Source organism: Dasypus novemcinctus, chromosome 30, assembly GCF_030445035.2.
Source record: "Dasypus novemcinctus isolate mDasNov1 chromosome 30, mDasNov1.1.hap2, whole genome shotgun sequence".
Taxonomy (NCBI): Eukaryota; Metazoa; Chordata; class Mammalia; order Cingulata; family Dasypodidae; genus Dasypus; species Dasypus novemcinctus.
Genome location: NC_080702.1, coordinates 15,390,450 through 15,462,538, shown reverse-complemented (window position 1 = coordinate 15,462,538; position 72,089 = coordinate 15,390,450). Strand labels below are relative to the sequence as shown.

The 72,089-nt window shown below is 38.4% G+C and overlaps 1 protein-coding gene across 1 annotated transcript; it reads left to right on the top strand.

The window, feature by feature from the left end:
• The first annotated feature begins 19,230 nt into the window (after positions 1-19,230).
• LOC131276680 (vomeronasal type-1 receptor 4-like) lies at positions 19,231-50,568 on the top strand. The gene is made up of 3 exons (XM_058290194.1): positions 19,231-20,132; positions 21,992-22,016; positions 50,119-50,568. The coding sequence occupies exons 1-3, from the start codon at positions 19,234-19,236 to the stop codon at positions 50,566-50,568; spliced, it is 1,374 nt and encodes a 457-aa protein (XP_058146177.1). The 5' UTR covers positions 19,231-19,233.
• Positions 50,569-72,089: the final 21,521 nt, after the last annotated feature.

Here is a 72,089-nt window from a genome sequence, read left to right as displayed (position 1 = left end):
CCCTGGGATAGGAAACTTGGTCAGGGAAAAGTGGAGTTAGAAAATCAACTAACCTTCCTGTAGCATACCTTAGGAAGAGGGACTGTAGGAGGTGCTTTCCAAGCTTCCAATAGCATATTTGTGGTTTCTGGTGAGGTGTGGGTGCTCTCTCTCTGGAAATTAAGAGTCACTTTTTTCCGTGCTGAGCTGGTTCACCAAGGACCCACTTGAATCTCCTACCAGACCCCACATGCAGCTTTTCTGCTGCCCTGGGAGAGAGGGAAGTGAGGAAGGGAGAAAGGGGGAACCTCATATTCCTAAGCATTTTATTTAACTGCAAAGAGGTTGCCTTGCTTGAAACTTTTTATGGCTTTTTTGTTGGTTTGTCTTCTTGTTTTTCCTTCCTTTTTATCTCCCCAGGGCCCTTTTTTCTTTCTTTTCTCTCTCTCTCTCTCTTTTTCTTTGTCTTGCTTTCTCCCCCCCTTTATTTTTTCTTTCTTTCACTTCTGTTTTATTTTTTTAATATTAGTCCTTCAGGGAGTGCTTCATATTTGCTGTGTTTCCTCATCCTCCCTTTCCTATTTTCTGTGTGTGTTGGTTTTGGCCACCAACATGATGCCCTTTCCTCTACATCTTTCTATCCTCCATCATTTATTGCTTCTCTTACATCCCACCTCTCTTTGGTTGGCCCCCAATTTTTGTGACTCTATTTCTAATACCTTTGTTCTGTTTTCTGTCTTTTATTCACTCTTTATATTATTGTCCTTTCTTTTCTCTTTCCCTCTCTTCTGAACACACTGGCTTTTTAATTCATACTATATTTCTCCCCAAATTCAGTTTACTCTCTCATTGTAGGTACTTTATTTTTCTTACTGTTATAACTCTACAAAGCTTACATGACTCTATTATCTGTTCTTCTATATCTCACATGGTTCTCTGCAACACTTACTATTAATACTACCCTTATACATTTTCTTTTTATACTCCTTTTGCTTGTTCTGACCCTAATATTTTCCTTCAAGTGAACTTAGCCAACAACAAGGAAATAGAATAAGAAGAACAAAGTGATAAAGAGAAGACTTAACACACACACAAAAACAACTAATTTAAACCCCAAGACTAGGAAAAAAGCTAAGGAACTAATTAAACCTGTCAAGATAAAATGATGACCAGACAGCAACAAAAAACTACAAACCAATGCAATAATGAGGAAAACATGACTCAATCCAATGAATGCACTAAAAAACAGGTAGAGGAGCAGAACATCAAACAAACAATTAAAGTTCTCAAAACATATATTAGGGACCAATTTGATGAAGTGAAGGAAGAGATTAAACACTTAGAGAGAATACAGAAGAAATTGCAATCACATCCAAAAAAATACCAGATATGATGGGATCAACAGTACAGTGCAAGAAATCAAAAATACTCTCCTAGCAAATAAGAGCAGATTCAATGAGGCAGAGGAAAGAATTAGTCATGTGGATGACAGTACATCTGAAATCAAACAGATAGTAGAAATGATTGATAAAAAGAGAAACTCCAGCAGGGACTTAGGGACATGAATGATAATGCAAAATGCACAAAAACATGCATTGTAGGCATCCCAGAAGGAGAAGAGAAGGGAAGGGGAAAGAAAGGATGTTGGAGGAAAACTTCCCAAACCTACTTGAGGGTGATAGATGTACATGTCCAAGAAGCACAATGCACTCCAAACAGCATAAATCCCAACAGGCCTACCACAACACATATACTGATCAAATTATACCATGCTCAAGACAAAGAGAAAATAGTAATAGCAATAAGAGAAAAGCGAACTATCACATACAAAGGAGGCTGCATAAGATTAAGTGCTTATTTCTCATCTGAAACCATAGAGACAAGAAAGAACTGGTATGGCATAGTAAAGGTACTAAATGAAAAGGTTTTCCAATGAAGAATATTCTATCCAGCAAATTTAGCATTCAAAAGTGATGAAGAGTTCAAAATAGTCACAGATAAACAGAAACAAAGAGAGTATGCCAACAAGAAACCTGCCCTTCAAGAAGTACTAAAGGGAATTTTGCAGGAGGAAAGAAAAAAACAGGAGAGACAAGTTGGAGGAGAGTGTAAGAACAACTAAAATGAAAAAAAGAGATAATAAAACAAACAACATATGACAAACACAAATTCAAAGAAAATATAGCTAATATAAGTAATTCCTTGAAAGTAATAACACTGAAAGTCAATGGATTAAACTCACCTATCAAGAGACTCAGACTAGAAGACTGGATAAGGAAATACAACCCATCCATATGCTGTCTACAAGAAACACATTTTAGAGCCACGGATTCAAGGAAGTTGAATGTGAATGGCTGGAAAACAATCTTACAAGCAAACAATAACCAAAAAAGGGCAGAAGTAGCTATATGAATATCAGACAAAATAGACTTTAAATACAAAACTATTGTGAGCGACAAAGATGGACACTACATATTAGTGAAATCTTTCAAGATTAGTGAAGCTTTCAAGAAGAAAGAACAGTCATAAACATTTATGCTCCTAACCATGGCAGTTCCAAATATGTGAGGCAAACAGTGATAAAAACTAAGTGAAAGAATAGATGCCTCTATAATTACAGTGGCTTTAATATACCATTATTAATTTTGGACAGAACATCACAAAAGAGAATCAATAAAGAAACAAAGACCTTAAATAATATATTAGAGGACCTGGACCCAATAGACATATACAGAACATTACATCCAAATACAGAAGGATATACATTTTTCTCAAGTGCACATTGATCATTCTCCAAGAAAGACCACATGCTATGCCACAGAAAAAGTCTCACTGAATTCAGAAAGATTGAAATCATCCAAAATAATTTTCCTGACTACAGTGGAATGACACTGGAAATGTGCAAGAACCAGAGACACATATTTGGCAACAAATTTGGAAGTGAAACAAATCACTCTTAGAAAAACAGTAGATCAAGGAGGAAATCTCAGAAGAAATCAATAACTACCTTGAAACTAATGAAAATGATAACACATCATATCAAAACTTATGGGATGCAGCAAAAGCTGTACAGAGAGGGAAATTTATAGCCATAAATTCATACATCAGAAAAGAATCAAAACAGAAGGGACATTGCCTAACTCATTGTATGAAGCCAACATTACCCTAATACCAAAGCCAAAGAAAGACATCACAAGAAAGGAAAATTACAGACCAATTGCTCTAATGAACCTAGACATGAACAGCCTCAACAAAATACTTGCTAATCATATTCAACAATACATTAAAGGAATTATACACCATGACCAAGTAGGATTCATTCCTGGTATGCAAGGATGGTTCAACATAAAATAAATTAATATCATACACCACATAAACAGATGGAAGAAATAAAAACACATGATTGGGAAGCGGACTTGGCCCAGTGGTTAGGGCATCTGTCTACCACATGGGAGGTCTGCAGTTCAAACCCTGGGTCTCCTTGACCCGTGTGAAGCTGGTCCATGCACAGTGCTGAGGCACGCAAGGAATGCCCTGCTACTCAGGGGTGTCCCCACATGGGGGAGCCCCACGCACAAGGAGTGCACCCTGTAAGGAGAGGTGCCCTGTGCAAAAGAAAGTTCAGCCTGCCCAGGAATGGTGCCACACACACGGAGAGCTGACACAGCAAGATGAAGAAAAAAAAAGAAACAAAGATTCCCGTGTCACTGACAACAGAAGTGGACAAAGAAGAACATGCAGCAAATAGACACAGAGAACAGACAACTGGAATGGGGGACAGGGAGAGAAATAAATAAATAAATCTTTTTTAAAAAATCACATGATCATATCTATAGATGCAGAGAAATCATTTGATGAAATACACCACCCTTTCTTGACAAAAACACTGCAAAAGGTGAGAATAGAAGGAAACTTTCTGAATATGATAAAGGCTATATATAAAAAATCCCACACCTCACATCATTTACAATGGTCAAACCTAAAATCTTTCCCTCTAAGATCAGGAGCAAGACAATGATGCCCACTATCACCCCTTCTATTTAACATTGTCTTGGAAGTACTTGCTTGAGCACTGAAGAAAAAACCAGACATAAAGGCATCCAAACTGGAAAATGAAGAAGTCAAAATTCCATTATTGGCAGGTGACATGATCTTATACATAGAAAACTCTGAGAAGTCTACAACAAAGCTTCTAGAACTTATATATGAGCTCAGTAAATTTGCACATTATAAGATCAATGTGGAAAAATCAGTAGCATTTCTGTACATAGATAATGAGCAATCTCATAGGAAATCAAGAAACAAATACCTCTTACAATAGTCAATAAAAAAATAAAATACCTAGGACTAAATTTAACTATAGATGTAAAAGACTTATAAACAGAAAATTACACAACACTGCTAAAGGAAATCAAAGAAGACTAAATAAACCAAAGAATATTCCCTGTCCATGGATAGGAAGACTAAATATTATTAAGATGTCTATCTGAACAAAATTGATCTACAGACTAAATGCAATCTCAATAAAAATCAACACAGCATTCTTTAATGAAATAGAAAAACTATGAAATTTATTTGGAAAGGAAAGAGGCCCTGAATAGCCAAAGACATATTGAAAAAGAAAAATGAAATTGGAGGAATCATACTACCTGACTCCAAACATACTACAAAGCTACAGTATTGAAAACAGCATGGTATGGACAAAATGATAGACACAGTGACCAACAGAACCAAATTGAGATCCTCATATATAAAGTTATATGGTATTAGAGAAGGCCACTAAACACACTCAACTGGGAGAGAAAAGCCTCATCAACAAATAGTGCCTAGAGAACTGTATATCCATATGTAAAAGAATGAAAAAGGATTACCAATTCATACTTTATACAAAAATAAATTTAAGATTGATCAGAGACCTAAATATAAGAGTCAAGACCATAAAGACCTTGGAAAGCAATGTAGGGAAGCATCTACAGGACCTTGTAATAGGAAATGGCTTCATGAACTTCACACCCAAAGCACGAGCAGCCAAAGAACAAATAGATAAATGGGACTTCCTCAAAATTAAAGCCTTCTGCACATAAAAGGAGTTTGTCAAGAAAGTGAAAAGAGAGCCTACACAATGGGAGAAAGTATTTTGTAACCATATATCAAAATAGGATACTTATATCCTGCATCTATGAAGAACTCTTATATCTTGAAAATAAAAAGACAAACAGTCTATTTTAAAAAAGGAAAAAGATCTGAACAGATGCTTCTCTAAAGAAATACAAATGGCTAAAAAGCACATGAAAAAATGCTCAAAATCACTAGTTATTAGGGAAATGCGAATCAAAACTATAATGAGATACCGTCTACTCACATAAGACTGGCAGCTGTCAAAAAACAGAAGCCTACAGGTGCTGGAGAGGATGTGGAGGAATGGGAACACTCATCCGCTGCTGGTGGGAATGCAAAAGGATCCAGCCATTCTGGATGACAGTTTGGTGGTTTCTCAAAAAATTAGGTTTAACATATGACCCAGCAATTCCACTGCTGGCTATATACCCAGAAGAACTGAAGATAAGGACACAAATTCATATATGCACACCCATTTTCATAGCAGGATTATTCAGTATTGCCAAAGTTGGAATCTACCCAAATGCCCATCAGCAGATGAATGGATAAATAAAATGTGGAATGTACATACAATGAAGTACTACTCAGCTTTAAGAGGGAATACAGTACAAACACATGTGATAACATGGATGAATGTTGAGGACCTTATGTTGAGTGAAGCAAGCCAGGCATTGAAGGACAAATACTACATGACCTCTCTGGTATGAAATAAGTAAACCAAGCTGTCTCTGAAAGCTAGAGATTGAATGATAGGCTTAAAGGAAGTTGGGGGGTAGTGGAGGGTTGTGAGCTAAAACTTACATGTGTGAAATCTATGCTAACCTGGAGGTAAGTATTTGTACTGTGAAGGGATAAAATGGGGACATATGGGTACCTTTGGGTAGGACTTTGAGGGCTTGAGGGGGACTAGGGATGGGAGGATGAGTCAGATGGCCCAAGAAATTGTGGGAGGGTGGGGGGAGCATTTGAACATAGGAGATTGTCAGGTATGTGGTTGAAACTACAATGTTGAAAAACTCTTTAGAAAATATGATAAGGAAGGTAACCTGTTTAAGATGCTTAATGGGGGGCATCTGATACAGGCCAGGCTTCTAAGAGTGTGTGAGTGCTCATTTTGTCATAGTGCATTATATCATTGGGTGGAGACCCATACAATGAAAATGAAGGTATACCCACATCCTCGGAGGACTGATGTTCTCAAACAGAAGGAATTGTATCTCTCAAGACAATTGTTGGCTCCCAATGGGTTAGGGCAGTCGATTATGTGAAGCCCTCAACATTGTTGTGAGTATCTCTGAATATGGTCCTTCAAGTAATTAAGATTGACTTTGATGGCAGGCCCTGAGGGAAGGGGAAAAGAGGTGTGGAACAGATGGAATCAGTGTAACTGTGGGGCAATAGAAGTGTTCCAAAAGATCATGCAATGATGGAATAGGACATGTTAAATTATACCAAAAATGTATAAAAGTCTATAGGCTAAAATGTAAGCCATAAGGTAAAACATAAGATAACTAAAAATTTAGAAAATTGTGTAGTCTAAAATATAATGTATACCCAAATTGAACCATGCTTGAAAGCTATTGTTACAATATCTGTACATCAGTTGCAGCAAATGAATTATGAACATGTGAAAAGATTATTGCTGGGGAAAAGGCAAAGTGTTTGCTGTTTGATATGTGGGAGTAAAGTATATTGTATGTGTGAACTACTGTGATCTAAAACTTTTGTAAATACAAACTTAATGATTAGAAAGAAAAGAGAGAAATGATATAGACACTGAGGAAGAAATGGAAGAAATTGCAATGCCACTGCACATACAGAGCAACAACTATTGCAGTGATGAAAGGCAAAATATCAAAAACAAAGCTTTTTCATTTTTCTCATTTTTGATACTCCAATTTATTTTTACTTCATTTAATTTTTCTAAATTAGTATGTGTTCTATATCTAACCTTTAAACCCATTGCAATATGCCTTTTTACTATTAATGGAACCTGGTAATATATTAGGCTTCATTTTTAAAGACGTTCTGGACCACAGAGAGTTTCAACTATGGCTGGGGAGGAACACTGGTGTGGGGTGTTATTGACAGGAGGCACATGGTTGGGAGGGAGTTCTCTAAGGCATGTATCTAGGGTACAAAAAATTTTTGGATATTTTCATAATGGTTACAGTTAAAAATGACAACTAAGGGAGTGTTGAATTTCTAGCCAGGGGAGCTCTGTCACATTCCCCAATGTAACAGCAATAATCTCCCAAGTGGACGGGCTCCTGGGGAATGTCTGAATGCTCATTTTGCCAGAGTGGGTGATACCATTGGGTAGAGACCCAAGTAGTGAGAGTGGGGGTGGACCCACATCCTGGGGAGGACTAATGCCATCAAATAGAGGGAACTGTATCTCTCGAGAGAAAGGGTGGCTCCCAGGGCATTGGGGCAGCTGAGCAATTTAGGACCTGAACACTGTTGTAAGTATCTCTGGACGTGGCTCCTCGGGAAACGGAGGTTGGCTGTCACTGTGGGCACCAAGGGGATGGGAAAATGGATGTTAAATGTGTGAAACCAACGTAAATGTGGGGTAAGAGAGGAGTTTCGTGAGAATACACAAGGATGGATATAAAATATGTAATATTACATCATAAACATATAGGGGACGACAGAATGACAATGTAAACCATAATGTAAAACATAGGATAACTAAAAATGTTAGAAAACTGCGTGTCCTAAAGTATGCACCACAATGTAAGTACAGATGTCACCTGGTTTGAAAGCTATTGTCTCAGACTATGTTCATCACTTTAAGTAAATATGTTGTGAATAGGTTGTAAGAGTATCGCTGTGGAAGGGAAAAGGTTTTGTGGTGGATGTGTGGGAGTGCTGTATATTGCATACATGAATTGCTGTGATCTAGGGCTCTTGTGAAGAGAAGTTCAATAATTAGGGGGAAAAAAAAAGGAAAAGAAAAAGATAGGATGTAGAATTTTTCCAAGTCAACACATATTCTATATCTAACCTTTAAACCCATTGCTATATTCCATTTTGCTAGTAAGAGATCCTGACATGATATTGGGGCTTCAATATTCAGGAAGTTCTGGATCCCAGAGTAGTCCAACAATGGCAGTGGAGAAATACTGGTATGGGATACTATTGACAGGGGATATATGGCTGACAGGGAGCTATACAGGGCATATGTCCAGGGTGCATGGTAATGTTTGGATATACTCATAGTGGCAACAATTAAAAACTAAAGCTGGGGGGTACTGGGTCCCTGGCGGGGGGTGCTCTGCCGTGGTCCCTAGGGGAGCAGCGGCAGTCCTCCAAGTGCAGCGGCAAGGACCGAGAAGGAATGAAGGTCCAACAGTAAGCCCCTGATACTAATGACTATGCTTGTGAGCCTATGCCTGTGCCTGGGAATTTCCTCCTGACAGCCTTCATGTTACTCAAATGTGGCCAGTCTCGAAGCCTAACTCAGCATCTAAAAGCAATGCCTTCCCCCCAGCATGGGACATGACACCCGGGGATGAGCCTCCCTGGCACCGAGGGATCACTATCAACTAACAACTGATAATGCAACTGGAAAATGACCTTGAATTGAAGGTTTGATGCGGATCAGTAGAATATCCCTGTCTACATAGAATAATATGACTTTAAAATGCTGTTTGATCTAATGTAAGGGGGAAATAGAAAGGAGAAATGAGTTTATATGGCTATGAGTCTCTAAAAAAAAAGAGTCTGGAGGCTGTCAGAAGGATTTCCCTTATGCACAACTGAGCAGAGTCTAAGAGACAGATAAAGTAGATACAATCCCCAGGTATTGGTTTCTTTGAGAGCTAAAGGGACCCACGGGTTCTACGGTCATGGCAGATAGGGTTCACTGCTATGTCAGATGGCCCTTCTATGGAGCTGGTGTTTCTGCGTGATGAAACTGGACCCAGAGGGGATCTCTTTTCATAAGACTATCATGCTACTTTACTGGAATTGTAGTTGGTATTGGGGTTTAAGATATATTTAGGGGATTGAATCTTTTTACTGACAATATGATAGCCAGGCCCTGAGCCTCAACAGACTCCAGCTCCTACAATCTGAATTATTGGACTCACCTCACTCAGCTAAGATGGAGTTGAAGAAGGGCAACCACCACACCATGGAGCCTAGAGTGCCTACAACTGAAAGCAGGAGGATTGCATCCAGTAACCATGTGGAATCTGAGCCTCCTCTTGACATAGAGGTGCAACGGACACAAACAATCCAAGGACCTCAGAGAAAAGGTGGCAATGGAGTGGGAAAAGTGGACATGGTGGCTGATGGGTATGGGGGATGGCAGGAAGAGATGAGATGTGGAGGTGCCTTTGGGACTTCGAGTTGCCCTGGAAGGTGCTTCAGGGGCAATCACCGGACATTGTAAATCCTCCCAGGGCTCACTGGATGGAATGGGGGAGAGTGTGGGCAATGATGTGGACCAATGACCATGAGGTGCAGAGATACCTAGAGATGTACTTACCAAATGCAATGGATGTGTCATGATATGGGAGTGAGTGTTGCTGGGGGGGGAGGGGTGCGGTGGGGGTGGTGGGGTCGAATGGGACCTCATATTTTTTAATGTAATATTTTTACAAAATCAATAAAAAAAAAAAGAAAATGCAAATTGAAAAAAAAAAATCCCCCAAGTGCAATGGCAAAGACCAATAAAGAAGGATGGTACAACAATGAGCCCTTGATACTGATGACTATGCTTATGAGCCTAAGAGCCTGAAATATGAATTAGGCCTAGAGCTGCAGGGTGCCTAAGGCTTTCCTCTTGAGAGCCTCCATGTTGCTCAAATGTGGCCACTTGCTAAGCCAAACTCAGCATGTAAATGCATTACCTTCCCCCCAGTGTGGGATATGATTCCCAGGGATGAGCCTTCCTGGTGCTGAGGGATTACTATCAAGCACCAATTGATGATATAACTAGAAAAAGGCCTTGAATAAAATGGTCAACACACACCAGCAGAATATGACAGCCTACATGTAATATCGGGTGTTAAAAACTGCTTTTTGACCTTGAATAAAACGGACAAATGGAAAGCCAAATGAGTTTATATGGCCATGAGTCTCCAAAAAAGAGTCAGGAAGTCATCAGAGGGGTCATGCTTATGTACGCCTCAGCAGGGTCCCAGAGACAGCCAAAGTAGATACAACCCCAGGTACTGGTGCTTCTGAGGGATATGGAGACACACAGGTTCTATGGTCATGGCAGATGGCTCTGGAGTTCAGTGCCATGTCAGTTGGCCCTACTTTGGAGTTTGTGTTCCTGAATGTGATGCAATTGGACTCAGAAGTGACCTTTCTACAGATGCCACTTCTGTTACTTTTACCAGACCTGTGGTTGGCACTGGGGTGGGTGTATACTCAGGAGATCTGAATCTCTGGACTGTCCCTGTGACAGCCAGGCCCTGAGACTCAGCAGACTTGAAACTCCTACCTTCCTCTTTATTGAACTTACCCCAGCCAGCTAACAAGGAGGTGAAGAAGGTCAAACACCACACCAGGGAACCAAGAGTGCCTACAACTGCAAGCAGGAGAATTGCATCCATCATCCATGTGGAATCAAAATCCCTTCTTGATATAGAGGTGGAGTGGACATAACCATCCCTGGATCCACAGGATGGAGTAATAGAGTATGGATTAGTGTGGACTTACTGATAGCTTACTATGGAACTATTGTGAATAGTAATGGAAGAAATTGTAGCATAGATGTGGAGAACGTGGCTATGGTAGCTGTTGAGGATAGGGAGAGGGAAGAAGAGATATGATATGGGGGCATTTTCAGAACTTGGAGTTGTCCTGGGTGGTATTTCAGGGACAGATTTGGACATTGTATGTCCTGCCATGGCCCACTGGGTGGACTGGGAAAAGTTTAAGCTACTATGTGAACCATTATCCATGTGGTACAGCAGTGCTCCAAAATGTATTCATCAAGTGCAATGGATGCCCCACGATTATGAAAGAGTTTCTTGATGTGGGATGAGTGGGATGAGGGGAGTGGAGGTATCTGGGGACCTCATATTTTTTTAATGTAATATTTAAAAAATAAATAGAGGAATGAAAGAAACAATTAAAAAAAATAATAAAGTGAACATCAATGCAATGCAGCAGTGCTCCAAGATGTATCCACCAAATGCAATGAATGTACCACAGTGATGAAAGAGGTTGTTGATGTGGAAGAAGAGAGGGATGGGGTGTGGTGTGGTGGATATGGAACCTCTTAAACCTTTTTTTTAAAGATTTATTTATTTGTTTCTCTCCCCTCTCCCCCCTTGTCTGTTCTCTGTGTCTATTTGCTGCGCCTTCTTGTCCGTTTCTGTTGTTCTCAGCAGCACAGGGATCTGTGTTTCTTTTTGTTGCATCATCTTGTGTCAGTTCTGCCTGTGGGTGGCACCATTCTTAGGCAGGCTGCACTTTGTTTCACACTGGGCAGCTCTCCGTATGTGGCACACTCCTTGCATGTGGGGCTCCCCTACTCGGGGGTCACCCCTGCATGGAACGGCACTCCTTGTGTGCATCAGCACTGCGCATGGGTCAGCTCCACACGGGTCAAGGAGGCCCGGGGTTTGAACTGCGGACCTCCCATGTAGTAGACGGACACCCTAACCACTGGACTAAGTCTGCTTCCCTTAACCTTTTTAATGTAACATTTTTGTGATGTATGTATCTTTTTAAAAAGACAATAAAATAATAACTCTATAGTAGAATAAAAATAAAAGAGCATCAAATGCCCCCAGTGCTTCAAATGTATGACTTTCTCCGCTGAGACATTTCTGTGATTTTACTTTACTGATTCATGTGATTACATCAGGCCTGCCAAGTTTATCCAGAATAAGCTCCCTGTTTTAAGGCCAGATAATTAGCAGCATTAATTATGTCTGCCTAGGCTGCAACATAACACAAACATGGAGATCTGCATATGATATTATGAGACAATTGAAATTTTGGTCAAATTTATGTATATAAATTTTATATGCATATTTGTATATAAAATTACATATATATTTGTTGTGTCTACAATTTTTATTGTCTTTCATTACATCTTTGAGGGTATTTCACAAGGAAGAAGCAAGTGGAAAACATAATTAAAATTTGCAATGTATTATTTTATTTTCTAATAATTAAGCATGTGTTCTACTTTAGAAACACCACATTTAAAATGTTTTTTATTTCATACCAGTCTTGGGAAATTTAAGCAATTCGTAGCATATGCAGAACTTGGGAAAAGGACAGACTGGCACCTCTTTCCCATATTGAGGGCCAGATATCAGTCAACAGACATAAGGAGAGCCGCCCAGCGCAAAAGAATGTGCAGCCTGCCGAGGAATGGCGCCACCCACACTTCCCGTGCTGCTGACGACAACAGAAGCGGACAAAGAAACAAGACGCAGCAAAAAGACACAGAAAACAGACAACCGGGGGAGGGGAGGGGAATTAAATAAATAAAAATAAATCTTAAAAAAAAAAAAAAAAACAGACTTTCCTGCCAAGGCAGCTATGGTCACACCTGTACCTGATATCCCAAGAGCAGAGAGGCTATGGAGATTTGATCCCCCAAAATTCAATGTGCAGCCCTTTACTATATGCTCAGCTTGAAAGGTTTTAAGTATATTTAGTGCAAGAAAGGTTTTTACCTTATATACTGAAACTAGACTCTATCAATGAATATGTTCTAAGTTGACTGTAAATGTGTGAATCAAAGAATGGTGGAATGATTTAATGACTCATCCGCCACTGTAAATTTTATCCCCAACCTTCATGCCTTCTTTCCCTGCATAGTTGTGATTTGTAGGCATTCCTTAAACATCCACCTGCCACCTCACCTCCACTCAATTATTCTCAACTTCTTTATTGCTCCCCTGAATCCACCCCATATCCCTTTTGACCTCCATCCCTCCATGGTTCATATTCCAGAATTAGCACAACCCTCTGAAATTACATTGTCTCCACAACCTTCCTCCTCTATGCCTTGCTGAGACCAGCTCAGCAGTAGGTCTGCACAAAGGGAAGGCAATTCAGAATGAAGAAATAAAGGACAGAAAGAGAGACACAAGAGAGGAAACAAAGATGGTATCAGGGGGCTTCACTGCTTTTGAAACTGAGAACCTCAACCCTAGTTTCTCCATCGTATTTACTTGAAAGTTAAGAAGCAACTTGCAAAGTCTACAATAAGGTACTGGAACATCTTGACAATAACAAGAAAAAACAAATAGGTAATAAACAATAACAGGAGGCAACTCCGACCATCATGTACAACAACAAGAAACAACTAATAGGTAAGCCAGTTTCCCACAACAATGCCTTCCTTCTCCCCTACCCTAAAACAACTCCCCTGTTCCAATGATCTCAGGCTATTTCCTGAGACTTTGGTTTCTGCTGCCCTCAAGCTCAAATCCATGACCATAGGGCATGCTTGGGTCCCATATGTCTGCCATCCACACCCCTTCAAAATTATGCCAATACTATGAAGCCTGTTCATTTCTCCGGGGCTTTTAGTTCTATGATGCCAACTAGCTTCCTCACATCCATTAATTGCCCTTTGCACATTTTGCATCCCTTTGTCATTGTTGTTCATAACCTTCATCTCCTTTTTCCACCCTCTATCCTTCCCTTGAGAAACTAAGTATCCTGGTCTTCATACCTCAATAGTCATTCCTCTTCTCCCAATGATGTTCCTTTTTTTTTTTTTTAAAGATTTATTTTTTAATTTTATTTAATTCCCCTCCCCTCCCCCAGTTGCCTGTTCTCTGTGTCTTTTTGCTGCGTCTTGTTTCTTTGTCCGCTTCTGTTGTCATCAGCAGCACGGGAAGTGTGGGTGGCGCCATTCCTCGGCAGGCTGCTCCCTCCTTCGCGCTGGGTGGCTCTCCTTATGGGTGCACTCCTTGTGCGTGGGGCTCCCCTACGTGGGGGACACCCCTGTGTGGCACGGCACTCCTTGCGCGCATCAGCACTGCGCATGGGCCAGCTCCACACGGGTCAAGAAGGCCCGGGGCTTAAACTCAGCATGTAAATGCAATGCCTTCCCCCCAGCGTGGGACATGACACCCGGGGATGAGCCTCCCTGGCAACGAGGGACCACTATCAACTACCAACTGATGATGCAACTGGAAAATGACCTTATACGGAAGGTTCAATGCGGATCAGCAGAATATCCATGTCTACATAAAATACCATGACTTTAAAATGCTGTTTGACCTAAAGTAAGGGGGAAATGGAAAGGAGAAATGAGTTTATATGGCTACGAGTTTCTAAAAAAGAGTCTGGAGGCTGGCAGAAGGTTTGCCCTCATGCACAACTGAGCAGAGTCAGAGAGACAGATAAAGCAGATACAACCCCCAGATATTGGTTCCTTTGAGGGCTAAAGAGACCCATGGGAGTTATGGTCATGGCCGATGGGGTTAACTACCAGGGCAGATGGCCCCTCTTTGGAAATGGTGTTTATGTGTGATGAATCTGGACTCAGATGGGATCTCCCTTCATAAGACTTTCATGCTAATGTGCTGGAGGTGCAGTTAATGTTGGGGTTTAAGATATATTTAGGGGATTTGAATCTCTGGACTGACAATGTGATAGCCAGATCCTGAGCCTCAACAGACTCCAGCACCTACAATCTGATTTATTGGACTTACCACACTCAGCTAAGATGGAGGTGAAGAAGGACAACCACCACACCATGGAGCCTAGAGTGATTACAACTGAAAATGGGAGGATTGCATCCAGCATCCAGGTGGAATCTGAGCCTCCTCTTGACATAAAGGTGCAATGGACACAACCAATCCAGTGTCCACATAGAAGAGGTGGCATTGGATTGGGAAAAGTGGACATAATGGACAAAGGGTATGGGGAAAGGCAGGAAGAGATGAGAGGTGGAGGCGTCTTCGGGACATGGAGCTGCCCTGGATGGTGCTTCAGAGGTAATCACCGGACATTGTAAATCCTCACAGGGCCTACATGATGGAATAGAGGAGAGTATGGGCCATGATGTGAACCAATGTATATGTGGTGCAGAGGTGCCCAAAGATGTACTTACCAAATCCAATGGATGTGTCATGATGATGGGAACGAGTGTTGTTGGGGGGGGGGAGAGGGGGGGTGGGGGGGTGGGGTTGAATGGGACCTCACATATATATTTTTAATGTAATATTATTACAAAGTCAATAAAAAATAAAAAAAATTAATAAAAAAAATTAATGGATAAAAATAAATAAAAAAAAAATAAAATAAAATTAAAAAAAAAAAAAAAAGAAGGCCCGGGGCTTGAACCTCGGGCCTCCCATGTGGTAAACGGACGCCCTAACCACCCAATGATATTCTTTAACTCCTCAAAGCTATTAAATCTCTTGTGCCTCTTATTCATACCTGCCTTTTTCTATGCCTTTTATCCTTCTTTATTTTCTATTTTCCCTGCATTCTTTACCCTCCTGTGCCCCTGAATCTGCACCCATGTATTATTCCTATGTTCCCTATCCCAGTGCACTTTTTATTACCCTGCTCTATCACACACATAGGAAAATTCACTCCCCTAAATGCTCCAGCATTCCCAACATGAAACCTTGATCTTGGCCACGGTAGTTGCTGAGGGTAGGAAGAGAGAAGAAGAGATGAGATGTGGGGACATTTTTGGAACTTGAGTTGACCTAAATGATATTGCAGGGACAGATGCTGGACATTATATATCCTGCCATAACCCACTGAATGTACTGGGGGAGAGTGTAAACTACAATGTAAACTATAATCCATGCAGTGCGGCTGTGTTCCAAGATGTATTCACCAAATGCAATGAACGTGCCACAGTAATGAAAGAGATTGATGTGGGAGGAGTGGGGAATGGGGGTGGGGTATGTGGGATCCTCATATTTTTTAATGTAACATTTTTTGTGACCTATGTATCCTTTTTAAAAAGACAATTTAATAAAAATTTAAAAATAGAATGTTAAAATAAAAAAAACTCATTTGTAAATGCTGAACATGGAAAATGAGGCTTTTGTAGGTGATTGGAGTCTTGGGAAGATCACAAATATGTAATAAGCACCACCTAGGCCTCCAGAGGTCTGAAGGTATCACTATTCTTCCATACATGAGCATGTTACTTCATTACACATCCACGTGGTGATCGTGAAGGTGTGATTTTATGAAAGTGGGTGTGGCTGCATGAGTTTATGTGAGCGTGCATAATTGAGAGGGTGTTTTTACATGGTAAGTGTATACATGAGTGCAAGTGTGTGACTGAGATTGTGGGAATATGGATATGAAGATGTTTATGTGAATAGATGTGATTTGGGATTATGAGTGATCATGCATATGTGTGTCTGCATCTGTGTGAAAAGAGCAAATTTGTGTTTGTGCATGTTTGTAAAGTATGGGTTGTCCATAAGTTTACAATTCCTGACATGTAAAATGGGGCAGAGGGATTGAATAGTGGACAGGATCAAATTGTTTTTTGGTGAAAACAAATGATTGGTTGGTACACTTATATTTTAGGCTTCTTCATTAATAACAAAAATCAATGAATTCTTATAATTCAAAATTTTGCAAAAAACAATGGCAATTGAGTAAGTAGCATTGACGTATCTGTTAAAAGAATGGGTAGATCTGTCTTTTAAAAACCTGATCCTGGATGTTTTATTTCTGAGGGATCCTTTTATAAACTTTTCTCTTTTTTCTATCATTGTTCTAATTATTTATTTCTAGTGTGGGACAGTATTAGAAAAATGTATTTTCCTAAAAAATTCCATATTGATAGACATTCACTTGTGTAAATCAATCTGGTGATTTCTAATGTAAGTTATTAGAAGCATGTTTTCTTTTTCTTATAGCTCTTTGAAAATCCTCAGTTATTTTGTCTGATTCCCTATCTGCTCATGTGGCAGGGTGAGATATTAGAGTCCTGTATGGTGTTATATACGCTTGTTTTGTAAGTTCACAACATTACTATACACTTATTGTTTATGTGCATTTATGTGTGATTGATATACTTGAAAAAATTTAAAAAATAAAGAAAAGTTTTAAAAAATTAAATGATGTTAACCTAAATAGTATGAAGATTAGGAAAGAACTCACTTTGTGGTATAAAAGCTTATAAAGGAAGCAGAGAATAAAGTGACTTACTGCGTGCTCAGACATGAACATTTCCTGCTTCTCTTCATGTGTCCCTGTTTGCCTCCAGGGATTATGGAAAAGAAAGAGCCTCGTGCAAACACTCCAATGGTCTCTTTTGAGACCCTGATTAGAAATTTGTAATTGTTTTTGGTAATTAGTGACTGCAAAAATGTTTTTCAGAAATATTCTCAGGAACCCACGACTGCACTCTCATGATACAAGTGAAATTATAATTGTTGCATGGGGAGGTGAGGTCACAAAATCACAAAACCCTATTTCAGGATCTTATTTCCCCTATTTGCAATCATGACCACCTCACTGGGACCAGAGGATTGAGAGTGAGAAGAATTTGGGTAAGTATTTTCTAAATCAATGGGAAAGGCAGAATCATAAGAGAAGGAGGCCTATCAAGAGTCAGGATAAGTGATACTATTCTAAAAAGGAATTCTTCAGGGTTTGAAACTGCTCCAGAATAAAAAATGCACAGATGAGAAGAAAAATTCCTGCAGCATGAGCTAAGCTAGGAAAGAAAAGTGTGGGTCCTAGATCCAATACCATTCCCTGGTGTTTCCTAATGTAATTTGGTTAATTCCTCACTGATGGTAATTGTTAATGTTTAGTCCAAGTGATCAAGAAATCTCTGATTTTTAGGATGTTTAAGGATTGCAATTCTGTAACGAATCTGCTGTTTAGTCAGTCTACCTAATAGGAATCATATAGAAAATTCTCAGAATTAATATAGGTGTGCATGTAATACATCCATGTTTGTAATAATGAACAGGACATATCAACAGGATCATCCAATCCTGTGCAGAAATTGTGTATCTGAACCACAGCTGACAAAAAGGAAATGCTTTCTTTAAGTCAGGGGTTATGAACTGCTTCATGAAGACAGTAAATGTGTCTTTACTGAAAATATCTGTGGTCTGTTGATTATGGTGAGACTGTTTTGCTCCTTGATGTTAGGAAAGGAATATTTAAGGATAACGTAACTTTATTAATAAGTCTTTCAGACAGTGTCTGTCAGGCTCAAATATATCTTTTAATATTTTCTGTTTTAAAAACAGATTATCAAACATAATCTTATTATTTTTATTTATACAGTGCAGAAGATTTCACACTTTACAGATGCTATTTTTCATACATCTTATATTTTGATACCTTTCACAGATTTATCTTATTGGTAACTCAATTTAGATAGTAATAGATAAATATATGATCCACAATTAGTAAGGATATAGTTCCAACTCCATGATATTTTATCATGCTTTAGTGTTTCAAGTCCCTTATTTTAGAGCATGACCTAATGTTGTTAAATAAGTCCAGTGAGAGATGTCATTATACTTTTTTTCCTGACATTAAAACAAAGGAATCTTTCTCTTGCCATCTTAATTCAGAATTTATCAGGCATTTACTAAATCCATCTTGTCATAGCATAGGTTTATGTAGTAATATGCTACAAAGAGGACATCCACATTTTACTGTAATCATTAAATCCTTATTCATAATCGATATTGAGCTATGTAATAACTTCAATACTTACTTGGAAAGCTTTAAATAAAATGCCATCAATCTAAAATAAAATGATAGGTTGTAAGAACAAATATAGAGAGATTATTTGAATAATACAGGTAGGTATCTTCCTTAGTATAGCATGTGTGTTTAAAGCTACCTAGGGTGTAAATTTTGCAAATCATTTAACTTCTTTGTGCCTAAATTAACCTCAACTTTATGATTAAAGTTTCAGTGTGTGCATCATGGATTTGCGAAGAAAACAGAAATTAGTATATGTACAGACTTGATAGCAGAAGTTCATACATAGTAATTTCTCTTTATATATTCAATGCTTAGAAATCTCTTAATTAAAGAAAAAACTAATATGTCTTTAAGTACAATCTAACAGTAAGTGGAGAATTTTGTATTTTGATTGAGATGATAAATGTAGCTCATGATTTATGTTCCCAATGCAGTATTTTCTGGTTTTGAGATAATCAGTCACAGATAACTGACAAAATGACCTCCAAGGATTTGGCAATAGGAATGATCTTCTTATTACAAACCGTATTTGGAATGCTGGGGAATTTCTCACTTTTTTGCCATTGTATCTTCCTTTCCTTCACTGGGTGCAGATTAAGGTCCACAGATTTGATTGTCAAGCACCTGTTAGTAGCCAATTCCTTGGTCCTTCTCTGTAAAGGAATACCACAAACAACGGCAGCATTTGGTTTGAAAGATGTGTTCAATGATTTTGTATGCAAAGTTGTTTTGTATCTTCACAGAGTGGGAAGGGGGGTGTCCATTGGAACCACCTGTCTCTTGAGTATTTTCCAGGCCATCATGATCAGTCCCAGGAATGCCCGGTGGGCAGAGTTGAAATTTAAAGCCCCAAAGTATACTGATTTTTCCCTTTTCCTGTGCTGGATCGTCTACATTGCAGTAAATATTATCTTTCCAGTGCATATGTCCGGCAGACAGAACACCAAAAACATCACAAACCTTAAAAGTTTTGGATTCTGTGCTTCTGTACGTCATGACAAAATCTCAGACTCACTCTACGCAGTGTTGTTATCAGTCCCTGATGCTTTATGTCTGGGGCTCATGCTCTGGGCCAGTGGCTCCATGGTTTGCATCTTGTACAGGCACAAGCAGAGGGTCCAATATATTCATAGGAACAATGTCTCCCTCAAATCCTCCCCTGAGTCCAGAGCTGCCCAAAACATTCTTTTACTGGTGAGCACTTTTGTAACTTTTTATACCCTCTCCTCCATATTTCATGTTTGTATCGCTCTTTTAAATAATCCTAGTTGGTGGCTGGTAGACACCGCTGCACTTCTTAATTCCTGTTTCCCAGCTCTCAGCCCCTTTGTGCTCATGTGTCGTGACCCCAGTGTTTTCAGGTTCCACTCTGCCAAGTAAGACGTACAGAATTCCCCATCTTTTCAGAAATATGTAAATGTACGTTTCTGCAAGATGTTCAGTTATGATTTATACATCTCCTAGTTTATCATAAGAACTGTTATGAAAAGTCACACTTCAAGTGCAGGGAAAAGACAACCTAACCTGCCTTTGCCACAAGAATAAACAAATGATAACAACAATTGAAAATGAAATATTATGCAATTACTATGTAAGTATGTCTTCGAGTATGTAAGTTTCTACCTGATATAGTATATTTTTCCAAAAATTCACTACATATCAAATTGTTGCACAAGTTACATAATAAAGGAAGAGAGTGTGTGTGTGTTTGGGGGGGGGGGATTCAAAATACCTAAAAGAAAATATCCGCATGGAATAATGAAGAAGTAGGGTGTGAAAATGGAATCTGTATTTCAGATTCAGAATCAGAGAATATGATCGTTGTGGGCAAGTTATGATTTTGGTATCTAATGTAATTAGATAAATGGCAGTCATTTGAAATATGATGCTGAGAAGAGAGATTGGCATATATAAAATATTATAGTGTAGAAATGTTCATATAGAACTGAAATAGATCAAACAAGAATGTGAAAAATATGTTTTTGCTGTTTTTTGGAGAGATCAGATGAGTTTGAGAATATGAAAAAATCTGGGTAACTGGTAGAAAATTTCATGGATTTTTGAACTGTAGATGGAAATTTGTGTGTCTTGGGGTGTTTTATTTGATATTATGAGAACATTTCTATTGGGCATTTTGGCAACAAAAATTTTGGGAAGAGCACTCTCATTTCTTTAAGTTAAAGGACATAAGATTTTCACTGAGCCTTTCATTAACCTTGGAGCAGTAGAAGAATAGCCATTTGAAAGAAGAAAAGCATATATCCATTTTTGGTTTATAATGTGGAGTTTATAACTTATTGGATTCTGAATTATCATAATGATGTTTCCTCAACTTTAAGAAACATTTTCTTATATCTCTCTCTCTGTAGTTACATGTAAAGCAGATGTAAAGTGTTAAAATCAAAAAAATTTTAAACATCAGCATCAGTTTGTTGTACATTGAATGTTATGCCAAAATATAAAGAAACACATTTTAGCTCCCCCAAAACATATATATATTTACATATATACATATATTAACATTTTCATGTACATATATATGTGCATATATATAAAACGAGACTATGTTTGATATGAAATAATATTGGAAAAGTATAAATTGAGAAATTAAAATAACAGCAAATTTTGTTTAACTGTAAAGCATATTTAAACTGATGATTTATATCACCAGGCTTGTTACTTTATTTGTTAAAATTATAACTATGTGTAAGTATATATACTGAAATAGTTAATTAGCTGAATTAATGAGAAACTGTTTTAACTGAATAAAATCATAATATGAAATGTAATGAAAATGAGGTTAAAAACTATTCTATTGTAATTATATATTAGTGATATCTCTTTAAAAATATCCTATTTAATATATGCAAATATTGTTTGATATTAATAGGAGCAATAATATACTTAGGAGTAATATAATGATGCCTGTATTTGAGAGTGTATGTCCAAATTTGTTGCGTGCTCTTCATTACATCACACTTAGTTTACTTCCTTGTTCTTTGTATCTTCTGCTTATTTGGTGTTTAAAATTCCACATTTTGCCTTTTTTCTTTGGAGGTTGCAAACTCAGTATCTCTTAGTTTATAACCTAGAAATTAAAGTATACTTTAAAAATTAACCACAGGGTAAAGTTACCCAATATGTTCAACTGCCTTCCTGCAAATATAAAGACAATGCAACTCTAATCTACAGATATAACTTGTTTTATTGTACTTTGCTTTATTGCATTTTGCAGATGTGTAATTTTTTACAAATTGAAGGTTAGTGGCAACCCTGCTTTGGGCAAGTCTGTCAGCACCATTTTTCCAGAAGCTTGTACTTGTTTCTTTCTCTATGTCATATTATGCTAGTTATACTAATATTTCAAATATTTATTTTATTATTATATCTTTTAGGTTATCTGAGATTTTTGGTGCTATTGTTATAATTGTTTGGGGGAGCAACATGACCACATAAGATGGCAAACTTAATAAATGCATGTGATCTGACTGCTCCACTAAGCAATCATTCCCCCATCTCTCTCCCCTTCCTCAGGCCTTCCTATTCCCTGAGACACAACTTTATTGAAATCAAGCCAATTAGTAACCCTAAAATGACCTCTATGTAGTCAAATGAAGAGATGCACATCTCTTACTTTAAATCAAACCTTGAAATTATTAAGCTTATTAAGGAAGGCATGTTGAAAGTTAAGATAGGCCAAAAATGTGGACTCTTGTGCCAACAGTTAGCCAAGTTGTGAAAGTAAATGAAATGTTTTGGAAGGAAATTAAAAGTGCCACTTCAATAGGCACACAAATGATAAGAAAACATAAAACCCATATTGCTGATGTAGAGAAAACCGTAGTGATCAAACCAACACAACATTCCATTGAAGCCAAAATCTAATCTGGAGCAAGGCCCAGCTCTCTGTAATTCTATGAAGGCTGAAAGGAATACAGAAGATGAAAAAGGAAAACTAAGGTAGCATAGGTGACTGCATGAGATCTAAGGAAATAACTCACTTCCAAAGCATAAAAGTGCAATATGAAGCAGCAAGTGCTGAGATAAATGCTGAAGCAAGTTATCTAGAAGATTCAGCTAAGTGCAGATTGAAGGATTTTTTATGTGGAGAAAACAACCTTCTATTGGAAGAATTGACATCTAGGACTTTCATAACTGAAAAGAGAAGTCAGTTTGATTTGACTTCAGTGCTTGGAAGCACGGGCTGACTCTAATATTAGGGGAAAATACAGCTGCTGACTTTAAGTTGAAGCCAGTGCTCACTTACCACACTGAAAATTAGGACCCTTAAGAATTATGCGAAAATGGAATAACAAAGCCTGGCTGACAGCAAATCTGTTAACAACACAGTTTGCTGAATATTTTAAGCCCATTGTTGAGACCTACTGCTCAGAATCAATAATACCATTCTAAATATCACAGTTCATTGACAACACACCTGTTCACCCAAAAGCACTGATGAGTATGTACAATGAAATTCATGACTTTGCCACAACATCCATTTGCAGTGCATGTATCAAGGAGTTAATTTTGACTTTCAAGTCTTATTCTTGAAGAAATAGGTTTTGTAAGACATAACTGCCTTAGATGGTGATTCCTCATATGGATCTGGAAAAGTAAATTGAAAGCCTTCTGGAAAGGATTACTTTTTTTGATACCCTGAAGAACAAACATGGTTCATGGTAGGATATCAAAATATCAACATCAAAAGATGTTTGAAGAAAGGCAAGTCCAACCCTCTTGGATGACTTTGAGGCATTGAAGATGTCAGTGAAGGACATCTCAGCATATGTGAAAATAGCAAGATAACTAGAATTAAATGTGGAACCTGAAGAAGTAACTGAATTGTTGCAATCTCATATCAAAACGTGAATAGATAAGGAGTTGTTTTTTTATGTATGAGGAAAGAAAGAGGTTTCTTGAGATGGAATTTTCTGGTGAAGATCCTGTGAACATCGTCAAAATGACAAGAAGAGATTTAGAACATTACACCAACTTCATTGATAAAGTAGCAACAGGCTTTGAAAGGATTGATTTCAATTTTGAAATAATGTCTACTGTGTATAAAATGCTATCAGACAGCATGGCATACTACAGAGAAATCTGTTGTGAAATAGTCAATCAATGCAACAAAATTAATTATTGTCTTATTTTAAGAAATTGTTACAGCCAATCCAAACTTCAGCAACCTCCACTGTTACCATTCAGCAGCCATTTACATATAGGAAAGACCTTCTACCAGGAAAAAGGTAATGACTTGTTGAAGGATCAGAAGATGATAAGCATTTTATTTTAGCAATAAAGAGTTTTTAAATGAACCTATGTACATTTTTTTAGATGTAATGCTATTACACACTTCATAGACCAAGGTACAGCATAAACATAGCTTATAATCACTGGGTAACCAAAAATTTTGTTTAATCACTGTATTGTGATATTCATTTTATTGTGGTTGTCTGGCATCAAACCTACAAAATCGCTAAGTTGTGTCTGTCCTAATGCTCTACCAGCCGTTTACGTTGCTTTTATGTATTTAGGACTATTTATAAGATGTATGTATTGATATTACATGGAGAACTTCCAAATCCTGAGCAAACTACTTGTATTAGTCTGCCAATGCAGTGTCAATGCAAAGTACCAGAAATCTTTTGGTTTTTATAAAAGGTATTTTATTTGAGTTAAAAACTTATTGTTACAAGGCCCTAAAGAGTTCAGTTCAAGTTGCTTTCCCACCAGAGTCAGTTGCCAAATGTTGAAGCAAGCTGGCCAGTGATCTCTGTGTGGGTTCAGCCTTCCCCTCTGTTCTTCCTCTCTCTCAGCTGCAGGCTGGCATAAGGCCTGTCACTCAGGGCTTCCTCTTTCTCCCAACATAGAGCTCATTTATTTCTGGGCCTTCTGTATCAATTTCAGCTGTATGGTTCTGTTTCCAAGGTCAGCTGCAAACTACCAGACAAATGACTTATCTCTCCCTGGGACCCCAGGATAAACTTTGTCAGAGCTCTCTCTCTTCCCAACATTTCTTCTTGAGCGTCAATTTATATTGGTCCACCAAGAGTCAGGGAGTCAACCTGAGTCAAGTGTTACTCACATGGTAGGATCAAAGCCCTACTCTTAAGAGGTAACTTAATTAAGGACCCCTCAAATGAATTTAATATTATCAAATGAATTTAATAATCAAAGGGCAACACACCCAGAAGAATAGAATAGTTTACAAACATAATATTTCTCATTTTGGGATTCACAGAAATAATTGCAAACTGTAACACCACCCAAACCAGAATACTGATATGCTCTAGTATCATTTTATGTTTCCTCCGTGCCACTATCCACACTGGAAACACTAGTCTGACAGCTATTACCACTGAGCAGTTCCTTCTGTTTTTTACTTTATATAAATGGAATCATTTAGCACTAATGTTTTTGTACGTTGAATTTCCATTCCTTATGTTTTTTGTGACAAAATGTACTGCTACAAGTTCTTGTGGATCATTCATTAGGATTGTTGTATAAAATTCCATTGTATCATTATCAAATATTTAATATAATAATTCCATTGGTTATGTGCATGTGAATAATTTTCATTATGGAGCTAGGATCATTAGTGTAGGTATTCAAATGGCAGAATTTGTGTTTTGGTGAAATGTATGAGTTTTTGTAACCTCTATGTGTTTACTGAAATTATTCATCATGTTTACATCCATTCTGACATAGATGATGATGCCAAACTGTTTTCCTATATTTCTGTAGCAATTTTCACACCCACCTTAAGTGGATGAGATTTCTTATTTATCCACATCATTATCCACATTTGATTATTTTTGTCATTTTCATTTTAGCCTTCTGGTTGTTGTGTCATGCTACAAGTTAATGGTTTACTAAAGAAGTTGAACATGTTTTCACATGTTTATCAGCCCCTTGCTGACTCTTTCTGGGAAATGCCTGTTCATTTACTCTGTCCATTTTTTCTCAGTTGAATTTTCTTTCATTCTCTTTTCAGTTTGTAAACATTCTTTATGTACTCTGGAAACAAGTTCTTAACTTCTCTGTCCCCGATTCTCTTTCTCTCTCTCTGATAAGCTCTTAATTCTACTAAAATCTAATTTGCATACACCCCTTTAAATTTTTTTCCTTTATGAATATTTTTCTTTTCTAATGCCATAATGCCATTGTTTTCTTATAAATATTTCATTATTAGTCTTTAAAATTTCAATCAGCCATTCATTAAGAATGGACTTTTTATGTGGTGGGAGTATGGATTGATGTTTTCCCAAAAACAACTATAAATACAGTTCATTCTGAAAATAAATCATAATTTGATTTCATTTGCTCTCACTTGCCATTGTGTCAAATAGGTTAACATCTCCCCATCCTTGGAGATGTTTATTCATACTATTTCTACCTATCATCTTATTTTTAGCAATCCCACTTTGTCACACCAGCAAGATGGGACTTGGAGAAAAAAGTCTTCAAAATCTTTTTGGTCATAGGATTGATTTTTCCCATATTTTAATGTGAAAGTTGTCCCTATTAGGATATATTTCTCAGTGGGTACCTCAGCTTTTTCACGTATGCATCAACTTTATTTCAAAATAAATTTTTAATGATTCTTGTAGTGCAAGCCAGCTTTCAAGATGTTAGTAAATTATTTCTCTGGGGCATGGGTCGTATTAATTACCTGGTGATTGTAATATAGGTAAATCCTTCCACTGAGGAAAAACTAGGGCAAACTTCATGATAATGCAGTTAAAAATTGGGGGATTCTGGGAAGTGGACATGACTCAACTGACAGTGTCCATCTGCCATATAGAGGTTCCAGGGTTTAATTCCTTGGGCCTCCTGACCCATGTGGTAAGCCGGCCCATGCATGGTGCTGCTGTGTGCAAGGAGTGCTGTGCCATGTAGGGGCGCCCCAGGGTTGGGGTGCCCCATGCGCAAGGAGTGCACCCCATGGGGAGAGCCACCCCACGTGAAAAAAACACAGCCCACCCAGGAGTGTTGCTGCATGGAGAACTGATGCAGCAAGATGACTCAACAAGAAAGAGATGCAGTTTCCCAGTGCCCCTGAATTAATATAAGTGGATGCAGAAAACACACAGTGAATGGACACAGAGAGCAGAAAACGGAGTCAAGGGGAGAGAAAGAAAGAAAATAAATCTTTAAAAAACAAAATTGAGGGAGTCATATGCCCAAGTCCCTCACTTATAGCACAAATCTATTATTTGTGCAGCATATACCTGAGTTCCTTTGTATTAACATCATGGAACTTGCAGGGGGAAAGAGTGAGCAAGAGAATAATATTAACATGAAGATATTGTTGCCAGTTCTGCAAGGAAAAATAAAGCCTTTTGTTTCAGATCCAGAATCCTCATGCCTTCTGCCAGCATCCATGAAACCGACTGTCTAGTTTGTTAGCTTGCAAATAGGGTTGAATATAAAATCATACATATTCTTTGATAATGTCTGTGATGAAGATATAATGCTGACAGAAACCTAATATCTGGAAGAGCAAAGGACAAGGACACTTTGTGGTTATGGTGTGAGAAGCCTCCCTTGAACTAATAGAAAATTCTCTAACCCAATGTTGGGTGAGGTGGAGCGAAGGGCCCTGCACATTTAATGGGGAAACTGTGGGAAAGGCAGGATTGAAAGAGGTAGCTACATGTGCTTTGTTTACTGTCTACTCTCCTTCTGCAGCAGGAGGAACCATCAAGAAATTTTGTTCATTCTCTTCTTGGCAGGAGAAAGGTCAAGCAGTCCCCAAAACTGATGGTTAAGGTAAATCAAAATAATGATTTGAGGTCATGTGGGTGATCTGCGAATAGTCACTAGGTCGCTAGGCATGAAAAGGGAATGCGTCTTGCTCACTCTGACACTTTGTGTCCCTTGATGTCTTCCTCCACCTGCAACCCGACCTCCAAATCTTTAAGGAAAAGTTGAATTTGTGTGGGATTTGAGGGAGAGAAGGGTTTAGAACTTTTATAGTCCTTTTGGATACTCGTGCCAAATTTGTCATCTTTTATCAAAGACCCAGGGGAGGGATGTTACATGCAGAGGGTGTTAATCATGGCTAGGGATGTGGAATTGAGCATGGCTGCAAGCAGTCAGAAAGAAAGATGCCCCGAAACCTTGGTATTCTCCAGGTGCTGCAAGGCACAAGACTTTAAGATGAGAATTCTAAGAAAAAGGAGAGAAATAGGAAAAATCTCCTCATCCTGGCGCTATTCCCCCATGGTTGCCTCATTTGGCTCCTTAAGATCTCCAAGCTCCTGCCTAGGGGATACACTAATCTTGCTGCAGCCTTTGACTCATGCTGGTGTTAAACTCTTTCATCTGTGTTCATTGTAATAAAAATTAATATAATAAAATAAAATAAAAACACCCAAACTCAACTGGTAGGGTTTTCACAAGGTGCACAATGAGGGAACAGAATTTATCTGATGATATAGATGGGGTCTTATGAGATAATTCAACATCCAGTTTACTTTTTTTCATGAGAATCGATTTTTGGAATTAATGTATTATATACTTTACTTCCCTGTCCCATAATGCCGCAGGGGATTATCCTAATTGTGGCAAGTTGCCAGTAGAGAAGTATTGATGAGATAAACTCCCCTATCATTTGCTCTCAGTGGGCAGGTAAGAATGAAGCATGTGCACCTCTACCTTGTGATTACAACTTTTCAATCTGTAGATGATGTTCTATTTGTTGGAAAGTCAGAAGCTTCAGTCCCAATAGCCCTGCAGTAGACATTATCTTATGATCTCCAGGGAGGGGGAAAAAAAGAAAAAAAGAACAAAACAAAGAAATCCAGAAACCTGACTCCTAGTTAAATATTATTGAATGTATTTAGGAGGATTTACACTACTCAATTCTTCAAGGAAAATTGTGACAGTATTTTGTCATTTGCAGCTGCTGGCAAATGGAGGCAGACTTTAACTAGAGATATCCCTTGTAGCTACTTCTTTTTTTTTTTTTGAGTTTTTTTTTATCAAATTCTACTCAATTTATTCATTTTTTAAAAAATATTACATTAAAAAAATATGAGGACTCCATTCACCCCTACCACCCCCACCGCACCACTCCCCCCACAGTAACACTCTCCCCCATCATCATGACATATCCATTGCATCTGATGAGTACATCTCTGGGCATCGTTGCACCCCATGGCCTGTGGTCCACACCATAGCCCACACTCTCCCACGTTCCATCCAGTGGACCATGGGAGGACAAACAATGTCCAGCAGTTGTCCCTGGAGCACCACCCAGGACAACTCCAAGTCCTGAATATGCCTCCATATCTAATCTCTTCCTCCCATTCCCCACACCCAGCAGCGACCATGGCCACTTTCTCCACACCAATGCCACATTTTCTCGATTATTAACCACAATAGTTCATGAATAGAATATCATTAAGTCCACTCTATTACTTAATATATTCCTCCTTCCTGTGGACCTTGGCTTGGTTGTGTACATTCCACATCTATGTCAAGAGGGGGCTTAGATTCCACATGGATACTGGATGCAGTCCTCCTGCTTTCAGTTGTAGGCACTCTAGTCTCCATGGTGTGGTGGTTGACATTCTTCAACTCCATGCTAGCTGAGTGGTGTAAGTCCAATAAATCAGAGTGTAGAAGCTGAAGTCTGTTGAGGCTCAGGGCCTAGCTATCATATTGTCAGTTCAGAGATTCAAATCCCCTAGATATATCTTAAACCCCAGCCCCAACTACAATTCCAGTAAAGTAGCATAAAAGGCTTGTGAAAAGAGATCCCATCTGAGTCCAGATCCATCATGCAGAAACACCAGCTCCAAAGAAGGGCCAACTGACATGGCAGTGAACCCGATCTGCCATGAACATAGAACCTGTGGGTCTCTTTAGCCCTCAAAAGGACCAATACTTGCAGTTGTATCTACTTTATCATCTCTGAGACTCTGCTCAGGTGTGCATAAGGGCAATCCTTCTGACAACCTTCATACTCTTTTTTAGAGACTCATAGCCATATAAACTCATTTGTCCTTTCCATTTCCCCCTTACCTTAGGTCAAACAGCATTTTTAATTCTTGTTATTATATGCAGACAGGGATATTCTGCTGGTCCGCGTTGAACCTTTAATTCAAGGTCATTTTCTAGTTACATCATCAGCTGGTACTTGGTAGTGATCCCTTGGTGCCAGAGAGGCTCATCCCCGGGTGTCCTGTACCACACTGGGGGGAAAGCATTGCGTTTACATGCTGAGTTTGGCTTCGAGACTGGCCACTTTTGAGTAACACGGAGGCTGTCAGGAGGGAACTCTTAGGCACAGTGCTGCTCTAGGCCTTGTTCTTATTTCAGGTGTATAGGCTCACAAGCATAGTCATTAGTATCAGGGGCTCACTGTTGGACCCTCATTCCTTCCTGGTCCTTACCGTTGCACCTGGGGGACTGCTGCTACTCCGTGAGGGACCACGGCAGAGCCCCCCCACCCAGCCAGGAATCCAGTACCCCCCCAGCTGTTGTTTTTAATTGTTTCCACTATGAGTATATCCAAACATTTCCATGCAACCTGGACACATGCCCTGTATAACTCCCTGTCAACCAAATATCGCCTGTCAATAACATCCCATACCAGTATTCCTCCGCTGCCATTGTTGAACCACTCTGTGATCCAAAACTTCCTGAAATGTGAAGCCCAATATAATGTCAGGTTCCCTTACTAGTAAAATGGAATATAGCGATGAGTTTAAAGGTTAGATATAGAATACATATTTGCGGCCACCCCTCGGGCTGAAGTGTGGTTTACTGACCTGGCGGGGGGCGGCGGCCGCGGTAGGCCTATTCCAAACCGCTGCCCCCATAATAGGGTGGTTGGTCGGGCCCACCGCCACCCCTGAAGGAAGCTCGGCATGGGCACAGAGTGCCCTCGGGTCTCCCCTTCTCGGCAGCCATGCTTCCGCGGTCGCCCCTCCTCCCGGATGGCGCCACACGATGCCTTATGGGGCAGCACCCTTCTTCTTCTTTCTCTCTGCGCAGGCGCAGTGCGGAAGATTCCAGTCCGCCTTTTCCCCTCCCCCCGACAGCAGCAACAGCCAGGCGTGGGCGGGAAACTCAAGTCTGCCCTCTACCCCAGCAACAGCAGCCACCAATCCCTAAACCCTGCCACTTCCCCCAGCAACAGCAACAGCCAATCCCTAACCACCATCCCTCCCCCTTCCAGTACCTCCCACTGACCTTTCTCCGGCAACCAATCAGAACAGGGCGTGGCTTCGACCAATCAGCCTTCCCCAGCCCCTATAAAACTGTTGCCTCTCCCTCAATAAAGTTGGACTTGTGTGTTTACCTTGTCTCCGCGGTAGTTCTTCTGCTGTGTGCCCTCCAGTCCTGAGAGCCCCCGACAAGGGCCTGGCCTCCCTTGTCCCCAGTTCGTCGCCTGCTTCTCCGGGCGACCCCTTCGTCGCCGGCTTCGCCGGGCGACCCCGTCAGCCGAACCGCGCAACCCCTGTGAGACCGACCCCTCGTCTGCTGCCGGACCGACCCCTCGTCCCAAGTGGGACCGACCCCTTGTCCTAAGCTGGACCGACCCCTCATCCGCAGCCAGACCCCACCTCTACTGACCGAGCAAGCCGCCGCACATATTGATTTGGAAAAATTCTACATCCTATCTTTTTCTTTTCTTTTTTCCTAATTATTGAGCGTATCTTCACAAGAGCCTTAGATCACAGTAATTCATATATAGAATATACAGTACTCCTGCATATCCATTATAAAACCTTTTCCCTTCCACAGCAATAATCTTTTAACTTATTCATATCATATTTACTGAAACTGATGTAAAGATATTGAGACAATAGCTTTCAAACAAGGTAATATTTGTGTTTACATTGTGGTTTATACTTTAGGATATACAGTATTCTAAATTTTTTAGTTATCCTATGTTTTACCTTATGGTTTACATTATTAGTCTGTCATCCCCTATATGTTTTTGGTGTAATATTACATGTTTTATATCCATCCTTGTGTACTCTTATGAAGCACTTCTTTTGCCCTCACAGTTACTTTGGTTCCATCTATTCAATATCTATTTCCCCCTCCCCTTGGGGCCCACAGTGACAGTCAATCTTCATTTCTTGAGAAGCCATGTTCAGAGATACTTGCAACAGTGTTGAGGGCTTGACTTGCTCAACTGCCCTAATGCCCTAGGAGCCACCATTCCTCTTGAGAGATACAGTTCCCCCTATTTGATGGCATTAGTCCTCCCCAGGATGTGGGTCTACCTTCACTCTCATTTTATGGGTTTCTACCCAATTGTATAACCCACTGTGGCAAAATGAGCATTCAGATATTCCCAAGGAGTCTGTCCTGCATCAGATTATCCCCTTTGATTATCTTAAACAGGTAACTTCCCTAATTATATTTTGAAAAGGTTTTCTCAGCATTATACTCTCAACCAACACCTGACAATCTCCTATGTTCATATGTTGTCCCACCCTCCCCCCAATTTCTTGGGCAATATTACCCATCTACCCATCCCTAGCCCCCCTCAAACCTGCGAAGCCCCACCCAAAGGTAACCCTATGCCCCCATTTTATCCCTTCCTTGTGCACATACTTACCTTCAGCTTATCATAGATTTCACCCATGTAGATGTCAGCTTACATCCTTCCTCTACCCCCCAATTTCCTGTAAGCCTCTCTTGCAGTCTCTAGCTCTCTGAGTCAGCTTGCTTATTTCATATCATTGAGGTCATGGAGTATTTATCCTTCAATGCCTGGGTTGCTTCACTCAACATAAGGTTCTCAAGATTCATCCATGTTATCACATGTGTTTGTAATGTATTTGTTCTTAAAGCCGAATAGTATTCCATTGTATGTATATACCACATTTATTGATCCACTCATCTGTTGATGGGCATTGGGTTGATTCCAACTTTTGGCGATAGTGAACAATGCTGCTATGAACATTGGTGTGCATATATAGGTTTGTGTCCTTGTTTTCAGTTGTGCTGGGTATATACCCAGCAGTGGTATTGCTGGGTCATACGGCAAATCTATGGTTAGATTTTGAGAAACCGTCAAACTGTCCTCCAGAATGGTTGGATCCTTCTGCATTCCCACCAGCAGTGGATGAATTTTCCCATTTCTTCACATCCTCTCCAGCATTTGTATTCTTCTGTTTTTTTTTTCATAGTGCCAATCTAATGGGAGTAAGATGGTATCTCATTGTAGTTTTGATTTGCATTTCCCTGATAGCTAAAGATTTGGAGCATTTTTTCAAGTTCTTTTTAGCCATTTGTATTTCTTCTTTGGAGAAGTGTCTGTTTGAATCTTTTTCCCATTTTTTAAATGGGTTGTTTATTTTTTTATTTTCAAGATAAGGAGTTCTTTATATATGCAAGTTATAAGTCTCTTATTGGATATATAGTTGCCAAATATTTTCTCCCATTGTGTAGGTTCTCTTTTTGTTTTCTTGACAAACTCCTTTGAGGTGCAGAAGGCTTTAATTTTGAGGAAGTCCCATTTATCTATTTGTTCTTTTGCTGCTCGTGTTTTTGGTGTGAAGTTCATCAAGCCATCTCCTATTACAATGTTGTGTAGATGTTTCCCTACATTGCTTTCCAAGGTATTTATGGTCTTGGCTCTTATATTTAGGTCTTTGGTCCATCTTGAGTTGATCTTTGTATAAGGTGTGAGATCGTAATCCTCTTTCATTCTTCCACATATGGATATCCAGTTCTCCAGGCACCATTTGTTGAATAGGCTATTCTCTCCCTGTTGAGAGGGTTTGGTGGCTTTATCGAATATTAAATGGCTATATAGATAAGGTTCTATATCAGAACTTTCATGTCGATTCTATTTGTCTGTGTGTTCCTCCTTATGCCAATAACATGCTGTTTTCACTACTGTAGCTTTGTAGTATGTTTTAAAGTCAGGAAGTGTGATTCCTCCAATTTCGTATTTCTTTTTCAATATGTCTTTGGCTATTCGGGGCCTCTTTCCTTTCCAAATAAATTTCATAGTTAGTTTTTCTAGTTCCTTAAAGAAGGCTGTGTTGATTTTTATTGGGATTGCATTGAATGTTTAGATCAGTTTTGGTAGGATAGAGATCTTAATAATATTTAGTCTTCCTATCCATGAACAGGGAATATTCATCCTTTTATTTAGGTCTTCTTTGATTTCCTTGAATAGTCTTGTATAGTTCTCAGTGTATAAGTTTTTCACATCTTTAGTTAGATTTATTCCTACATATTTGATTTTTTTTTACTATTGTGAATGGTATTTGTTTCTTGATTTCCTCCTGATCTTGCTCATTATTGGTGTACAGAAATGCTACTGATTTTTGCGCATTGATCTTATAACCTGTGACTTTACTAAACTCATTTATGAGTTCTAGTAGCTTTGTTGTAGACCTCTCAGGGTTTTCTATGTATAGGATCATGTCATCTGCAAATAATGAAATTTTGACTTCTTCCTTTCCAATTTGAATGCCTTTTATATCTGGTTCTTGCCTCAGTGCTCAAGCAAGTACTTCTAAGACAATGTTAAATAGAAGGGGAGACAGTGGGCATCCTTGTCTTGTTCCTGACATTACAGGGAAGAATTTTTGGATTTCTCCATTGTAAACGATGTTGGCTGTAGGTTTTTCATGTATACTCTTTATCATGTACAAAAATTTCCTTGAATTCTCATCTTTTGGAGTGTTTTTATCAAGAAAGGGTGCTGAATTTGTCAAATGCTTTTTCTGCATCTGTAGATATAATCATGTGATTTTTTTCCTTCAATCTGTTTATATGGTGTATTACATTGATTGATTTCCTTATGTTGAACCATCCTTGCATACCTGGAATGAATCCCACTTGGTCGTGGTATATAATTCCTTCAATGTGTTGTTGAATACAATTAGCAAGTATTTTGTTAAGTATTTTTGCATCCAGGTTCATTAGAGAAATTGGTCTGTAATTTTCCTTTCTTGTGATGTCTTTGTTTGGTTTTGGTACTAGGGTAATGTTGGCATCATAGAAGGAGTTAGGCAATGTTCCTTCTGTTTCAATTTTTTGGAAGAGTTTCAGCAGGATTGGTGTTAATTCTTCCCAGAAAGTTATGTAGAATTCATCTGTGAAGCCATCTGGCCCTGGGCTCTTCTTAGTTGGGAGATTTTTAATAACTGATTCTATCTCTTTACTTATGATTGGTTTGTTGAGATCATCAATTTCTTCTTTTGTCAATATATGATGCTTTTGTGTTTCTAGGAATATGTCCATTTCCTCTGAATTCTCATTTTTGTTGGAATATAGTTTTTCAAAGTATCCTCTTATGATAGTCTTTATTTCTGTGGGGTCAGTGGTGATATCTCCTTTCTCATTTCTCATTTTGTGTATTTGCATCTTCTCTCTTTTTTTCTTTGTTAGTCTCGCTAAAGGTTTGTCAATTTTATTGATCTTCTCAAAAAACCAGCTCTTGGTCTTGTTTATCTTTTCAAGTGCTTTCTTATTTCCTACTTCATTTACTTCTGCTCTTATCTTTGTTATTTCCTTCCTTCTTCTTCCTGTTGGATTACTTTTTTGTTTTTGTTTTTCTAATTCCTCCAAATGTGCAGTTAGTTCTTCAATTTTTGCTCTTCTTTTTTAATGTATGAATTTATGACTATAAATTTCCCTCTCAGTACTGCTTTTGCTGCATCCCATAAATTTTGGTATGTTGTGTTAACATTATCATTTGTTTCAAGGTAGTCATTGATTTCTTTTGAGATTTCCTCTTTGACCCACTGTTTTTCTAAGAGTGTGCTGTTTAATTTCCATATCTTGGTGTGAAATCTGGGCCTTGGCCCTTGTAGATTTGCAGCTTCACTCCACTGTGGTCATAGATATTATTTTGTATGATTTTGATCTTTCTGAATTCATTAAACCTTTCTTTGTGGCCTAGCATATGGTCTATCTTGGAGAATGATCCATGAGCACTTGAGAAAAATGTATATCCTGCTATGTTTGGGTGTAGTGATCTATATATATCTGTTACATCCAGCTCCTCTAATATACTGTTCAAATGTTTTGTTTCTTTAGTGATTCTCTTTTGAGATATTCTGTCCAGAGTTGATAGTGGTGTATTAAAATCCCCCACTATAATTGTAGATGCATCTATTCTTTCACTTAGTTTTTCCAGAGTTTGCCTCACATATTTATAGGCACCCTTGTTAGGAGCATAAATATTTATGATTGTTCGTTCTTCTTGACAGATTGTCCCTTTCAATAATATGTAGTATCCTTCTTTGTCTCTCACAATTGTTTCATATTTAAAGTCTATTTTGTCTGATATTAATATAGCACCTCCTGCGTTTTTTTGGTTATTGTTTGCTTGTAAGAATGTTTTCCAAACATTCACTTTCAGCCTCCATGAATCTCTGGGTCTAAGATGTGTCTCCTGTAGACAGAATATAGATGGGTCATATTTCCTTATCAGATGTCCCAGTCTGAATCTTTTGATAGGTGAGTTTATTCCATTGACATTCAGTGTTATTACTTTCAAGGAATTATTTATATTAGCCATATTTTGATTGGATTTGTGTTTGTTATATTTTGTTTGTTTGATTTTTTCTTCTCTTTTTATCTTTTTTGTTGCTCTTACACTCTCTTCTAACTCTACCTGTCCTGTTTTTTCCTTTCTTCCTGCAGAACTCTCTCTAGAATTTCTTGAAAGGGAGGTTTCTTGTTGGCCTACTCTTTCAATTTCTGTTCATCTGTGAATATTTTGAACTCTCCATCATTTTTGAATGCTAGTTTAGTTGGCTAAAGAATTCTTGGTTGGAAATTTTTTTCCTTTAGTACTTTGACTATATCATTCCACTGACTTCTTGCCTCCATGTTTTCCGATGAGAAATCAGCACTTAATCTTATGGAGCTTCCCATGTATGTGATGGTTTTCTTTTCTCTTGCTGCTTTTAGAATTTTCTCTTTGTCTTGAGCGTTGGATAATTTGACAAGTATATGTCTTGGGGTGGGTCTGTTAGGGTTTATGATGTTTGGGGTGCTTTGTGCTTCTTGGATATGTACATCTGTCTCTTTCAGTAGATTTGGGAAGTTTTCAGCCATTATTTCCTGCAACACTCTTTCTGACCCCTTTCCCTTCTCTTCTCCTTCTGTGATGCATATTATATATATGTATGTTTGTGCATTTTGCATTGTCATTCACATCCCTAAGTCCTAGCTGGATTTTTTCTATCTTCTTAATGATCAATTTACTATCTGTTTGATTTCCAATGTACTGTCTTCCACATCACTAATTCTCTGCTCTGCCTCTTCTAATCTGCTGCTATTTGCTGTCAGTGTGTTTTTGATTTCTTGAACTGTGGTGTTCATTCCCATCATATCTGTTATCTTTTTGCGTATGTCTGCAATTTCCCCTCCAAATGTTGTCTTCATATTGTTAACCTCTTCCTTTACTTCATTAAATTTGTCTGTGATATATGCTCTGAGACCTTTAATTACGTGTGTGAAGTTCTGCTCCCCTTCCTGGTTTTTAGTTTGTTCATTGGATTCAGCCATGTTTCCCTCATTACTGGTTTGGTTTGTAGTTTTTTGTTGCTGCCTGGTCATCATTTTATCTTGATGGGTTTAATCAGTTCCTTAGCTTCTTCGTCTAGTCTTGGGGATTAATTAGCTGTTGTTTTTGCACAAGTGTGATATTGTCTCTTTGTCACTTTGTTCTTCTTATTCTAATTTCTTTATGCTGGCTGAGTTAACTTTGAAGGAAAGTATTAGGGCCAGGGAAAGGCACATGTGTAAGAAAGGAAAATGTGTAAAGTAGTATTGGTGATATATGTTAACAGAGCAACAATATGAGATCTGGGAGGATGGATATTAGATTCATGTAAGTTGTGTACAGTTATAGCAGTAGGTAGAGTACCTATAATGAGGTAGTCGACTGAATATGGGAGGAATATGGTATGAATTAAAAAGCTAGTGTTTTCGTGAGAGAGGGAAAGAGAAAAGAAAGGCAATAGTTTCAAGTGTGGATAAAAGACAGAAAACAAAACAAAGGTATTAGAAATTAAGAGTTAGACAATTTGGGGATCAAAGAAAGGGGGCTGGAATATAGGAGAGACAGTAGATGATGGAGGATATCAAGATGTGGGTGAAAGGGGATAGTGTAGGTAGCCAAAATCAATTCACACAAAATGAGGCAATGGAGGATGAGGAAACCCAGAAAATGTGAGGTGCAGTACCTATTGTATAATTAAGATAAAATATAATAAGAAGACAATATGGGACAAGAGAGAAAAAAAAGAGAGAAGAAAGAAAGAAAGAAAAATTGGTGTGTGTAAAGGGAGGGGAACAAGTAAGGAAAAGAAAAAAAGTTATAGAACAACCACAACAGCAACAAAAAATATAACCCTAAATAAATGAAGAAAAAAAAAAAGACTTTGGGGGATACAATGGGAGAGAAGACTAGGAGATAATGCAATGTTCACAACCAGGACAATAAAAAATAAAAAATAAAATAAAAATTAAAAAAACAAAAAACAAAAAATGCAAACGTTGAGGGCTAGGACATTCAAGGACCTCAGATGGACCTCAGGGCATGGTGGATTCAGGGATGGAAATTCTGTGATATTGCAGACTCAAGAGGTGTGAGTCTCTGGGGTGTGGGCCACCACTGTTTAGGGGTCATAGACCTGGCAACCTCAAATCCGGTTAACAGGGAGCCTGGGAGCACCGCAGTGCAACACAGCCTTCAGGGATCCCTGCAGCTGGTTGCCAGCCCTATGGGGGAGGTCACATCTACAAACTCTGACCTATGTGTCAGAAACCTGCAATTCACCCTCTCACTAGGGTCTCTTCTGTGGCTGTATCACCAATTCCACTTCAGGACTCCTCCCACCCTGTAAGCCCCCGAAACAGCCACCTGGGGGCGCCTCTACACTGCAGCTGATTTAATAATGCTGCAGATCAGTAGCCAGGCCCACGGGGCAGTGCTCCAGCCAAAAGCGCTGATATCAGTGTCTGAAACTGAAATTCCCACGCTTCACAAAATATTCCCCTAATCGGCTTCCAGATGGCTCCCACCTTACCAGCCCCTGAAACAGCCTCCTGGTGATGTCTCTTTTTTGCAAGCGATTTAAGGCAGCTGCAGATTGGCAGCTGGCCTTGGGGGCGGGGCTCTAGCCGGAAGCACTATTATTTGTGTCCGCAATCAAAAATTCCCTGTCTCACAATAAAACTCCCGTCTGTCTCCCCAAATCAGTCTGCAAAGTCCTCCTGCCCTGTTACCCCCCAGTATCCCGCTTAGGACTTATGAATTCTCCAGTACCACAGAGCCTCCAGGAATCACTGCTGCGGTGCCGGTGCCGTGGCTTCACCCACCCCAGGAGGGAGCGTCCTGCATGCAGCCCCCACCTCCGTGTAATAGAGGCTCAATTTTATCTTATACATGAATTTTCTTTGTTACCTTCCAACCAAATCAGTGTCCAGACACCTCCTGCCCTGCAATATCCTGAAACAGCCTGGTCCTGAAGAATTTCCAACGCTGCCCAGCTGCTTCTTTGCAGGAGAGATTATCAGGTGCACACACTCAACCACCATCTTGCCCCGCCCCCCTACTTATTCTAAAGTACCAGTCACACTGCATTTGAAAGTCAGGCACGAGCTTGATACTTAGCTCTAGTCAAAATTGAAATTTGACATATAAAAGATTGGGTCTCCACCCATAATATCTCAATTTCAGGGTCAACTTGGACTCTATGACCAATAAGTTAAGCATGACCAAACTGCTTTGTCAACTAGAAATGGTATATTTCGTAAAGATGCTTGACCTGAACCAATAACATCACAGGTTTACAGGAAAAGTTGGGAAATACATTTTTTTTAAAGTTTTTAAAAAAATCTATAATTGTTTTGATTTCATACAAACTCACGTGCAAAAAATCATAAGAGCAGTCATATAAGGACATTGGAAATATTCTAAGTTGGTGATTACAGGATATTTTATCTCTTGCCCTAAATAGGGATTCTTATATGCTATTAAATCCTTTTTCATAATTGTTCATTTTTAAAAGAGAGTTGGATTACATAAATTTCACATAAAAAATATGTGATTGCCATATAGCCTGCTCCCTACCTACCCCACACTTACCCACATTAGCAACATTTTTCATTCATATGGTACATTTCTTACAGTCTTGCTGAGATACGTATAAGCATAAATCTGGAATGACCTCCCAATTCACTTTTAAGTCCCTTAGGCATATAAACACAGTTATCTTTACACTTCCCCCCTTTTGGTGAAGCTCTTTTTCCAGTTGCGTTGCTAGTTGGTGCTCGGTAGTAATCCCTCAGAGCCAGGGAGGATCATTCCGAGGAGTCATGCCCTACATCAGCAGAAAAGTTATGCATTTATATGCTTATATGCTGAGTTTGGCTTATAGAGAGGCCATATTTGAGCAACAAGGAGGCTCTCAGGAGGTAACTCTTGGACACCCAATAATACTAGGCTGAGTTTCAATTTCAAAAGTAAAGTTTCGTAAGTATAGTCATCAATATCAAGAACCTGTCAATGGTCCATCCTCCTTCAATAGTTACTGCTTCTGTATTCAGGGGATTCTTCCTGTCCCATTAAAGAATGTGACAGAGCTTCCCAGGGTGAGAAATCAATATTCTTACTGTTACTGTGTGAATCTCCACCCACCGTGACAATGCTCCATGAACCCTTGAATACATTCATATGCCTTATATGTATGCCCCAGGTGAACATCTTCCCATGCATCCCTATCATTGACAACTCACACCAATGATCCTTCTCTGACACACTTGTAAATCCTCTGTGATCCAAAAACTTCTTCAAATATGAAGCCAACAGGGAAGCAGATTTGCCTCAAGTGATTGAGCTTCCGACTATGACATGGGAGGTCCCAGGTTTGGTTCCTAGGGCCTTCTGGTAAAGGCAAACTGGCATGACAGGCAGGTGTGGTGCAGGAAGAAGATGCAACAAAGAGACCCAGAGGAAAGACAATGAGATACACAACAAATCAGGTAGCTGAGGTGGCTCAAGTATTTGAGTGCCTCTTTTCCACATCAGAAGTCCCATGATCACTTTCCAGTGCCTCCTAAAGAGCAGACTAGCAGTTACAGAGAGCACACAGCAAATGGACAGAGAGAGCAAACACCAAGCACAGAAACAACAAGGGGAGAGGAATAAATAATGAAAAAAATTAATCTTTAAAAAAATGAAGCCAGCAAAATAACCAAATGAAATTAATACAAAAAAGAATTGATAGTTTTAAAAATAACACATAAAATGTAAATAATTTTTAAAAACATTATTGACTAATAAAAATAAATAAAAACAAAATCAAAATAGCTTTTTTGAGATTATGTCTTTCATCACTCTAAGATATGTTGTCTTGTATGTATAGTAACAATTTTTTTCTGTTTATTCCCCTGCCATCTTCTTTTTTTCATATTGTCTTCAAAGAACATTTAGGTTACAGAAAAGTCACATACAGATTATAGGAGATTCATTTATACCTCTTTTTCCCTTTCCTTTATTAATAACATTTTACATGTGGATGCTACATTTGTTACAATTTATGTACAAATACTGAAACATTGTTTTGAACCACAATCAATGGTTCACATTGTGGTTTACATATTGGACCATGCACTTTTATAATTTTTTTAAATTAAATTTTTAATTGTCCTTTTTTAAGAAGCATAGATAAAAAAAGTGTTACATTTAAAAACATAAGAGGTTTCCATATATCCTACACTCCACACCTTCACTCCCCCCATCTCAACTACCTCTTTCATCATTGTGGCACATTCATTGCATTTGGTGAATACATTTTGGAGCACTGCTGTACTGCATGGATTATAATTTACATTATAGTTTACACTCTCCCCCAGTCCATTCACTGGGTTATGGCAGGATATATAATGTTCAGCATCTGTCCCTGCACTATCATTGAGGACAACTCCAAGTCCTGAAAATGCACACACATTACTTTTCTTCTTCCCTCTCCCTGCCCTCAGCAACTACTGTCACCACTGTCTTCACATCAGTGATACAATTTCTTCCATTGTTAGAGTCAAAATAGTTCTATAGTAGAATATCAGTAAGTCCACTCTGGTTCATATTTTATTCCTCCATCCTGTGGTCCCTGAGATGGTGATGTCCACTCCACCTACCATGGCCTGTATCCATAATTGTGAGATCATGTAGAACAATTCCATCAACCCTCAAATCCACATGTTCCAATACAATTATTTATCCCTCTCCCTCCCCTCAAAACCCATAACAACCACCACTTCATTCCCTGAAGAAGAAGATTCATTACTGTTTGCAACAACTCTGAGGCCTTGACATACTGGCCAGTCTTTCCCCATTAAGCACTGCCTATGCTCCTATGAGACTCGAGCCCCATTATTTGAGAACATAGAAGGACTCCCCAGGATGGGAATCCTACAACTTCCCACTCATTCTGTGGCTCTACACCCACAGATACAGCAAACTATGACAAGGTCAACTTTCTCATACTCCCTTGTAGCCTGCCTCAGGTGTGCCCAATCCTGCGTGCCACACATAGACCCATCCTAAACCAGTAACCTTTCCCTGCAATATTTGCTAAAAGAACATTCCCAATATTGTAGTTTCAACCACATACCTGCAAATCCCCAGAGGTCACCTGTTCCCTCCCCTAACCCTCCTCGCAGTTCCATGGACAACCCAACCCACCTTCCCACACTAACTCCCTCACACCCCAGCACTTCCCCACCCAATGTCATCAATGTACCACTATACCACTTTCATGCTCATCCACTGCACAATAGCTTTCCACATTATCACAGATTTTGCCCTTATGGGCATTGGCTCACAAACTCACTCTCCCTTTCTGTCTCCTGAAACCTATTTTCCAGAATCTACCTCTGTGAGTCAGCTCAACTCACTTAATTCCTTTCAGTGACATCATGTACTATTTGTCTTTCAGTTCCTATCTGGCATCACTCATTATAAGGTCTTCAAGATTCATTCATGTAATCCCATGGGTTAACACTGCATTTTTTCTTACAGCTGAGTAATATACCACTGAATGTATATACCAATATTTGTTTATCCCTTACTGTTGATGGACATTTGGGTTGTTTCCAACTCTTGGCAAAAGTGATTAATGCTGCTTTGAACTTGGATGTCCCTATATCTTTTCTTACCCTTGCTTTAATTCTTTTGGATATATACCCAGCAGTGGGATTACTGAATCATAAGGCAGTTCTATAGTTAGTTTCCTGAGGAACTGTCAAACTGTCCTCCACGATGCCTGCAACATTCTGTGTTCCCATCAGCAGAGGATAACTGTTCCCATTCCTCAACATCTTCTCCAGCAGTTGTTGTTCTCTGTTTTGTTTTTTTTTGTAATAACCACCAGTCTAATGGGTATAAGATGATATCTCCTTGTAGTTTTGATTTGCATTTCCCTAATAGCTAGTGATTTTGAGCATCTTTTCATGTGCTTTTTAACGATTTGAATTTCTTCTTAAGAAGTGTGTATTCCAATCACTTAACCATTTTTTAAATAGTTTTTATTTTTGAGTTGTAGGAATTTTTATATATGCTGATATTAGACCTCTATCAGATATATGGTTACCAAATATTTTCTCCCATTGAGTAGGTTGCCTTTTCACTTTCTTGACAAACTGCTTAGAGGTGCAAAGCTTTTTCATTTTGAAGAGATCCTATTTATGTTTTTTTTTCATTTATTGTTCATGCTTTGCATGTAAAGTTCATGAAACCATTTCCTGATACATGATCTTGTGGATAATTCCCTACATTATTTTTCAAGAGATTTATGTTTTTGGCTCTTATATTTAGATCTTTGATCCATCTTGAGTTAATTCTTGTATAAACTGTGAGAATGTGTTCCTCTCTTAATCTTTTGGTTATGGATATCCAGTTCTCACAGCACCATTTGTCAAAGAGGCCATTTTCTCCTAGTTGAGTGGGCTTGCTGGGTTTGTCCAATATCAGTTGATAGTATGTGTGAGAATTTGTATCAGAACTTTCAACTAGATTCCATTGGTCAATATGAATATTCTTGTATCAATACCATGCAGTTTTGACCACAGTTGTCTTTTAGTATGTTTTAAGGTCAGGCAGTGTGAGTCCTCTGATTTTGTTTTTCTATTTCAGTGTGTTTTTGGCTCTTTGTATCCCCTTGTCTTTCCAGATAAATTTCAAAGTTAGCTTTCCCAATTCAAGAAAATAATTCTGTGTTAATTTTTATTGTAATTGTGCTTAATCTGTAAATCATAATGGGTAAGAGAGACATTTTAATGATGTTTAGTCTTCCTCTCCAGCTACATGGAATATTCTTCCATTTTTTTATGCCTTCTTTGATTTCCTTTATCAGTGCTGTGTAGTTTTCTGCATATAATCTTTTACATTTTTAGGTAAATTTATCCCTATTTATTTGATTCCTTTAGTTGCTATTATAAATGAGATTTTAAAAAAATTTCTTCCTCAGATTTCTCAGTATTGGTGTACAAAAATGCTACTTATGTTTGCACATTTATCATATAACCTGCCACATTACTGAACTCATTTTTTATAGATTTCCCTGGGCTTTCTATGTCAATGATCATGATATTTGCAAATAGAGAAATTTTTACTTCTTCCTTTCCAATTTGGATGCCTTTTATTATTTTTCTTGCCTGAGTGCTTGAGCAAGTTCTTCTAACATAGTGTTAAATAAGGGCAGTGACGATGCACATGTTGGGTTTTTTTCCAGATCTTAGAGGGAAAGATTTTAGGAATTCACCTTTGAATATGATGTTAACTGTGTGTTTTTATATATACCTTTTATCAGGTTGAGGGAGCTCCCATCTATTCCTAACTTTTGTATTATTTTTATAATGAAAGTTTTCTTTATTTTGTTAAATGTTTTTCTGCATCTTTTAAGATGATCTTATTGTTTTTTTTCTTTCAATTTGTTTATATGATGTATTATATTGATTGATTTTCTTAGTTTGAAACTAATACCTAGGATGAATCCCATTTGGTCATATTGTATAATTGACTTGATATGCTGTTAAATATGTTAGCAAATATTTTTGTTGAGGACCTTAGCATCTAAGCTCATTAGAGAAATTGGTCTATAGTTTTCCCTTCTTGTGGCATCTTTGTTTGGCTTGGTATTAGGGTGATGCTGACATCCTAGAATGAGTTAGACAATGTTACCTCAATGTCTGGTTTTTGGAAGAGTTTAAGCAGGAAGAGTGTTAGTTCTTTCCCGATGTTTGGATTAACTCACCTGTGAAGTCATGTGGCCCTGGACTCTTTTTGTTGGGTGGGTTTTTGTTTTGTTTTGTTTTTTAAGATTTATTTATTTATTTATTTATTTCTCTCCCCTTCCCCCTCACTCCGATTGTCTGTTCTCTGTGTCTATTTGCTGCATCTTCTTTGTCCGCTTCTGTTGTTGTCAACGGCACAGGAATCTGTGTTTTTGTTGCATCATCTTGTTGTGTCAGCTCTCCGTGTGTGCGGCACCATTCCTGGGCAGGCTGCACTTTCTTTCATGCCAGGCATCTCTCCTTATGGGGCGCACTCCTTGTGCGTGGGGCTCCCCTACATGTGGGACACCCCTGTGTGGCACAGCACTCCTTGGGCACATCAGCACTGCGCATGGGCCAGCTCCACATGGGTCAAGGAGGCCCAGGGTTTGAACTGCGTACCTCTCATGTGGTAGACAGATTCCCCAACCACTGGGCCAAGTCCGCCACCCATTGGGTGGTTTTTCATGACTGATTCTATCTTGTTACTTGTGATTGGTCTGCTGAGTTCATCAATTTCTCCTCTTGTCAATGTAGACTGCTTGTGTGTGTCCAGAAATTTTTCCATTTCCTCTAAATTATCCATGTTGTTGGCATACAATTTTTGAAGGTATTCTCTCATGATACTCTTATTTCTGTGGGGTCAGTGGTGATATTCCCTTTCTCATTTCTTATTTTATTTATTTGCATCTTCCATTTCTTTTTTTCTTTGTTAGTCTAGCTAAGGGTTTATCAACTTTATTAATCTTCTCAAAGATCCAGCTTTTGGTTTTGCTTATTTTTTCCAGTGCTTTCTGATTTTCTTTTTCATTTATCTCTGCTCTAATCTTTGTTATTTCCTTCTTTCTACTTACTTTGCAGTACTTTGTTGTTCTTTTTCTAATTCCTGCATGTGTGCAGTTAGGACTTTCATTTTATCTCTTTTGTCTTTGACAAAAGTCTATGACTTTCCCTCTCTGTACAGGTTAGGCTGCATCCCTCAGGTTTTGATACTTTGTGTTGTCATTTTCAATCATTTCAAGGTGGTTTCCGATTTCTTTTGCAATTTCATCCTTGTCCAACAGATTGTTGAAGAGTGTGTTGTGTAACTTCCCTATCTTTGTTCCTAATCTAATTCTCTACCCCTTACTGATTCATTGCCTTCAGGTCAGAGCAATTATTTGTATAATTTAAAACTTTCTGAATTCACTGAATGTTGTTCTGTGGCCAAATATGGGGTCTATCCTGAACAATCATCCATGTACCCTCAAGAAGAATGTCTTTCCAACTGCATTGTGGTGTAATGTACTATGTCTATTAGGTCTATCTCCTCTAATGTAATATTCAAGGTCTCTGTTTCTTTACTGAGCCTCTGTGGAGATGATCTGTCTCATGGTGTTAATGGTGTATTAAAGTCCCCACTATAATTATAGAGGCATCATTATTGGTGTACAAAAATGCTGTTGAGATTATCTGTCTATTGCTGTTAATGGTGTATTTAAGTTCACACTATAAATGTAGAGGCATTTATTTCTCCACTTACTTTTTTCAATGTTTGCCTCGTGTCTTTTGAGGTACCTCATTAGGTGCATAAATGTTTACCATTCTTCTTACTTCCTTGATAGATGACCCCTTTTATTAAGATATAGTGTCCTTTTTTTTCTTATAGTCATCTTGCATTTAAAGTTTATTATGTCTGGGTTTAATATAGTTACTTTCACCATTTTTTGGTTATTGTTTGTTTTTCAAATTGTTTTCCAGCAATTCACTTTCGGCACCCTCATGTCCCTGGGTCTAAGATGGGTTTCTTGTAGGCAGTATATAGGTGTGGCATATTTCCTTATCCATTCTGCCAATCTGTGTCTCTGTATTGGAGATTTTAATCCATTATTATTAAATGTTACTACTGTCAAGGAATTACTCACTTCCACCATATTTTCTTTAATTTTATGTAACCATGTGAAGTTTTTATTTCTCTTTTTATATTTTTGTTTGTTCTTACACTCTCATCCAACTCTCTCCTCTTTTTTTCCTTTCAACCTACTGAACTCCCTTCATTATTTTTTGAAGGGCAGATATCTTATTGACAAGCTTTCTTATTTTCTGTTTATTTGCAAATATTTTGAAATCTTCCTCATTTTTGAATGCCCACTTTGCAAAATAGAGAACTCTTGGCTAGGAGCTTCTTATTTTAGCACTTTACTATCCATACCCCTGCCCTCATGCCTCTATGGTTTAGATGAGAAATCAACACTTAATCTTATCAAGCTTCCATTGTATGTGATGGGTCTCCTATCTCTTGGTGCTTTCAATATTCTTTGTCTTGAGCATTGGACAATTTGACAAGCATATGTCTTGAGGGAGACCTATTAAGATTTATACTGTTTGGTGTGAGCTGTGCTTTTCCCTCAGGCTAATTCAGCTTCTGTTGGTTTGTTGGTTGCCACTCCTGGCTTCACTCTCTCCAGGACTGTTAGGTGCCTGTCAGTCCTCACTCTCACTGAACCATTTCCTCTCTCTTCCAGGATGGGTGGGTGTGACAAGCTGCCTGTAAGCGCCCCTTCCCCTCTCCCTGGAGCCATTCAGCTCTGGCCAGGTTGTATCTAGCCTTCTTTTGCCCCTCTCTGGGCTGCCTATTCTACCTCCTACATCCCTAATCCTCTCTTCCCCTGAGTTGGCTGCTGGCCCCAAATTTGTGCCTCGCTGCTCCCCCACTTCAAGAGCCCGCTGGGTACCAGGAAGCTTCCTTGGTTGCCTGAGGACTTTCTCCACTCTCTGAGTCTGCTGAACCCTGGTCTTCCAGGCAGTAACCCTCTAGCTTCCTTGGCATTATGAGCCATCTGTCTGCTGGTTTGAGTGCCCTAAGTTCTTCAGCTTCCCTTTAGCCTGGCCATCTGGGCCCACTTTCTAGCTGCATTCTCCAATTGCTCCCATGATTCCATGACTTTCCTTCTGCTAGGTAAACCTGCCTAACTTCCTGTGGTTTCTCAAGTAGCAGGCTGTCATTCCCTACTCTGCCATCTTGCATCTTATTGCATATGTGTTGTAATGAATCTTGTGAGGGAACTGATAAAATTATCTATAGATTTTGGTTGAGAGTAAGTATAAGTAGTTATGCCTTAAGTTCATAAAAATTCAAGCCAAGGGATGGGATTCCCGTAAGACAAACTCATTATTCTTTTGGCCCTTGGGTGTCTGCATATTGCTTCCACACTTACGTCCTCTCCCATAAATAATATATAACCTCCATAATACTGAAAACAGAACTTTACAATGAAATCATTAGTTACTTAGTTGAGAGAATAAAGATTAAAATATAACTAGTTCTATACGAGTAAATTCACCATTAATACTATATCCAATGAACACATGTGTAATCAGCTGTAATATTGTGGGAGCAAGCCAGAAGATAAGGACATCTCAAAGAAGAAGAGACTAGGCATGAAATATATCTTACTATACTATGGTATAATGCTCCTAGAACAATAACAATATTTTGTTTTGAAACATTGGAAACAGAGATTTGTTTCACTCTTATATCATCTTATTTCAAATTAAAACTGAAATAACTATTGAAGTTATTTAATTCATTTTGGAGGCAGAAATCAGGGTACATTCATAAGCAATGAGAAATATCACTATATGAATTACTGAAATGTGGATAGAAATTAATATTTCATGGATTCTCTTAATATAATGATAACTAATAAATTTCTTTAAATAGCTATAGAAAAAAATTTTTAATTCAGAAAGGGCATTCACTAAATGCCTCTAAGCAATGATAAGGGTTTGAAACGAATATGTTCAGCAAATATTTATTGAACACCTATGCTGTCTAAGGCAACATTCTAGATGCACTCGTAGGGATTGCTAAATTAAGTAGAAATTGAACTTATCTTTAGAAAACTCACTGACCAAATTAGAATAGAAGAAAATAGATTATATTTGTCATGATGGAGACAAAGATTTTTAAGAAATGAGAAGGAAAATATTTAAAGTTATCATAATATAGTTATTGTGCTGTCAGGATACATAAGCATTATTGTTACAACCGTTTTAAAGGTAAAATAGCTAAGGCTCACAGGAATGAAATATTTGTGTATTTATATGCTTATGTATGTGTGCATAGATATATGCATGCAATTTCTTATGTGTGTGTTCATAAGTATATCTGTGGAGAATGAAAGTTGGACAGGAAAAAAATGACAAGGAAATCCATAGGAGACATACTATTTATAGCTTTTTCAATTACTAGTCTGAATAGTTTTCTTACATTCAATATTTATTCAAAATATTATGTTTAGTATTGCATAAGTTCCATTAAAATCCACCAGGATTTACTATTATTATGGTTCCAAAATTTGCTCTTAAAACAATGATGTATCAATTTAAAAAGGTTGATTGACTAAACTTCATTTCAGTAATTCATTAACATAATCGTAGAGCTATAATCTCCTTTACTAATACACAATGACCAAGATAAAAAAAAAGAGTTACAAGCTGAAGGATGATTTGGATTGAGAAATGGCCAACCAAGTCTTGATAAACAAAAATTAGAATTTTGTGGAAGAGGAAGCAGTTATTCGGTAGGAGCCAATTTTCCCTGCAGAATCCAAAAATATTTGCAGTGATGTAAAGCAGGAATGAGATATAAAGTACAAAACAGATTACTGATGTTTCTGCAGGAAGCTAATGATTTCCTCGATCCTACCCTTTTCCCTGAACACAGAATTCCTGGATCCAGTCTATTGACAATCTCTGTGAAGAATCAGAATGATTTGCTAAAAGTGAATAAATATGCCCAGAGATGAACTCTGCATTCTGGCCTAAAGGATCAAAGCATAGTGGTTGTTGCTCTGCCTAATGATTCTTAGCAAATCGCACTGATCATACGTCCGTCCATATCTACATAACTCCAGGGTACCTTTCCTGGTGGCCTCATTCCTACCTTAAGGAGACATCCAAGACCAACATGAATTGAAATATAGTGAAACATGAACTAGGCCTCGATTAACAGAAAAAAAGTTCTAATAAATCAAATAAATTAAGGAAACTAAACAGTACTTTAATGCAAACTAATCTCCTCTTTAATCATACCAGTGTCATGACAATATTGAATTAATCAACAAAGTACAGGCTGGGCCGCCTGGTGGCAGCGCGGGCTGCAGCCTGGAGGGGGCGTCCGCCGAGGCCCCCCCCCCCCCCCCCCCAGCTCCCCGCTCTCCAGCCCTCGCGGCGGGCCCCGGCCCCGTCTGCCGCCTTCCCGCCCGCGGTGCCCACCCCTCGGAGCCTTTGTGCTCGCGTCGCCCCACGACCCTCTCTCCGCAGGAACCCCAGCGCAGCCGGCCCGCCACTGCGTTCCAAGCCAGCGTGGGCGCGCGCCAGAGCCGGTGGCGAGGGGCCGCGGCGCGTGCCGGGGCGCTGCGGGCAGACACCGCCAGACTGGCGACGCGCCCACCAGCATTGTCTCGGTCCGGTGCCCTGGTCCCGAGCCGCAGGCGGCGCGGGAGAAGCGAGGAGCAAGCCGCGGAGATGGAGGAACTGACCTAGGAGGTCCCTGGTGTGACTAGCAGGAGCTGGAGCAGGGGCTCTTCCAGGAGGAAAACCTCCACCCCAGGCCTGCTGGATGCTTAGCAAATGCTCGCCTGGAACAGCTGAATTCGAGAACCCTGCCTAAGGGAGGATAGAGACCATCCATCCTCAGGGGGAAATAATGAAAGAGCAGAATCCTTGGACCTCTTTACATCAGCCCCGGAAGAATGAAGTGTTGCCCTTTCTGCATTTTGATCTGAGTTTACACAATCGACTCCAACTAAGCGTTGTCTTAAGAAATAGCCTCGTGCTGTGAAAAAGACCAATGACTGCCTGAACAGTATTTTAGCAAAACGAACGAAACAGGCCTCCCCTTTTGTACTAGTACTTCTGTTTCTAGGAAAATATTCTAAGAAAGTAGGAAGTGATTTGCACAAAGATTTTTGGTCAAAGAAAATAATTATTGTTTCATTTTTAACAGAGAAAAATGTTAAACGCCGTGCAGGTCCAACAATAAAGACTTTTTTAGGAACATCTCTTTAGAGACCTGTATGCAATAGAAACCTATCCGTACCCTATTGTTGAAAGAAAATAACAGGAAAACATGATTCTGTTCACACAGGCTTTCATCTATGATTGTTTACAGCACAGAGAACCGGTTAGAAATATAATCACAAATACTAACATTTCCTTTCTCTAGGGGTGTATCGTCTTTTCTTTCTTCCCTGCCCCCTGACACACAAGCACACACCTGCACACACACATGCACCTGCACACACATACGGTGCATCTTTAATTACTTACACATAGCATTATCCTTTCACAAACATTTCAGACCAAGTTCATAAAATGAAGGAAAAGGTGGATGTCAACGAAAAACCAATCCAAGGGGGCAAGATATGAAATATAGAACTTTCTGAAAAAATAACAGAGAAGAGACATGGGAAGGTTGTTCAGATACACTGCTGGGGAAACGGACTTTGGCCCAGTGGTTAGGGCCTCCGTCTACCACATGGGAGGTCCGCGGTTCAAGCCCCGGACCTCCTTGACCGTGTGGAACTGGCCATGCGCAGTGCTGATGCGCGCAAGGAGTGCCCTGCCACGCAGGGGTGTCCCCGGCGTAGGGGAGCCCCACGAGCAAGGAGGGCACCCGGTAAGGAGAGCCGCCCAGCGCGAAGGAGGGAGCAGCCTGCCCAGGAATGGCGCCATCCACACTTCCCTTGCCGCTGACGACAACAGAAGCGGACAAAGAAACAAGACGCAGCAAAAAGACACAGAAAACAGACAACCGGGGGAGGGGAATTAAATAAATAAAAATAAATCTTTAAAAAAAAAAAAAAAGATACACTGCTGGAGAATTACGCAAACTAAATAAATGATGTCAGTATGATTTGGACCAACCAATTGTGGAGCAAAATGAATGAGATAAAGAAATTTACTTTCAAAGCGCAGTGTAATTCAAAAGTCTAAAATACTGAGATTATCCTAATATTTATGAAGAAATAAAATCATTGAAATGACCAGAAATATTTCAGCAATACTGATTGTTATAATATGGAAAATAAAAGTTAAACTTGAGGAAGAAATGTTTCCCCTAGGAATACACTCCTAGCAAAAGTATCATTCAAGGGTAAATGTAGAATAACAAATTGAAGACATGCAGGGTTACCAGGTTGCTATCTGCATACCTTTTCATAGGAATTGTGCTCCGGAGAAATGAAGGAAAACCAAAACAGAAAGCAAAACCTTAAAAACTGTAGATTTCTATCAATAGAGTTGTAAAGAGTTGCTTTAATATCATACTAAGCAACGAGCTTTAACTGGAACAGGGTAATGGAAATGTTTGTGGGGAGAAAAAACATTACAGAATATCTAATATGATTGTGAGATTAGAAAGAGGGGCCATGATGAAAACAACACTAGAAAAATAACATAAAAAAATAAACTAATAACTGAAGAAAATGTATTCCTAGTATTTACTTCTGCAATAGAAAATATTTATGTAATCAAAATTACATTCAAACTTCCTATCACAACTTAATACTATGAAGATCTGTGGAAAAGAGAGGAAAGTATTAAGAAAGGTATCAACATCTAGTGTCACATTAAATTAGTAGATTGTGTTAAAAATGATACATGGAAGATGATGGTATAAAGAATTTAGAGAAATGGAGGGTCCCCACTAAGGAGTGGAATTATGGACAGATACTTCTGCATTTCTTTGTAGATATCACACTTCTTTATTTTATTAGTTTAATGTTTTAGCAAGTTTCTCAAGGTATAATTCACATACCATAACATTCACCATTTTAAGTTACAATCTAATGACTTTTTGTACATTTACTGAGATGTGTAACCATTACCACAACCAGTTCTAGGGCATTTCTATCACTGAAGAGATTCTTTTCATAATCATTAACAAATAATATTTATTCTCACTGTGAAGCCCTAGGAAACTGTTAATCTGCTTTTTGCCTGCCTAGATCTCCCTTTACCAGACATTTTATATTATTGTATTATTTAATTTTAACTAATTCTCATATATTAGTTTTATAAGTTTTTGACACTGAAATGCAAATATACATTCTTATACAGACATATTTGCCCACAATTATAGTTATTATATCTTAATATGAACTCAAAAAAGAAACTTGGTGGATGTTGAAAATTGTGTTTAGTCAGGCATGTTATTTATTTGATCTTTAACCAATATTCATCCAGAATGGAAGATATTCCTAAAACATTTCAGACATTCGTAAAAGCAAGTTTACATATTTGGTAGGAGTGAGAGGATAATAAAATGATTTTTTTAAACTTTGTTTTTTGATGTGTAGGAAGATGTTATATACCATCTAAAGAACTCATATTATTTACTTTTTCTTTCATAATATCTTTCATCAATTATTTATAACATATGTATTATATTCATCTTAGTGACTCTTTTTCATTCTTTAAATTGAAATTTTCCAGATTGTAGTTTTCCATTCAACTTGTTAATTGTATATTTAACTTCTTTGATCAATGATATTTTATTTTATTAAATAAACAATTCCTTACTTTATGGAATATGAATTTGTCTTTATGATAATAAAGTATTTCACATCTGAAAAAAATTATTTTAGTTCTTTAATATCATTCTTTATTTTGCATTTTTAAATGAAATATTTGTTGGTTCATATTATATGGTTGAAATGTGATGCTTTGTATTCCAGTTAATTCTGTGTGTCCATTTGGCTAGGTTATGGTGTCCAGGTGTTAGATCAAGTAAGCCCTAGACTGACTGTTACTGTGATGATATTTTATTGATGGAGCTAAGTCATTAGTTAGTTGACTGTGTCTATGGCTTACTACATCTACAATCAGCAAAGGAGTTTGACCTCCACAATGAAAGGAATCTCCTAAGTCAATTAGATCTGAGGATTTCAGCCGTCAGAAAGAATTTCTATCTCTTCTTCAGTCAACCTGCTGCTCCTGGAGATTCATTGTCATCCTCCAGATCCAACCTGTGGCTTATCTTATGAAATTCGTACGTGCCAGTGTCATGATAATGTGTGCCAATTCCTATAATAAATCTCTTTGTGTTTCTATATATATATGTAATACTGACATACATATAATTATATATATGCTATTGTTATAATATCTATTATAAATGTATATATTACTGTATAAGATATGCATATATGTATGCCAATTTTATTTTTCTGGGAACCCTAATACACTTTCATTCTATACATTTTTAATCAATTGTCTAAAATCCACTAATTCTGGGACATTAAGTAAAGACGGGGGTATGAAAAGGGCATGGTACACACCATTCTTCAGGGAATATTTCCCGAAACAATTCCAGGATGAACAGGTATATACAGCCCTTTGTAGTTTTTTAATCCGAAAACAGTCTTATTGCGCATCTGTTACTCATACCTCCCAATAATGCCTACCACCACGAAATCTGTTCTGACTTAGGGTAGCCACAAGAATATAAAATAGCTCTTGGTTTTCAGGCAAGTATTGCTTTTCTAGCATCATCTGGCACAGAAAGGGAAGGATGAGCAGTGATTCTATCCAGCTTAATGTCCTCTTCAAGAATAGGAAGTAGAAGGAAAAAGGAAGAAATTAACTCTTAGACTTCATATAAAACCTTTCAAATTCTGAGAGAGATCAGAGCAGGAGTGGGAAGCAATGTAGATAGCATTTGAGATTCCTTCTTACATACACAGAGGAATAAATAGATATAATCTATATAAGTATTGTCTATAGTGCCACACAATCCATAAATTTGAATCTCCTGACTTGTGGAAATCATCAGAAGCCTCACATTTCCAAGGACACTGTTGTTAGACAGGAAATATGGCCATATTCTGTTGAAATGCCTGTGGCAATAGACTGATTCTCATGATTTTTTAAATATATTCTTACTAGGAATATTATACCCAGCAATTTAGCATGGAAAGAGTGAAATGTATAGCAGAGGAATGTCTGTAAATCAACACTATATGAAATCATAAAGGCAGAAGTACATATATGGTGTTTAAAGAGCAGGAAGTGTCCAATATAGCAGTGGATGAGTAAGAGAGGGGGGAGGAAGGATATGTTGTCACAAAGTCAAGGGTGGGGATGATTCAGCACCATTTATGGACCATAAAGATATTTGCAGGATGTTGATATCTTTCTGAAATAGAGATAGAAAAATGGAGGGTTAAAATTTAGAGAAAATAAGTATTTCCAAGTATTTAGTAAGGTTTTACTATAAGGAAAAATAAATCTGTTTGTAGTAGTATGGAGAAATTTAATCAAGAGTGTTTGTCAATATAGGTTATGAAAGCGATCTATGTTCATTTCACTAAAGTAACAGCAAAGAGAGAGAGAGAGGGAAAATCCCATCCAGTGTTTTATTCATTATTAGAGAGGTTGTGCATTTAATGGACAATCATGAAGAAGAAATCAAGATATAAATTTCATTTACAATAACAATTAAAATAATAAAATGTCTAGGGATAAATCTAACCAAGAATTTTTTTTTTTTAAAGATTTATTTATTTATTTAATTTCCCCCCCTCCCCTGGTTGTCTGTTCTTGGTGTCTATTTGCTGCGTCTTGTTTCTTTGTCCGCTTCTGTTGTCGTCAGCGGCACAGGAAGTGTGGGCGGCGCCATTCCTGGGCAGGCTGCTCTTTCTTTTCATGCTGGGCGGCTTTCCTCATGGGCGCACTCCTTGCGCGCATCAGCACTGCGCACGGCCAGCTCCACACGGGTCAAGGAGGCCCGTTTGAACCGGGGACCTCCCATATGGTAGACGGACGCCCTAACCACTGGGCCAAAGTCCGTTTCCCCTAACCAAGAATTTAATAAAGAATGTAATGTAGTCTGTGTGTGCAGAAAATGACAAAACATTGCTAAAAAAAAAAAAAAAATCAGAGGACCTGAATATACAAAGGAATTCCACGTTCATGGATGGTAATATTAGATATTGTTAAAATGTAAATCCTATCCAAGGCAATTTATTGATTCAATGCAATCTGAATAAAAATGCCAACAACTATTTTTGCATAAATGGAAAAGGCAACAAACAAATTTATATGGAAGTGTAAGGGTCCCCGAATATCTAGAGCCATTTTGAAAAAATGAAGAATGAAATTGGAACACTCATAATTCCTGACAGGAAAATTTATTACAAAGTCACAGTAATCAAAACAGCTTGATACTGGGACAAGAACATATATATAAAGCAATGAAATAGAATTAACACTCATATATCTAGAAATTAATTTAGCAAGAAATGTAAAGGATCTTTATTCAGAAAACTATAAAACAATGCTAAAAGGAAACAAAGAAGAACTAAAGAAATGGAAGGACATTCCGTGTTCATACATGAAGAAGTCAATTCTACTCAGGTTCATTTACAGGTTCAATACATTACCAATGAAAACTCTAACAGCTTACTTTACAGAAACTGATTAGAGAAATAGGACTTAGGACTTCCTCAAAATGAAACACTTTTGTTTTTCAAACAAGTTTTTAAGAAGGTAAAAATGCAGACTCTTCAATGGGAGAAAATCTTCAGTAGCCACATATCCAACAAGGGTTTTATTTCCATGTTATACCAAAAGATCACATAACTCAATGACAGAAATATGAAAACCTATTTTAAAAATGGGCAAAAGACTTGAATAGACATTTTTTCTAAGAAGAAATACAAATGACCAATATAGCTTATGAAAAGATGCCCTGCATTTCTAGCTATTAGGAAATGCTGGTGAAAAGTACAATGAGAGTTTCATGCCTTATAGAATGGTAATTATTAAAAAAATAGAAAGCTATGTGTGCTGGAGAGGATGTGGAGAAATATGAACACTTCTTCACTGTTGGTGGGAATGTTAATGGTTTGCTTCTGCGGAGGATAATTTGATGGTCCCTCAGGAAGCTAAATATAGAACTGCCCTCTGCTTCAGCCATCCTACTACTAGTAAAATACATGCAGAAGGACTGAAAGCAAAGATGCTAAAAGATATTTGCACAGCCATGTTCATAGCGGTAAAACTGACAATTGCTAAAAGATGGAAATTTTAAATGTCAATCAACTGATGAATGGATAAACAAAACGTGGTATATACATACTATGTAATACTATTTGGGTGTAAGAAGAAATGTAATCAGGATTCATGTGTCAATAAGGATAAACCTTGATGATATTACGTTGAGTGAAATAAGACAGAAACAAAAGGATGAATATTGTATGTTCTCATTGATATGAACTAAATACAATCAGTAAACTTAAGGAATTACATTATAATGTATAGATTAGGAGACAATGCTGGTTAAGAACGGGAGATGATACTGAATGTATATAGAATGTTTAATGAGGTCAATTGTAAATATACTGTAATGGATAGAGTTGACATAGCACATTATAATGACTATTACACACACTGCTTATTTATAACCTGGGATTGAAGTTGAAAGATGTAGTCTAGAGAGGTTAATGTTAATTGAATGACAACATAACGGTAATCTAGGAGTTGCATAAAATGGTGATTTTGGTGGTAGATGAGGATTGTGGTTAATACTATAAATACAAGAATGTTCTTCAATGACAAGATGTTAAGAATTTTGTGATAAATAGGAAAAATACAACTAATAAAATTTGTGGCTTATAGTTATCAGTAATATTGTAATATTTTTGTAGAAATGGTAAAGAAGGTGCTATATTGCTGCTAACGGGAAAAAATACATGTTTAATTTTATGAACTATGAATAAGATCAAAGATTTTTTGTTCAATTTCTTCATTAAGAAGGAGACGTTGGTCATGACATGTAACCTACGTCGAATCATTTATATATCTTTTTTTATGGGCTAAAAATAGCTTATTTCAAAGGCTGTGGCAGAACTCATTAAAAGTAGGACTTTTCCATCTCTGGACCTATAAATGAGCCCTCAACAATTATGAAGCACAAAACCCAGTGTCCACATATTCTTCCATCCCGCTGGTCAGAAAATATCTGATTAATAAAATCTTCAGTAACATAACCCACTGTCCGAGAGGCTCAAGTACTGGAATTCCTTTTCATTCTGGCTAGTATTCAAAAGTAAAAAGAATACTACTCCTAGTAGTAGTAATAACATTGACGCCGCACCAATAGATTTATTCAATAACACTCCAACCAACGAAGAAGACCACCATCCCCTTTCAGGAAGCTGACAGGTGGGCAGGCGGTAGGGCTCCACCTGGAGAACCAGGCAGCCGAGCGCCGGGAGGCAGGAAGTGTCGCGGGGCAGGGCCGAGGCAGGGGCTAGATCTAAGGGCGCCCCCCACGGAGCCACCAGTGCGTGGAGGTGGGAAGAGAGCAGCCCTTTAGCCCTCGGCACCGCCGCGGCCGTGTTCCGTCCACCCCGGCTTGGGCCTCGGCCCAGGGAGAGCCCAGCTTGTAAAGTCCCAGCGCCGAGCCCGGGCCCCGGCTCTGCCCTTAGCCGGGAGGAGGGAGGCTGGAGCCAGGCACGGCGCCCGCGGACCCGGCCTCCCGCCGCCTCCCGCGGAGTGAGAGGGGTCTGGGAGCCCCGCGCCCCCCTCCCTCCAGCCGAGGCGGGGCCGGCGGGACGCAGCCCGCGGGGCGGGAGGTCACGGCTGCGGGGCCCAGCCGAGGGCAGCGACCTCAGCGGTCCCTTTGGCCTCGCGGCCTGCGGGGCCTCGTCCTCCTCCCGCAGCAGCTTGGACGGAAGGAGCTGGGGCTGCTCGCTCAGCTTCCGAGCCTCCTGGCCGGAGCGCGGCGCCATCTCCACCGCGGGAGGAGAAGCCGGGACGGCTGAGGGGGCGGCGGACTGAGGACCCTCAGCGAGGGCTCCTGGCGCCGCCGGGCTCCCGAGGGACGCAGCCCGAGAAGCCGCGGCGGCGGCGGTGGTGGCAGCCCCGACGGGTCCCGCCTCCTCGCCCGGCCGGCCCGGTCCCCACGGACGGAGCCTGCGGGAGACGGGGAACCCATTTATGTGTCTTTCTTAACACTGGGGAAACAATCGTTTGCTTTTAGGATAAATAAGATAAATGTGACTGGAAAGAAGATTTTAGATTAATGCTTCCCTAAATTGTTAACCTTCCTTTTGTCTATTTTTTATTTTTTGAACTTGAGATAAAGTCAGAAAAAAATCAGGGAGGGAGGTGGTTCCCTGCTTTTCCCATGAGGGAGGTCCTGGCTTAAATCCCTGGTACCCACTAAAAACAAAACAAACAAATGAGAAAATCGACTGGCATTGGGGAGCAGATGCAACTCAGTGGGTGAGCGCCTGTTTTCCGTGTGCAGGTCTTGGGTTCAATCTCTCCTTCTTTAAAAAAAAAAAATCAGCGGTGGAGGGGTGACGTCATCAACACAGCGACGGAAGCCGTCTCCTGGAAACGTCTCCCCGGAGTCTCTGGAGAATGGCTGAGACTGGGGGACTCCACAAATGCTGAATTGAAGAAAGAGAAAAATAGCAGGTAGGAAATTCCCGTCAAGGACCTACAGGTCCTCCTCCTTTCCCTCCCAACTGGTCTGTTCAACGCTTGGGATTTCTCCAGAGGCAGCTGGCAGCCTGGATACCTCTCACCCGGGAAACAGATTTTAGAGAACCTCACAGTAGTGCGATAGAACCCCATGCATATCCAGGTACAGAGGCAAAAGCTCACAGAGACCTAGTGCTGAAAACAAGCGGCTGAGGAATGCTAAAAGCAAAAAGGCCGCCATTTGAGGAGGGTAGGGAGTAGAGTCGCAGCAGAATGGCTATGGCCTAGCGGCGCCCTCACTCAATCCAGATACTACTTTTGGTGGAATTCATTATGGACTCTTCTGGGGGTCCCACCTTTCTGGAATGACCCTGTCTGACTCTCAGAGGCAGGATAACCTAGTAGGGAAGAAATGTTTGGCGGAAAAGCCTCAACGAGAAAAATGGAGGGGGAGGGTTAAACTGAACTGCTGCTAGATTGGAGAGTTCCAGAAATGAAAAGTGTAACAAAAATGGTGCACTAAGTGAGAAAGGAGCACGTACAAGAGGTAGAAACTAAGTTAAGCTTCAGTTTACTGATGTAAGGCTTAGCACAAAGGAGTCCAGCGAGGGCCCCCTGTTTGATCTGGCCATTGAGAGTTGTGATGAAAGTGTAGAGTGTGGAGCCCATTTTCAGTTACTGCCTAAGGTCTTAGTGTAGTACTTGCAGATTATTTTCATGTTGGGCTCATAGATGTTCCTGATGCCAGTTTTTCCATGATCATCACTTTTATGTCATTCCAGACATGAAGAAATCATTTGCTCCATCACAAGTGGCTGGGAACATACATTCAAAACTCTTGAGAGTAAACAGTACACCAGGGAAACTGCAATGAGTACTAGAGTGATAAAAGGCCCAACTGCCTACATCCTAGTTATCTCCTAAGCCCAGGACTCATGATTTGACCCAACTGAAATCAATGTTATCAAATCAGGTCCTTGAGGAAGGCCTACCTATTTAAACCATGTAGTCTGTCCAGTTATTTCATGCAGTTGTGTCTCACCTTCCTCAGAAGTGTCTACCCAGGTACAACACATGATGTTGGCAATGGCAAAAATGCTTCCTGTTTCAACTAATAAGTAACAAGTTTGGCAATGCTATTGTCTAAAAATTTAATTTTTTAAAAGAAATTTGCTTTTACTTCTGTTTTCACCGGAAATATTAGAATTTTGTTTTCCTTAATTTTGGGAATTATACAACTATTGATTTACATATGTGCTTATTTATCTTTAAGCCAACTTGTATAGAGCTCTTTGAATGAATTCCATGTTACTTTGGTAATAGTATTCAAAGATAGGAAAATGTCATACATCAAACATACAGACAGACACAAATACAGAACTTATAGCTTCAATTAAAACTAATTTAGCCATTTGTCAGACACAAAAGCAAAACAAAATTCCTTTGAGCTTACACTTTCTCATTTGTCTTTTGCGAAGAGTCCTTTAAAGAAACTATTTTTCTTGCATTTCTTGGCAAATTCTGAGTATTAAATGTAGTAGACATTTCATTTAGCTGTTTCGTTTTGGTGCTCCTTTTCTAGAATGATAAATAGTTTTTTCTAAGTGGACATTTCCCAAAATGAACATGGTAATTCTAGATTGTCTTTGGTGAGATCTTGTCATTTTGTTAGACTGATACAGCTTCCAGCCCCCAATTTTTTAAAAAGAGACTTTAAATTATCTAAATGTTACATGAAAATATAGGGGATTCCCATATATCCCACTCCCTCCCCCTACCACACTATCCCACGTTAACAATATACTACATTAGTGTGGTACATTTGTTATAATTTATGGACACATATTCAAGCTTTGCTACTAACCATGGATTATAGTTCATAGTATAGCTTATACTCTGTCATGCATAATTTTGTAAGTTATGACAAAATATATAATGGCCTGTATCTGTCATTGCAAAGTTATTCAGGACAATTCCAGTGTCCCCAAAATGCCCCCATATTACACCTCTTCCTTCCTCTCCCCACAGAACCTCCAGTGATCACTCCCTCCACATGAATGCTAAAAGTTCTTCCATTGCTACAATAATAAGTTTATAGTAGAATAATAGTAATTCCATTTTAGTCCATTGTTCATTCCCCAATCTTGAGGATTTTGGGATGGTGATGCCTACTCTGCCTTTAATTCAAAGGGGACTTAGATTCCTTGGGACAGATGGATGGAACTATCTTGCCTGCAGTTGCAGACTCTCTGTTCCTTGGGATAGGTTTTGTCTTTCATCATCAAATTGTTGTTCTGGGTGAGCTCAATGAACTGGAAAGTAGGTTTTGCAACTCTGCTGACATTCAGAACCCAACTGCCATGGGGACAGACCAAAGATTTAAGTGTCTTGGACATACACCTATCAAGTATAATACTACCTGTAGCTTCAAATAGAAGATGCAGAAGAACCATGTGTAGGGAAACCACAGATGAGTCTAGCTCTGTCACAATGAGGAGCATAAATTCCAAAGTAAGGCCCACTCTCAGGGTGCCAAACTCCTGAGCTGTCCGCCCTGCCTATACTGTCTGGATATCTCTAGAGTCCTCAGTAGCCCCACTTTTTGAGGCATTGTTTACTGTGGCAGTGAGATCCTGCTGAGATGTGCACAAGTATAACCTCTGGAATGAGCTCCTGGCTCACTTTGAAATCTCTTAGCCATAAAAACTCACTTGTATTTACCATTCCCCCTTTTGGTCAAGGTCTGTTTTCAGGTTTATTGCTAGTTGGTGCTTGGTAATAATCCTTCCGTGCCAGGAAGGCTCATCCCCAGGAGTCCTGTTCCATGATAGGGGGAGATAGTGTGTTTATATAGTGAGTTTGATTTAGAAGCCACATTTGAGCAATAAGGAGGCGGCCCTCAGGAGGTAACTCTTAGGCAATATATGGTTTATATAATCTCAGAAAATTTTATAAACTCCAAAGGAAACCTCATACTCACAAAAGTAGTTATTCCATGTTTTTGACTCCCCTCAGTCCCTGTCAACCATTAATCATCTTTCTATCTCTTGATTTTCCTCTGTTAGATATTATATGTAAATGGAATCTTTTATAAATTGTCCTTTTCTATCTGACCTAAGTTTTGAAAACACTTAGCACATTTTCAGGTCTTTTCCATGGTATAGGTTATAAATTAATTCATTCCATTTTAAAACTGGACAAAATTCCAATGTATGGATATTACACGTTTTGCTTATATATTAGGTGATAGAAATTTTGGTTGTTTCTACCTGTTATTTTAAATAATGCTAATGTGAACATTTGTACACAATTACTTGAATATCTTTCTTCAGTTCTGAGGGGTATCTAACAAGGAAGAAAATTGCTAGATGTTCAGCAAATTTAGTGTCAATCTTATTGAAGAACTGCATAAATATTTTTCAAGTGGTTGTTCCATTGCACATACCTACCAGCTATGTACAAGGATTCCAGTTTCTCTTCATCCTTATCAACAGTTGTTTTAGACTTTCAGAAAAAGTAAAACTATCCTGGCAGATTTGAAGTAATGTCATATTTTGATGTTGATTTCCACATCCCTAATAAGTAAAGATGTTGAGCATTATTTCATGTGTTTTTATCCAGTTGCATATATTCTTTGAAAAAATGTCTACTCAAAATACTTTGCCCATTTTTAATCATATTATTTGTCTTTATGTTCAAGGGTAAAGGATTTTAAAAATATATATCTTCTGTGTTATTAGGCCCTTATCAGATGTATGATTGGAAACTTATGTTTTCCTTTATGTAGGTTATCTTACTATTTTCTTGGTAGGGTTTCCTTTGATTAAAAGGCTTTTAGTTTTTGTGAGAAACAATTTGTTTATTTTTATTTTTAATTATTTTAATGTCATATCTAAATATCAATTGCCACATGAAAAGTAATGAAGAATTTCCCCTATATTTACTTGTAAGTGTGGTATAGTTTTGCTCTTATATTTACATTGCTAAATGACAAGTATACAAGGTAAAGATCAAAATTCATGCTCTGTATGTACATATCCAGTTGTTCCACCACCATGTGGTGAAGACACTGTTCTTTCCTGAGTGCAAGACCGTGGTACTATGTATGTTAAAAATAAATAGATGATATATATATAGGTTTATTTCTGAAGAATCAATTCTATTCTATTGTTTAGGTGTTTACCTTTATGCCAATATCATATTACGTCAATAAACGTAGATTTGTAATACATTTTGAATTATAGAGTTGGATACCTTCTAGTTTTGTTCTTTTTCAGTATAATTTTATCTATTAAGGTGTCTTCATAATTCCATGATTTCAAGGGTTGGTTCTTGTATTTATTTTGTTTAAAACAAATCAAGTTTATGGTACATATTAATAAAGAATAAAATTCATCTGAAGTGTACAGTGAGTGGTATTTGGTAGAATCACAGTTGTGCTGTTCATGTCCATCTTTATTAGAGCATTTTCATTAAGAGGGGAAGAATTTTCTTGGTTTTTTATTTTTTTAAGTGGCTATGAGATTTTGATAAGCATTCATTGTATTTCTAAATGTTCTGAGGGTAGAATTGCCACCTTAACTATATTAAATCTGCCATTCCATTAAATGGGCTATCTTTCCTTTTATTCAGGTCCTCTTTATTTTCTTTCAGCAATATTTTATAGATATTATACAAATTTTGTATATTTTGGTTAAAATTATTCATAGCAATTTTATTATTTTGGTGCCTCTGAAAATTATATTTTTCTTAATTTTCTTTTTGGATTCTCACAATCTGTTTGCCTAAATACAACTAACTTATGCATGTTAATCTTTTACCCTGAAACTTTATTGCATTTATGTATTAGCTCTAGTAGATAGTGTGTGTGTGCATGAGTGTAAATAGACATGTGTTTGTGTGGTTGCTATAGGATTTTTTACTTATAAGATCATGTCCTCTCAAAATAGAGATAATTTTACTTCTTGTTCTAAAATATATTTTTATTAGGGTTGTAAAATTTCAAATCAATCATGAACATGTTTGGAATTCCCACACAACAACTATCCATCAACACACTATATTGTTGTGGAACATTTGTTACATATTATGAGATTAAAAAATGAGAATATTACCACTAACTGTGGTCTATAGTATTCATTTTGTATATATTTCCATTCCCCCTATTATGAACACAGTACCTCTTTGTATTGATACAAGAATATTACAGTATTGTTGTTAACAATAATCCATAGGTTAAATTAATTGTATTTTTTCCATGCTTCTCCACATTCTTACCACCTTGCAATAGTGATGTACATTTTTGTATTTCATGGAAGGACTTTTCATATTTGAACTATTAGCCAAAATTCTCAACCACCTCTGGGTTAACTATGATATTCAACCCCTAGATTATTCTAGAGCTTTAATTCAATTCACATTTACATCATGAGGCTACCCTTTTCAGCCTCAATTATAGACCAGTTACGTTAGTACTACTCACTATGTTTTACCATCAAACCCATTTCCACACATTTACAGTCAAATTAATTTAAACTTCCACATATATTAAACATCAGTACACCTTCTCAGCCCTCCTTTTATCTCCTAAAAACCTTTACTCTAGATTTTAACTTCAAGCATTTATTCTTCATATTTAATTCATATTAGTGAGACCAGACAATATTTCTCCTTTTGTCTCTGGCTTAGTTCACTTAAAATAATATCTTAAAGTTCATCCATGTTATCATATATGTCCCAATTCATTTTTTCTTAAAGCAGCTTAGAATTCCATCATATCTGCATACCACATTTTGTTTACCTATTCATTGGTGGATGGACATGTGGGTTGCTTCCATGTTTTGGCACCTATGTACATTGCTGTGCTAATGTCTGTTTGCATCACAGTTTTCAGTTCTTCTGAATATATTCCAAGAAAAGGAATTGTTGGATCATATGGTAAATCTATATTTAGCTTCCTGAAGAACTCCCAAACTGTCTTCCTGAAGAACTCCCAAACTGTCTTCTATAGAGGCTGCACCATTTTACAATCCCACCAACAATGAAAGAGCATTCCTCTTTCTCCACATCCTCTCCAGAACTTAACTTTTTTTAAAAAAAATGGCCATTCTCTGTGGTGTGAGATGATATCTCAGTGTCATTTCGATTTGATTTTTCCCTAATAGCTACTGATATTAAACATTTTTTCATGTCCTCTTTGGCCATTTATATTTCCTCTTTGGAGAAATGCCTAAGTCTTTTGCCCATTTTAAAAATTGGATTCCTTGCTCTTTTTTTGTTGAGTTGTATGATCTCTTTAAATAGAATGGAAATCAAACCTTTATTGGACATGTGGTTTCCAAATATTTTTCCATTGAGTCGGCTGCCTTTTCACTTTCTTGGCAAAGTCCTTTGAATCATGAAGTGCTTTTAAGTTTGAGGAGGTCCCCTATCTTCCATTTCTTTGTTCCTTATTTCAGTGTAAAGTTAAAGAATCCACCTCATACCACCAGGTCTTGAGGATGTTTTCCTACATTTTCTTGTAGGAACTTTATTTCTAGCTCTTATATTTAGGCCTTTAATCCATTTTGAGTTAATTTTGGTATAAAGTTTGAAATAGGGTCCCCTTTCCTTCTTTGGGCTATGGATTTCCTGTTCTCCCAGCACAATTTCTTGAATAGATTATTCTGCCCCAACTGGGTGGCTTTAACAGCCTTGTCAAAAATCACTTCACCATAGAAGTGATTATTTCTGAAACATCCATTTGGTTCCATTGGTCTGTGTTTTTATCTTCATGCCAGTACCATGCTGTTTTGTTACTGCTTTAGCTGGGTAATATCATTTAAAGACCAAAGTGAAATTTCTCCATCTTCACTTTTCATTTTTTAGATGTTTTTCACTATTTAAGGCTACTTACCCTCCCAAATAATTTGAAAATTGTGTTTTCTGCTTGTTTACAAAATAATGATGCAAGTTTTGTCAGGATTGCATTGAATCTATATATCAATTTGGGTAGAATTGATATCTTAATAATAATTAGTGTTCTAGTCCATGAGCATGGAATCTTCAATTATTATGACCATTTATTTATTTATTTTTAATTGTATTTTTTTGAAGATACATAGATCACAAAAATGTTAGATTAAAAAATATAAGAGGTTCTGTTATACCTCACACCCCACCCTTCCCACTCCTCCCACATCAACAACATCTTTCATCAGTGTGGCACATTCATTGCAACTGATGAATACCTTTTGGAGCACTGCAATACAGCATGGATAATAGTTTACATTGTAGTTTACACTCTCCCCCAGTATGTTCAGTGGGTTATAGCAGGATATATAATGTCCAGCATCTGTCCCTGCAATATCATTTAGGACAACTCCAAGTCCCCAGAATGCCCCCATATCATACCTCTTTTCCCTCTCCCTGCCTTCAGCAACTCCTTTGGCCACTTTCTCCACATAAATGATATAATTTCTCCCATTGCTACAGTCACAATATTTCTATAGTAGAATACCAGTAAGTCCACTTTAGGCTATATTTTATTCCTCCATTCTGAGGTCCCTGGGATGGTGATACCCACTCCTCCTCTAAATTGAGAGAGGGCTTAGATCCCACGTGGCTGATGGATGGGATTCTCCTGCTTGCAGTTGTAGGCACTTTCAGTTCCTTGGTATGGTGGTTGACCATCCTCATCTCCCTGTTAGCGGACCTGGGTAAGTCCAATAAACTGGAGAGAGTAGGTGTTGCCTTGAAAATCTCCTCAAGCTCAGGACCCAGCTGGGACATGGTTAGTCCAGGGATTCATGTCTCCTGGACAAACACCAACCTCAGCACCAACCACAGGTTCAGTAAAAGTAACAGAAGAGGCATGTGTAGAAAGGTCACATCTGAGTCAAACTCCATGACACTCTGGGACACAAATTACAAAGTGGGGCCCACTGACAAGGCACTGAAGTCCAGAGCCATCTTCCATGACCATAGGACCTGTGTGTCTCTGCAGCCCTCAGGAGCACCATTACCTGTTGTGGTATCTACTTTGGCTGTCTCTGGGATCCTCCTGAGGGTTGTGTAAGTCTGACCCCTCTGATGACCTCCTGACTCTTTTTTTGGAGACTCTTAGCCACATTAACTCATTTGTTTACCATTCCCCCCTTTTATTCAGATCTTTTTCTAGTTGCATCACCAACTAGTGATTAGTAGTAATCCATCGGCACCAGGGAGGCTGATCCCCGGGAATCATGTCCCATGCTGGGGGGAAGTTAATGCATCTACATGCTCAGTTTGACTTAGAGAGTGGCCACATTTGAGCAACATGGAGGTTCTCAGGAGGTAACTCTTAGGCATCCTGTAGATCTAGGTCATGTTGACATTTCAAGCACATAGGCTCATAAGCATAGCCATTAATATCAAGGGCCCATCATTGGACCATCCTTCACTGGTCTTTGCCCTTGCACTTGGGGGATTGTCACTGTTCAATTGGGGAATGCGACAGAGCTCCCTAGGATGTCAACACAGCACTCCCTCAGTTGTCATTTGAAACTGTACCTCCTATGTCAGTATCCCATGAATAGACAAACATATCTATATACCCTATATGCATGCCCTGGAGAACTCCCACCTATATATCCCCCATCAATGACATCCCACAGCAGTGCTCCTCCCCTGCCATAGTTGAACCCCTCTGATCCAAAACTTCTTCAAAAATGAAGCCTAATACATTGCCTAATTCCATTAAAAGGAAATAAAATAGTAATGATTGGTTTAAAGATTAGAAATAAAATACATTGTACTTTAGAAAAAATAAAGTAAAAAATAAATTGTGGTATTAAGAAGTGAAAAATACAAATTTTTTTTTTAACATTTTGCCTTTCATCACTTTAATAGCTGTTTTCCTGCATGTGCAGTGGCAAGGCAATCTTTTCCATTTCTTCCTCAATGTCTTACATCTTTTTGTTATCATGTCTTCAAAAAAGTTTTAGTTCACAATAAAATCACATATAGAATATAGGGGACTCCCATATACCCAACATTCTCCCCATTTCTCCTTTCCCCAGCCATGATCTTTTTGCTTGTGGATGTTACATTTACTACAACTGATGTATGAATATTGAAACACAGCTACTAACAATGTTTACATTATGGTTTACATTATGGTTTACATTTTAGACACTTTTATAAATTTTTGGTAAAATTTAACATGGTCTATATCCATCATTGCATGATCATGCAGAACACTTCCATTGCCCCTCAGTTACCACTGCTTCCATCTATTCTATTACTCTCTTCCCCTCCCCTCCCTTTGGGGCTCACAGTGACTCCCACGCTTCACTGCTTGAAGGACAAGATTCATAGATACTTGCAACTGTGCTGAGGGCTTGACACACTAGTCTGTCCTCCCCCATTGGGAGCCCTACCCATGCTCTCAAGAGACACCTTCCCCTCTGTATGAGAATATCAGGCCTCCCCAGGATGGGGTTACAACACCTTTTGAGGAGTAGGATTTCTTTACATATGCTGGATATTAGGCCCCTATAAGATATTCGTTTACCAAATATTTTCTCCCATTGAGTAGGCAGCCTTTTTTATTTCCTTGCAAACTTTGAGGTATAAAGTTTTTCAATTTTGAGGCGGTACCATTTATCTATTTTTTCTTTTGTTGCTTTGGTTGTAAAGTTCATGAAGCCATTTCCTAATAAAAGATCGTTTAGATGCTTCCCTACATTATCTTCCAAGATCTTTATGGTCTTGGCTCTTATATTCAGATCTTTGATCCATCTTGAAATATTTTTTGTATAAGGTGTGAGATGGTGTTCCTCTCTCATTCTTATGGAAATGGATGTCCAGTTCTCCAAGCACCATTTATTGAAGAGGCCATTCTCTCCAGTTGAATGGGCTTGGTGGCCTTGTCAAATATCATTTGTATATGTGAGGATCTATATCAGAACGCTCAGGTTCCATTTGTCATCATGTCTACCCTTGTAACAGTACCATGCAGTTTTGACCACTGTAGCTTTGAAGTATGTTTTTCATTCAGGTGGTATGATTCCTTCAATATTATTTTTCTTTTTCAATGTATCTTTGCCTCTTCAGGGCCACTTGCCGTTCCAAATAAATTTCATAGTTAGCTCTTCTATTTCAGTAAAAATGCTGTGGTAATTTTTATTGGGATTGCACCAAATCTCCAAATGAGTTTGGATAAGATATACATCTTAATGTTGTTTAGTCTTTCTATCCATAAACAGTGAATATTCTTCCATTTATTTAGTTCTCCTTTGATTTCCTTGAACAGTGTTGTACTTTTCTGTGTACAGTTCATTTACATCTTTAATTAAATTTATTCTTAAGTAATTGATACTTTTCATTGCTATTGTAAATGGGATCTTATTGATTTCCTCCTCAGATAGTTCATTAGTGGGTTACAGATATACTACTGATTTTTGTGCATTTGATCTTATAACCTGTGTCTTTACTGATCACATTTATAAGTTCTAAGAGCTTTATTGTAGATTTCTTAGGGCTTCCTATATTTAGGATCATGTCATCTGCAAATAGTGAAATTTTTACTTCTTCCTTTACAATTTGGGTGTTTTTTAAAAAAATCTTTTTCTTTTCTAAGTGCTCAACCAAATATTTCTAACAGAATGTTAAATAAGAGTGGTGAAAGTGGGCATCCTTGTCTTGTTTCAGATATTAGAGGGAAAGCTTTTAGGATTTCACCATTGAAAACTATGTTCCTTGTTAGTTTTTCAAATACACCCTTTATCATTTTGAAGAAGTTTCCTTCTATTCATATCTTTTACAGTGTTTTTATCAGAAACGTGTGCTGTATTTTTTCAAATGCTTTTTCTGCATTTTTGCAGCTCTGTTTATGTGGTATATTACATAGATTTTCTTATGTTGGACCATCCTGGCTCACCAGTCTTGAAACTCGCTTGGTCATGGTGAATAATTCATTTAATGTGTTGTCAAAAATGATTACCAAGTATTTTATTGAGAATTTTAGCATCTAGGTTCATTAGAGTTTGGTCTATAATTTTCCTTTCTCTTTCATCTTTGGCTTTGGTATTATGGTGATGTTGGCATCATAGAATGACTTAGGCAAAGTTCCTCAACATCTTTATTTTGGAAGAATTTAAGCAGGAATTGTGTCATTTCTTTCCAGAATGTTTAGTATAATTTACCTGTGAAGCTTGTCTTGTCCTAGACTCTTCTTAGTTGGGAAATTTTGATGTCTAAATCTGTTTCATTACTTGTGATTGATCTGTTGGATTCATATTCTTTCATCAATGAAGTCTGCTTGTGTGTCTCTAGGAATTTGTCCATTTCCACTAAATTACCCGTCTTGTTGGCATACAATTTTTCAAATAATCCTCTTATGATACTCTTTATTTCTGTGGGGTCAGTAGTGATAGCATCTTCCTCACTTCTTATTTTATGTGTTTGCATCTTCTTTTTTTCTTTTGTTAGTCTGAAGTTTATCAATTTTATTAATCTTCTCAAGAAATTGGCTTTGGCTTTGTTTATGTTTTCTAGTGCACTCTTAGTTTCAATTTTATTTAGCTCTGCTCTAATCTTTGTTATTTCCTTCTTTCTGCTTGCTTTGTGTTTATTTTGTTGTTCTTTTTCTAAGTCCTCCAGGTTGCTGACAGGTGTTTGATTTTAGCTCTTTCTTCTTTTCCAATATAGGCATTTATGGGTATGAATTTCCCTCTCAGCACTGCTTTTTTTGCAGCACATAAGTTTTGATATTTTTTTGTTGTCATTGTCATGTTTCTGATAGTTATTGATTTCTTTTGAATTTCCTCCTTGACCCACTGATTGTCTGAGTTGTTTTTTAAATGAATTTTTATTTATTTTTAAAAGATACTTAGATTACATGAAATGTTGCATAAAAATTATATAAGGGATTCCCATATACCACCCTCCCCACATGTGCCCCTTTTCCCCACATTAACAATTTCTTTCATTAGTGTGGTATATTCATTGCACATGAGGAACACACTTTGGATTATTAACACATAGCATGGATTATAGTTTACATTATAGTTTACACTCTCTCCCACTCTGCTCTGTAGGTTATGGCAGGATATATAATGGGCTGTGTCTGACTTGCAGTGTCATACAGGACAATTCCAAGTACTGAAAGTGCCCCAATTTTACACCTCTTTTACTCTCTCCCTGCATTCAGCATCTCCAGTGGCCACTTATCCATATCAATGATATAATTTCTTCCATTGCTAGAATCACAATAAATCTATAGTAGAACACCAGTAAGACCACACTAATCCATATTTTATTCCCCAATCCTGAGGATTCTGGGATAGTGATGCCCAATCCACCTCTAATTGAGAGGGGTTTTTGCTCCCATATGACTGATGGATGGGACTCTCTTGCTTGCTGTTGTAGACTCTATTCCTTGGTGTAGATGTTGTCCACCTTACCTCCTTGTTAGTTATCCTTGATGAATCCAATGAACTGGAGATTAGGTGTTGCAATTCTGCTGTGGTTCAGGGACCACCTGGCAAATGGACATCCAAGAGATTAAAGTTTCTTGGACATACATTTACCAACTCTGCTGCCAACTG

What these genes read in the sequence shown, in the direction of transcription:
- LOC131276680 (XM_058290194.1), top strand. Translation starts at nt 19,234, where the DNA reads ATGACCTCCAAGGATTTGGCAATAGGAATGATCTTCTTATTACAAACC. An exon ending in TTCAGGTTCCACTCTGCCAA is followed by an intron (nt 20,133 to 21,991) that starts GTAAGACGTACA and finishes TGCATTTTGCAG; the next exon opens with ATGTGTAATTTTTTACAAAT. An exon ending in TAATTTTTTACAAATTGAAG is followed by an intron (nt 22,017 to 50,118) that starts GTTAGTGGCAAC and finishes TAATCATACCAG; the next exon opens with TGTCATGACAATATTGAATT.